A 64487-nucleotide genomic window follows, 5' to 3' on the forward strand; every position below is an offset into this window, starting at 1 on the left:
ATTACTGAAAACTATTGTTAATGATAGTCTTCATTAGCAAACAGTACCCAGAGCTAATTTGGAGAAGGGAGAAGAGTAGAACCAGTTTTTTGCACATATTATTATCACATTTGACCCTATAACAACCTTATAAGGTAAGCAGGTTAATTACAGGTAGAAGACTCTGTAGGGTGGTGCAGAACCTTGAGTATGTGTAGACTACAGCTTTTTCTAGGAGAGTGTAAGTATAGTACTAGATACAAAGTGTTCTTGGTATGTGTGGTTTATGTTGTAAGAATGCCACAACTCTGTCACTTGTGAAATAAGACTCAATTATTGTCTGTTTCAGGTTGTATGAGCCATGGCTATGACTAGTGTCAGATTGCCTGCTGGTGTTTTAAGAAAGCCAGATGCCTGGACTGGACTCTGGGGAGTGCTCCGGGGGACACCTTCTTCATACAAACTGTGTGCTTCCTGGAATCGATACTTATATTTTTCTAATACCAAGTTAAATGCATCAAATTATAAAACACTTTTCCATAATATTTTCTCACTGAGACTCCCAGGGCTTTTAATATCTCCAGAACATGTTTTTCCATTTTCCATAAGACTCAAAAGTAATATAAGCTCTAAAAACTCCACCAGAAAGACTCTGCAGAAAGTGGAAGATGAAGATGTCTCTGATGACGAGAGTGATCGCAAAGAGATAAGTGAGCAGGAAGAGGAGCTGGAGGATGACCCCAGTGTGGTCAAAGACTATAAAGACCTGGAAAAAGTCGTGCAGTCTTTTCGGTACGATATTATCCTGAAGACAGGTCTAGATGTTGGAAGAAAGTGAGTATGATGTGTGTTTTATTATAAACTTGTCTGTTTTTTAAATTTTATTGTGGTTGAGAATATACACAGCAAAACGTATACCAATTCAACAGTTTCTACGTATACAATTCAGTGATATTGATTACATTCTTTGAATTGTGTAACCATTCTCACCCTCCTGAGTTGTTCCTCCTCCATTAATATAAATTCACTGACCCCTAAGGTTCCTGTCTGATCTTTTAAGTTGCTGTTGTCAGTTTGACTCTGTGTAGACAGTTCTTAAAAGAGCATAATGCTCAAAGAAGGCATTTGTCACCAGTTAAGTTAAACTGTGGTTTGGGTTTAAGGAGACTTCAATGGATATTTTTGGGTTAAGGTTTATTGTTGGTTATTTTAATGCAGCGTTACAAATAATCACTTAGCCCGTATTGTGGTGAAGAGTAACCACAGATGTGAATGGACCTTAGAGGTAACCCATTTCAATTATTTCATTTCATAGATGAGGAAACTGATTCCCAAAGAAGTCAAGTGACTGCCTACAAATCCATGTGCCATACTGCCTTAATTCTAAGATACAGCTGACTCTAAGGTGAACCACTGATTTAATAACAGCTTCTTGAGGAGAAAAGCCATCACCACGTTAATGTATATAGCAAGCAAAAGACACACCTGAATTTCAGAAATGCAACAGTGTCAGAAGGTACCTCTTAGAATCAAGGGAAGCAGTATAAGGTGGTAGTTAAGAATGCAGGCTTTGGAGCCAGACTCCTAGCTATTGAATCCTGCCTCCGTGTGTGACTTTGGGCAAGTTACTTAACCTCTCTGTGCTTCAGTTTTCTCATCTGTAAAATGGGGATAATAGAACCTATTTTAGAAGGTGGTTGTAAGGATTAATCAAGTATCTATCTTAGCTATCTAAAGCACATATAACAGTGCAAAGCACATAGAAGGTACTCAATGTATATTAGCGTTTATGAAGAAAACAGTATGTGTATTCATATGTAATGCCTAGAATGTGTGTAACTTTCTTTCTCTGTGAGACTAGTTATATAATAGTCACCCTCACTGTTCATTCACTGTTTAGCAGTCATTGATTGTGTGCCTACTGCATGCAAGGTAAGAATTGTGGTATGAATAATAAATTCAGCAAGATTTCCTTGGATAATGTGTACCTTTGTGACCTAATTTAAAGGCATAGTTTAATTTTTTAATCCATGAAGCTTTGGAGACTCATAAAGATGACTCTGAGCCCACAGGGCCCCCTCTTACCATCCGATCAGGATTTATTGAATGGCAAACTCTCCTTTCCCGGATTAGTGGCTGCTGTTTATTAAGCAGAACCCCAGATGTCAGTTACTTGGATTCAGATCATCAGAAGGAAAGGGCTCTGATTTTGGTCTGTATCCTCCCCTGGTCTGGTTGCTCCAGTGATTTAAATTCAGGGAGATAAGCAGCTGCTGTATTGGGATTTTCTCAGCTTCAGTACAGACTAACAGAGGGTGTCTTTATAGCCTCATCATACATGTGGTGCTTGGTTTTTCTCTCAGAGTATAGAGGGGTACCTGAGGGGAAAGAAGTGCCCACTCACTTTGGCCATTGTGAATCACTGAGGCTACAGCCTTGGCAGGTGTTGCTGCAGAGGGAGCTAGGTAGAGTGGGGTCCCCTGGCCCTGAGTGGAGCTTGATCCTCATGCTAAACTCCCTCTCTGAACACCCCATTAGGGCACTAATCAACTGCCCAATAGTAGTAGCACATCTTTGCAGCAGTTAAAACATCCGTTTAGAAGTGGCCTGTGATCTTCGTTTTAGATGCAGGTGGGAGTAGTTGACTTTTGCGTTCCCAGCACCCAGAATGGAGAATTTTTGGGGAACGTCAGTCACCATCAGGATAAACATTAATGGCAGGTGTTTTTCTCAAAGTTGTATAATGGTTTTGAATATATTTCTATTTTAAAGCACTCTACCTTTTTTTTTTTTTTTTTGCTTTGATAGCAAAGTGGAAGATGCATTCTACAAAGGTGAACTCAGGCTGAATGGGGAAAAATTATGGAAGAAAAGCAGAACGGTGAGATATTAAATCTGTAGAGTGGTGGCCAGTTATTTTGTCTGATGCTCTGCCAGTATTCAGTGCTGGCCCACATTTCCCCTCCGGCTCCTTACTTGGAGCATGGCTGCTTGTGTATGTCCGCCTGACCTGTCTGAGGGCCGTGTGGCCCTGGACAAGCTAGGGCGAATCACCAACAGGCTTCAGTCACATGGGTCGCTTTCTCTTTTGCAGCATTAGTGACTTTGTGATGAAGCTTCCGCTTTTTCTTTAAAATTTTAGGACAAGCCACTATCAGAATTGGCAACACTCAAGTTGATGAAACTTCTGAGTCACTAATGTTAACCCCTAATTAGGTTAAATGAAGCATTTGATCCTTGTAGAAGTTTTCTTTGGACCGGTGTTATCTGAGCAGATGTTAATTCCGTGCCGTTCAGCAGCACCCACCGAGCACTTGCAGGAGCATCGCTGTGTGCCCAGGGCCAGGGTAGCATAAGGAGAATGCGACAGTGGCTATTAGAAATGATGGTCCACGTTTTCTGACAAGTCTGTGTCAGTACCATTGCTAAGTGAAAGAAGTCAGTTACAAGAAAATGTACTTACAGGATCCAGTTTTGAACAATAAATCACTGTGTGTCTGTACGTACACACATACACACACACAAACACACACACTTATAAATTCTGTTGAAATATTTTTGTAAAAATAAATTACATATATACATACGTCTGGAATTAAAATAATATCACTAGTATTTATCTCTGCGTGTGGCGTTATGGATTATATTAGGTTTTTTTCATGCTTTTTATTGTCTGAATTTTGTACAATGAGTATGTATCACTTTTATAATTAGAAAAAACAATAGTGACAGCCAAAGTTAACAAAACACAATAGCGATGTTTAAAAGTTTGGAAGGCACATGATGTACAGGGTGTCAGGAGACATAGCCTGACTAAGGTATTTCAGTGTCCAGGAGACAAATGTCCCAGGGAAGTTAGACACATTTTGGAGGTTGTTTTATTTAAGCTTCTTTCATATTTTAAAACAGTCCTGGGGTTGGAGGATCAGAGCTGTATCTTCTTACATGGGATAGTGTGAGGCTGTCAGCCGTGGATCTGGTGAGAACTGAAGCTTTTTTCAGCCTTTTTGATCTTGAGGATCATATAGGTTCTTGCAGCTATAAATGGACAGAATGGAGGAAAACTCCATGATGGCCTGTCTCACACCTCCAAGTCACAAGGGTCCAGGATCCCATTTCCTGACAGCACTTGACCAAGTTGGTTCTTGCCCAACCCAAGGCGTGTCAGTCATTGCTCAGTGAGCTGCACAAATTTCAGGCACTCCCGACATGCACGGGAGATCAGCCCTTCTTGTATCTAATTGCTTTTCCCTGACTTTAGCCCAGCCCCTTCTCCTCAGCCACGGTATTCTGAAGACAGAAGACAAGGCCGTGTTCTTGGAGTGAGGAATGATTACCCCCTTAGCATGCCGCCACTGTGCCAGGGCCTCATTTACAAACCCCACAAGCGTATTTTTCTCCCTCTGCTCTGAGATATTCTTAACTACAGCCTAATTGCTGCTTCTTCATTCTGCCTTGGGTGTTCTGTTATCTCGGCTGCCTTCCAGATTTCTCCTGAGGGTCAGCAGAGGAAGGGGCCAGTATTAATTTTCAGCTGCCTTGTTATTAGGAGGCTTGGTAGCCATAGTAACTGCAGCTAAGGGGAGATTTGAAATGTAGATATTTGGAACAGCCCCTAATCCCAGCCAGTTTTGCTTTGTGTCTGCTATGCCCAGTCTCCCACATGAGAAACGACAGGGCCTTGGAGGGGAATAAAAAACCCCTCCCCTTCCTTGGCCTGCTCCTTGGAGCCTGTGCCTGGCTGCTGGCCCCAAGGGTCAGGCACTTGTGTGATGCTGCTGCTCTAACCCTGGCTCCCTGAAGCCGAGCAGAGCTTTCCTGCAAGCTGCAAACCAGAGTATCCTGTAAGTGCTGGGTAACTGTTGAATTAAGCAGTCGGTGTGTGGAGCCCAAAGTAGACAGAGCCTTCCTAACACATCCTTCTCTGGAGTTAACAAGGTAAAGCAAAAACATTCCCTCTGTTCTCTGCTCTAGGAGTAAGCCTCCAAAGGGACTCACTCTTCAGCTACACATTAGCGCACACTCCCTTTAAGGAGGAGACATCATGCACAGTGGATCTCTGAAAGGATACACTAGAATGGTTGCCTTTTCCTTTTTGTAACTTTGAAATTTTGTACCACTTGCACATGTTCTTACCAAAAATAAATTTTAATGAAATGAAGTTACGCCAAAAAAGGTAGAACAGTGTTACCAAGCCTTGTATTTCTGGACAGTGATTTTAAACATCCCGATTGTTTGGCTGAGGTCATTTAAAAAAAAATTGAACCCAAAACTACAGGAGGACAGGCCCTGCTTACCCCCATGTCTGGGAACAGCTTTTCCTGATACCCAGGGTGAGAAGCAGTCTTGAAGCTTAGCTGTAGGGTGGACCTTTCTGCTTCTCAGACCAGAGAGAATGAAGTTAATGGCTTAAAATCTGTCAGTACATGAGCTTTACATTCAGCTACCCTGGGCTGCCTGTGATTGACAGTGTGGGTGTCATGGCAGAGCAGGTGTGTGTGCCCATGTTGTAGACTGAACATTTGGCCTGCAGAGGCCTTGCGTGGGTGGGAAACAGATAAGGGCTTGCTCTGGTAAAGTACAAAATGTTCTGACAGTGTTAAGTTATAACTACCTCAGGGAACATTAATTGGAAAAATAGGTAAGAGTGAGCGTTTGGCACCAAGCCCCTTAAACAGAAGCCTTCCAGTAGGCCTTTTAATGGCCACGTGTATACCCAGTTGGAGTCAGTGGCCCACGTGGGGTTTCCCTCCCACTGGAAGCAGTGGTAGGGGATCTGAGATGGCCCCAGATTATATCCCTGGCTTGTGTTTTAGTAGAAGAGGAAATGTGGCACCTGGGCTGGGTTAGCCCCTTCTTGGGTCACTGAGCCAATCCCCTGGGATCCTAAGCTGCTGAGACCAGGTATCTGTCATGGGCTGTCCACACTCTGGCAGCACTGCCCTGTGTCTTTGGAGCTTAGAGCTCACGTGGGTGCCCCCAGAAAATTCCCTGCACTGCTAGCTCAATCCAGAGCTACCAGTTTGGGCCAGAATGGGTTTGACTTCAGCCTTTTTAACTATCCAACTCACTTTCTATTATGTGGCGTTGCACCTTTATGAGTTAACTTCTGCCTCTCTTCTTAGTTACATGGCATCAGTAGAGCCAGCCAAACGGAGAACCATTTCCCTATGAGGTACAGCTGTCCATTGGTCCACAGTCACTAATTTCCAACCAGCTGCCCGTGTATATAGCTCACCTAGATTGGAATCAATGAAAAATGTTACACTGGAAATTGTCTCCTTATTGTATATAGTTGATTACCCATTGCCATCAAGCCAGTTCCGACTCACGGTAATCCCATGTGTTACAGAGGAGAAGTGTGCTCCATAGTATGTTCATGGCTGTGACCTTTCAGAAGCAGATGGCCAGGCTTTTCTTCCAAGGCATCTTTGGGCAGGTTCGAACAGCCAACCTTTGGGTTAGCAGCTGACTGCTTAACTGTTTGATGCAACCCAGGGACTCTTGTGTATTACAATGATGTAGTAATTACTGTGCTCATATTCTCTGATACTGTGCCCCACTTTCTTTGTCTCACTAGTGTTACCAATATAAATGCCTTCAGTTATTTGCTGAAATCATCCAGAATAGATGAATAATAGAGCCACACCACACGAGGACCACCCACAAGCAGACAGTTGTCTAGGTCTAAAGGAAGGACACTGTTAGAAGTGTTTGAGGCACCCTCCAAGTGAGGCCCTTTAACCCGAGGTACCAAGAACAAAATGGTTGTTAGATTGTTACAGAGGACCTAGGGCCTTTTCTCACCTGCCCCTCCTTTGGCTGATTATAGATAACCTGGTAAAAACTCAAAGCAGGGATGTTTGCCTTGGCCTGGGTTTCCCAAAGTGTAATAAAGACTCAGTTTTATTTTTAATTTTCAGGTGAAAGTGGGAGATACATTGGATCTTCTCATTGGAGAGAATAAAGAAGCAGAAACAGACACAGTAATGCGAATTCTCCTGAAAAAAGTGTTTGAAGAGAAGACCGAAAGTGAAAAATACAGAGTGGTGTTACGGAGGTGGAAAAAGTTAGAGTTGCCTAAGAAGAATATGTCTAAATAGACGGGTTGTGTTGTAGAGATAAAGCTGCTTTCTAGTGGTGGGGGCAGGTGGCAGCTTAAAGGAGGACACTTTTATTAAAATAAAGTTCTCTTACCATTTGTGGAATCTGTCGAGCCATTTTGTGGAAATTGGGATCCATACCTTGGAGATATTTCCAGGGCCTGGTTTTCCCTCCTGAGTTTGGTCTGGGGTCATTTTGACCTTATCAGCATGAGAACCGTGCCCAGAGTGAGATGTGGGCTGAATGAACTAAGCCCAGAAAGTTTAATGACTTGGCTGCTGTTCCCCACATTAACTGCCTCACAAGTCATTGTAAAATAAACTGGCCTTGTTGTTTCTTAGTGTTTTTATTTCAATGTTGTCCCTACTGGCTCAGCTTCCTCAGGTTCTGCCTTCTTCAGGCTATACCAAAAAAAGTCAAGGCCACCTTAACATCCTTAGAAGGGAAGCATTGGGAGAGCCCTGTCTCCACCTCCCTTCCCGAAATTACCAACATGTTAGCCTTAGTTCCCTTCAGTTTGTCGTCAGCAGTCTGAATGAGTGAGGTTATTTCAACTAATTCCATCACAGGCTAGTTAGGGCCCATTTGAAAATTGTTTAGGGAGGGGTCAATAAACGGGCTTCAAACGGATTCAGTAATGGCTGACAAAGCAAAACCAGAGCAGACTCAAATTTTGAAAATTTGAGGAATCTGGAATGGGAAAAATTGCAGGTCGAAGCCCTGAAGTGCAAGACTCGGAAGAGGAGTAGTAAGCCCTTTCAGGGGCCTGATGCAGGAGACTGGATTATTGCCAGGACTGTGAAGAGTGACACACATTCCAAATGGCTCAGTTGGCCACCATCTTTGAGCGGATCACCACTGTTCCCAACTGTGCCAGTCAAGAGATCTGATTGCTATGCAACACACACATGGCCCTTGTTTTCTGATAGGGAGATTAAGTTTCTAGCAGGGGGTTCAACCTGTAATATTTCCGATTTCAGTTCACCCACATTTTAAAAATTTGGATCTGTTCAGGTTTCACTTTCTTGGCCATGACTGAACCAGGCAGAACTGGTTAGAAGCCCTGTGATAAACTAAGATAGCCCAAGGGTTGTTTTTTTATGGCCCTGGAGCTAAGAATGGTTTTTACATTTTTAAAGGGCTGTTACAAAAAAAAAAAAAGAATAAATAACAAATGATATGTGGCCCCAAAAGCCTAAAAATTTTTCTATTAGACTTTATAGAAAATGTTTGCCGACTCCTGGTTTTAGGTAATACGCTGTTTAATTTTCAGCTGAAAGTTGGAGATACACAGATTTTATCAATAGAATAATTATTCTAATTCTAAAGAAAATGCTATAAAAGAGGACCAAACCTAAAATTGAGTAGTAGTAGCAGGGACACACACATAGAGTATACATCATCTAAGAAAAGGGCATCTGTGTAAATAAAATGGTTTGCAGATTCTCATGGGCTGTTTCTTAGTGCTGGAAAGGGCTGGCTCAGATAGACCTGTTGGATTGTGTGGGTTCAAAAAGACTACCTGTGTCTTTTATTTGCCCTCCAGGAATTCTTGAGAATCCAGGTCAACTGACAGTGAAGGAAAACTTCTGCAGCCCAAAGCAGTGGGCTGTTTTTCACCAGTTTGGATTTCAGAATACTAGGTGTCTTAGTTAGTGCTGCTGTAACAGAAATACCACAAGTGGATGGCTTTAACAAGTTTATATTCTCTCTCAGTCTAGAAGTCCAAATTTGGGGTGCCAGCTCCAGGGGAGGGGTTTCTCTGTCAACTCTGGGATTAGGTCCTTGTCATCAATCTTCCCCAGTCTAGGAGCTTCTCAGCACAGGGACCCCACATCCAAAGGACACGCTCTGCTCCTGGTACTACTTTCTTGGTGGTAGGAGGTGCCCCTGTCTCTCTGCTTGCTTCACTCTTTTATATCTCAAAAGAGACTGACTTAAGATCCAGCCTAATCTTATAGATTGACTCCTGCCTCATTATCATAACTGCCTCTAATCCTGCCTCATTAGCATCATAGAGGTAGAATTTATAACACAGGAAAATCACATCAGATGACAAAATGGTGGATAATCACACAATACTGGGTATCATGGAGTAGCCAAGATGACACACATTTTGGGGGGACAATTCAATCCATAACACTAGGGAAAATAGATTTTTATTTGTAAGGTTTAATAAACTCAGGAAGAAATAACATGTGTGGTGGAGTGTAACAGAGGGTGTCATGGATTGAATTGTGTCCCCCCAAAATATGTGTCAACTTGCTTAGGCCATGATTCCCAGTATTGTGTGGTTGTCCTCCATTATGTGATTGCAGTTTTCCTATGTGTTGTAAATTCTAATCTCTGCCTGTGGTTAATGAGGCAAGATTAGATTAGGGTGGAATGTAATACCTCAGGTCACATCCCTGATCCCAATGTAAAGGGGGTTTCCCTGGCGTGTGGCTTGTACCACCTTTTATCTTACAAGAGAGGAAAGGGAAGCGAGCAGAGTGGGGAGACCTCGTACCACCAAGAAAGCAGCACCAGGAGTAGAACACATCCTTTGACCCGAGGTTCCTGCGCAGAAAAGCTCCTAGTCCAGGGGGAGATCGATGATAAGGACCTTCCTCCAGAGCCAACAGAGAGAGAAGGTATTCCCCGGAGCCAGCACCCTGAGTTTGGACTTCTAGACTCCTAGACTGTGACAAAATGAACTTCTGTTTGTTGAAGCCATCCACTCGGAGTATTTCTGTCACAGCAGCACTAGATGACTAAGACAGAGGGGGTTTTTCTGTTTTAAAAAAGTTCCTGTCTAGTCTACTCTGAACCACGAAGACCCCAGGTGTGTCAGAGTAGAGCTGTGCCCCGTAGGGTTCTCAGTGGCTAGTTTTTCAGAAGTAGATCGCTAGGTCTTTCTTCTGAGGCGTCTCTGGGTAAACTCAAACCTCCAGCTTTTTTGGTTAGTAACGAAGTAAGTTAACTGCACCACCAGGGGATCCTTTTCTGTTTTACCACTTGTTAATTTGACTTCACTAAGTCATCAGTTAAATAGTACGTTTAATTTCATCATGAGTTAGTTAGGAATTATAATTTAGGAGATTATATTAATGTCCATACTTTTTCTTATTTCTTTCTCCATCCGTCTTTCTCTCTCTCCCTTTCCCTCCTCTTTTTCTCTCTCTTCTCTTTGGAAAGTGATTTTAAAAAAAAGCCTAAGAAATAATTTCTGAATGGCAAGAGGCAGCAATGATCTAGTGACTGTCAGGGGTCCTGCTTTTTAGGTCCAGTCCTACAATTAGCAAGATGGGTTATCATGGACATAATTTTATCTTAACCTCTGTAAGCCTTAGTTTCTTCAGGAGTCAAGTGAGGATCAAGATACTGATTACCTTGCCTTGTTTTGTCTCAAAAGAGAAAGTTAAAACCAGGGCTTCGAACTGGTTCGATGCAGTTTGAATCCCTGCTGAGAATTTGCATTTCTACCCCAGATATACTGAATCTGAATCTACATTTTAACAAGATTGCCAGGTAATTCTTACGTGTAATAAGTTTTGAGAACCACTGCTCTAATAGTGGGTCTTAGAATTGGTCCCTTACCAGGAGCATTAGCATCATCTGGGAACTTGGTGAAAATGCGGATTCTCAGCAGGGGGTTGAACGAGAATGAAGGGTCGAAGCCCTGGTTAAAATGTGTTGATGCTGGCAAGATAAGTTGATGATAGCTAGGAAGGGCCATTTGAAAGGCTTTTTGAAGCTCTATTAGTGATTAGTACCTCAACTTGGGCTGCTTGGCAGGGTTTGGCCCATTCCAGACTTAGCTGTTTTTAAAAATCAAGCTAAGAAAAATATCTGATGACACTGACTGTTGATTTGGTCATAGTACGTGTCAAAAACTGATCTCTTTCATAGTTGCCTACGATCCAAGGGACTTGTATTTATGAAACAGCAGCAAAAACATAAGAGCAACTCATAAAAGTTTATGAAACTGCTGCAACTTATTTCTTGACCCAAATGAGGGCTGCCTTATGACATGGTCCCGGCAAGGCTTTTCAGTGAAAATGTGACCAACACGATGAAAGATTCAAGGAAAGATCTGGACATATTCTAATGCAGTGGTGATCCTGCCCTCCACAGGACACTTGGCAATGTTTGGAGACATTTTTGATGGTCACAACTGAGGGGGTGGTATGGGTATCTAGTGGGTAGGGACCAGGGATGCTGCTAAACCCCCTACAATGCAAAGGGAAGGTCTCGCCACACCCAATACTTACCTGACCCAAAATGTCAACAGCGCTGAGGTTGAGAAACCCTGTTCTAATGAGATGACAGGGAGGAGTTGTGTTTTTCTTTTTAATCTTGCTTTCCCACGAAGGTCTGAAAATGCTTCTAGTTTGCTTGCAGTTTTTAAATGATGAACAATTTAAAGTTATGACTGTTTTGGACTAGGCCTATCCGACTGTTTTACCAGTAATGGCCATCCTTTTAAAGAAATAACTCTGCTCTAGGAAACATGATGCTAATCGCATTTCCCTGCCAAATGGCATTTACTATCTCTCCTGGAGAATTACACAGACAGCTAGGTGATTTTCTTATTACAGTTCTTGGGGAAAAATAGACATTTGAGGGATAATTTTTAAGTCATGGTTTATTTGGGCAATAATGAGTTGGGAAGACTGAACATAACCACCATTTTTCAAGAAACTAAAAACATTTCAGTTGGGGTGGGGGTGGTGTGTTCCCAAACCTTCTTTAAGAGTGCAATGCATATCAGGTAAGTAAAATGACGCCCTACTATAGCTCTACCTTATCTTGATCATATATATTTTGGCTTTCAAGACGTGACTGTCAGAGAACTATCATCAGCAACTTACTGATGATCTCAAGGGAGTGAAGGAAATTATAAACTAGATCCACAGGCTCAGGGGAGAAGAACGTGTGCGTCTTTCAAACTTTGCTTTTAATGAGTTATTGTTATGGATTAGGAAACCCTGGTGGCATAGTGGTTAAGTGCTACAGCTGCTAACCCAAGGGTCAGCAGTTCAAATCTGCTAGGCGCTCCTTGGAAACTCTACGGGGCAGTTCTACTCTGTCCTATAGGGTCGCTATGAGTCGAATCGACTTGATGGCACTGGGTTTGGTTTTTTTGGTTTGGTTATGGATTAAATTGTGTCCCCCCAAAAGAAGGTGAAGTCCTTGAACCTGTAAATGTGATCTTGTTTGGAAATAGGGTCTTTGAGATGTTATGAGTTAGGTTAACATGAGGTCCTATTTGAGTAGGGTGGGTTCTACTCCCATCAAAGTGATATGAGAAGACAGGAACACAGAGCTATCTACAGGAAGAAGACAACATTGGAAGATGCATCTAGAAGCCAAGGAATGCCAAGAATTGCTGGGAGCCACCAGGTAGCTAGGAGGAGAGCATGGAACAGCTCCTCTCTCAGAGCTCTCAGAAGCAATCAACACAGCAGATACTCTGGAGCTCCAGAACTGGGAGCCAGTGAATTTCTGTTCTTTAACACCACCCAGTTGGTGGTACTTCGTTACGGCAGCCCTACCAAACTAATACTCTGGTAGACTGAAATCAGCCATGGTGGGAATGTGTGTATCTTGGAAATCAGCATACACTACAAATCAGGGTTTATTTTTTCCCTTGGAGAACTGGTTGTTAAACATTTGCCAGCACACCATTGGGTGGAATGGGGATGCACATCTACAAGAATTTTTCCATTAGTTAACGCCCTAGCACCAGTATCCACCCTTCAAGTTCTTCCGAGTTATTTTTTCTCCTCTCTGGGTCTTACTGATTTCCCCAAGTGCTCTCCCCTACTTTAGCCAACCATTCTAATGTGTTTAATGTGTGCCTTATTATTTGTATACATTCTTGTAAAATGTGTGTTTACTGGTATGTATACATATATTTTAAATTTCATAAATGGTATTATTATATATTTCACTCTGAATCTTATTTTTTTCACCCAGAATTTCTTTTACGGTCAATGACACTATAGGTACATCTAATTCATTATTTCTCACTGCTGCATAATAAAGAAAGTGTTTCCACCACGTTTTAACTACCCAGCAACATTCTCCCAGACTCCATCCAACTCCCCTCACTGTAAATAACCCAGTACTTGCTTTCTCTCCAGCAGCTTCACCAGTTGCCCTCCCATCAACACAGGGAAGTGCCTGTAGCCCCCGAGTCTCACCCAGCCCATCACATTTTACAGCTTTCTAGTTTTTGCCAGTTTAATAAAGGTATAAAGAGAAGTTATTAGTTGCCGTTGAGTCAATTCCAACTCATGGTGACACCTTGTGTGCAGAGTAGAGCTGCTCCATTGGGTTTCAAAGCTGAGACTTTTCAGAAGCAGATTGCCAGATCTGTCTTCCGAGGTGCCTCTGGGTGGGTTCAAACCACTAACCTTTTAGCTAGTAGCCTAGTGCTTAACTGTTTGCGCCACCTAGGAACTCCAAAGAGAGATTACCCATCCCCCCCCCTCAAAAAAAATTGCCATCAATTCCAACTCATAGCGACCCTATTGGACAGAGTAGAACTGCCCCATTGGGTTTCCAAGGCTGTAATCTTTTTTTCTTTCTTTTCTTTAAAAAAAAAAAAAGTGCTTTAGGTGAAAGTTTGCAGCGCTAATTAGTTTCTCATTCAAAAATTTAGACACAAATTGTTTTGTGAGATTGGTTGCAATCCTCACAATTTGTCCGCACTCTCCCTCTTTCCGTTTCCACCCTGGGTTCCCTGTGTCCGTTTGTCCAGTTTTCCTGTCCCTTCCTGCCTTCTTGTCTTTGCTTTTGGGCAGGTGTTGCCCATTTGGTCTCGTATATTTGATTGAACTAAGAAGCATGTTCCTCACTTGTTATTGTTTTAGAGGCTTGTCTAATCTTTGGCTGAAAGGTGGACTTTTGGAGTCACTTCAATTCTGAGTTAGCAGTGTATCTGGTAGCCATAATCTCGGGGGTTCCTCCAGTCTCTGTCAGATCAGTAAGTCTGGTATTTAATTTTGTTCTACATTTTCTGCCCACTCTGTTCAGGACCCGCTACTATGATCCCTATCAGAGCTGTAGGTGGTGGTAGTTGGACACCATCTAATTCTTTTGGGCTCAGGCTGGTGGATGCTGTGGTTCATGTGGTCCTTTAGTTCTGTGGGCTGATATTTTCCTTGTGTCATTGGTTTTCTTCATTCTCCTCTGCTCTGGATGGGATGGGACCAATAAACGTATCTTAGACGGCTGCTCACAAGTTTTTTAATAATTTTTATTGTGCTTTAAGTGAAAGTTTACAGATCAAGTCAGTCTCACACAAAAGCTCACAAGCTTTTAAGACCCCACATGCTACTCACCAAAGTAGGATGTAGAATATTTTATGAACTATGTTATGCCATTTGACCTGGATGTTCCCTGAGACCATGGTCCCCAGCCCTCAGTGCCAGCAATTCAGTCCATCAAGGTGTCTGGATATATCTAGGAAGCTTCTTTGACTGCCTTGGTCAAGTTGTGCTGACTTCTCCTATATTGTTATTCTTTCCCTTCACCAAAGTTGGCACTTGTCTACTATCTAGTTAGTGATTTCCCCTCCTCATCTCTCCCCTCCCTCATAACCATCAAAGATTGTTTTTGTGTGTGTGTGTAAACATTTTCTTGAGTTTTTATAATAGTGGCCTCACATAATATTTGTCCTTTTCTAATTGGCTTATTTCACTCAGCATAATGTTCTCCAGATTTATCTATGTTGTGTGATGTCTCATGGATTCATCATTGTTCCTTATCGTTGTGTAGTATTCCATTGTGTGATGTACCATAGTTTGTTTATCCATTCATCTGTTGATGGGCACTTACACTGCTCCAAGGCTCTAATCTTTACAGAAGCTGACTGCCACATCTTTCTCTCCAGGAGTGGCTGGTGGGTTTGAACCGCTGACCTTTTGGTTAGCAGCTGAGTGCTTTAACCACTGTGCCACCAGGGCTCCTTAAGGAGATATTAGGAAAGAGAAGTGAAGTCCTGATAACATGCTACAACATAGATGAACCTTGAAAGCATTATGCTGAAGACACAAAAGGACAAATACTATATGATTTCACATGAAATAGGTAAATGCATACTATAACCCATTGCTGTCAGTCAATTCCGACTCACAGCGACTCTCTAGGACAGAGTAGAGCTGCCCTATAGGGTTTCCAGGGCTGTGAATCTTTATGGAAGCAGGCTGCCACATCTTTCTCCCGTGGAGCAGCTGGTGGGTTTGAACTGTCAACCTTTTGGTTGGCAGCCGAGTGCTTGAACCACTGTGCCACCAGGTGTCAGAAAGAGCACAAACCGAACACCAGAAAGACCAGGGTTATTGAATTCTGCAGTCAGCATTCACCTCATACTTCGCAACTGTGTTTCAGTCCTGTGAGAAGCAGGAGAGTCAGGAAGCTGTGCTGTCTCCCAGGTGTGCCTCAGGCCAGAGTCCAGCCGATTCCAACTGTGTTGGCCTCCTCCGTCTGCACCAAGGGAGGAGCCAGGGCTCCCAGTCTGGTTTTACCTACATACAGCTTCGAAATCCATTTCAGGTAAGAAATGACAGATTTTGTGCTGTTTACCACCAGAACCTTCTCTCCAAACTCAGTCTGTCTTATTAACTACCGACTAACTGGAAACTCTGGTGACGTAGTGGTTAAGAGCTACAGCTGCGAACCAGAAGGTCAGCAGTTGGAATCCACCAGGCGCTCCTTGGAAACTATATGGGGCAGTTCTACTCTGTCCTATCCAGTCCCTGTGAGTCAGAATCGACCCGACAGCAATGGGTTTGGTTTTGGTTTTTTATGAAGACGCCCTGATGGCACAGTGGTTAACAGCTTGGCTGCTAACCAAAGGGTCGGCAGTTCAAATACACCACCTCCTCCTTGGAAACCTTACAGGGCAGTTCTACTCTGTCCTATAGGGTTCCTGTGTGTCGGAATCGACTTGACGGTACCTAACAACAACAAATGAGGATGAAAGGTTAGCGTTTCAAGCCTCTCCAGAGGCAATCTGCCTCTGAAAGGTCACAGCTTTGAAAACCCTACGGAGCAGTACTACTCTGACGCACATGTGGTCGCCATGGGTTGGAGTTGACTAAATGGCAGCTAACAACAAATGCGGTTGGGACTTGTTAGAATTATGGAGCAGTGTCCAGCAGTACAGCAGGCACTCCCGAGATATTTGCTGAATGAATCAACCTCCTGTAGGGGCAGAGATGACTCAAGCATTCCTTGTTCTATTCCCTGTGGCACTGAGAAGTTTCCTGAGTCAAATGCTCTCTCACTGGGGCAGATCCAGAGATGCAGAGACTGTGGGCCGTCAGCAACTCCCAAATTGTAGAGGACCACTAGGGGAGAGAACTGGAGAAATTGATTTACTCTGCACAGCTACACAGGCGGGAGCACAGAAATCAAGAGCCTGGCCATTAGCGGGGCCCTCAGCTCTGCCAGCTGTTATGACTTTGACAAAATCAACCTCTGAAGGCATCAGTTTCCCCATTTGTAAAATAGGGCATAAAAATATCTACCCCATAGGGTTTCTGAGGATTAAATGAAATAAGGTATGTCAAGTCCCTGGCAGTCTCTGACCCATCACAGGTGCTCATTTAATGGAAACTGCTACAGATTGAATTGTGTCCCCCCAAAATGTGTGTCAACTTGGCTAGGCCATGATTTCCAGTATTGGATGGTTGTCCTCCATTTTGCGATTTGACATGATTATCCTATGTGTTGTAAATCCTAACGTCTATGATGTTGATGAGGCAGGATTAGAGGCAGTTATGTTAATGAGGCAGGATGCAATGTACAGGATTAGGTTGTATCTTGAGTCAATCTCTTTTGAGATAGAAGCAATCAGAGAGGAGAGACCTCATACCACCAAGATAGAAGAGCCAGAAGCGGAGTGTGTCTTTTGACCCGGTGTCCCCGCACAGGGAAGCTCCTAGACTAGGGGAAGATTGATGACAAGGACCTTCCCCCAGAGCCAACAGAGAGAGAAAGCCTTCCCCTGGATCTGAGTGCCCTGAATTTGGACTTCTAGTCTCCTAAACTATGAGAGAATAAATTTCTGTCTGTTAATGCCATCCATTTGTGTGTGGCATTTCTGTTATAGCAGCACTAGATAACTAAGACAGGAACTGAAGTCAGAACTCCCTGTAATTTAAGGCCCCTCACTCCTACATACACAGCTGTCACGTTGCAGGAGCTCCTGCAAGGAGGAGCTGTGGCACTGTAGGCTCTCAGCCTGTCAAGGACACGCTCACCATCTGGAATATGATCTCTCTATTTAGAAGAACAAATGTATTCTTACTCCTTAGGATAAAATCAACCGGCAGCCTTCCCCCTCCAGAAATGCTCTGGAAAATGCCTTCACATTTGGCCAGTGCCCACAAGTCCTGATGCTGAAGCATTTATAAACCTGTCTTTTCCCACTGGTCTAAAAGCTAGGATTTAGTTTACCACTAGTCAAGAAGCAGTCGGTTTTCTTTGAACACAACAGGAAACCACTTAATTCAGCTCAGATGATAATCAGGAAAATGCTAACCCTTCAGTTTCTCTATTATATTTTGTGAAGTTATAGTAGTGCAGTGTTTCTCCAAGTGTGGTCCCGGGACTGGCAATATGAGCATCACTTGGGAACTTGTTAGAAAAGCTAATTCTTAGGCCCCACCCCAAACTTATTGAATCAGAATAGCTTGGGGGTGAGGGGGGGAGCTTCAGCAACCTGTGTATTAACAAACACTCTGATGATCCTAGTCCCTGGATAGTGTAAACTGTTAACATGCTTGGCTGCTAACTGAAAGGCTGGAGGTTACAGTCCATCCAGAGGCACCTCAGAAGAAAGGCCTGGTGTTCTACTTCCAAAAAATCAGCCATTGAAGACCCTATGGAGCACAGTTCTACTCTGACACACATGGGGCCACTGTAAGTCAGAACTGACTTGGTGGGAACTGGTCTGGTGATTCTGATGCCTGCTGAAGTTGGAAACCCACTGCTGAGCTGGATGCTGATGGAGTCCCAACCAGGCCCCCTTTACCAGCTGCGCAGGCTCCCCTAGCGCACCCATCCCTAGCGGCTGTGAAGGCAGCTGCTGACCACTCACAGCCCCTCCTCTGGAGGGCAGCCCTTAGCCAAAGGCAGCCACCTTCCCAGGGAGGGTACTCCCTTCCAGGGGTCAGACCTCGGACAAGGACCGACTGGCCACTGCCTCAATGTGGGACTAATTCTGCCTTGTTATTCATGTTCCCTGGTGGCACAACAGTCAAACACGCAGCTGCTAACCTAAAGGCTGGCTGTTTGAACCCACTCAGTGGCTCTGCAGGACAAAGACCTGGCAATCTGCTCCCATAAAGATTACCGCCTAGAAAACCCTATGGGGCAGTTTTACTGCCAGGTTGGGTCGCTATGAGTTGGAATCAACTCCATGGCACCCAACAACATTCATGCTTGAGGGCTTCCCCAGGGGTGGAAATAAAGCTGGACTCCACTGGAGACCACACTCCTGCTGGCCACTTTCCCTGCCCCAGTGGCTTCTGCCATGTCCCTTCTCCTGAAAACACTCCCTTTGCACAAGAATCCCAGTCTCGGGCTCTGCTTCTGGAGAACGCGACCCACGGCAGTTACTTTCACAATCTCAAAAAATGTAGTCACTCACTATTACCAGAACATGTCTGTCCACCACTGCCACAGTTACTCCCCTTAGGGGAGTTCTAAAACCAGCACACCCATATCTGACATCAGACAAACTGGAGCTTAAGCGGGTGTCAGCGTGAGAGAGGGTGCCCCGACTCGTATTTGGTTTTGGATGTCAGAATCTTCCTATTTTGTGGCACAAAATCTTCCTATTTTGTTTAGCTCCTGAGATGGTGTGGTGTGGTGTGGTGGAAAGAGGCAAGCTTGGGCTCAAATCCCAGCAGTGCCATTGCCAACTGTGTGAACTTGGGTAAGAAACCTTTCCACTTCTTACCACAAGACAGATAATAAGAGTCCCCACAACACGGAGCTTTTATAACAATTAATGAGAGAGTACATACATCATTCTTTGAGTGACCCTGAACAAGTTAACTCTTGGGCCTTTAGCTTTTTTACTGTTAACTCTAACTATGCAGTTTACCTCTTAGAGCTTTTGAGGGGATTAAAAGAGATCATCCAGGCATAGTTCCTGGTATGGTGTGGCTGGGCAACAGTACATGCTCAGTGAACGTTAGGTGTCATTGCAAGGAGCAGTCAGCAAACGCGCATTCCCTTCCCTACCACTGCCCAGGGGACTTCACCCTTTACCTGCGAGCTCTCTTTTCTTAAACAGTCCATTGCATCTCACCAGCCTAAGGAGTATAATTAACTTGGTGTGTGCAAGTACTTTCTGAGAACTAGATTTTACAAATAAGCCCTTATATACTGAAATGCCCTGTGAATTTTCTTTTTGGCAGAAAAGAAAGATAACCACAGGCAGCAGGGGCTTAAAAATTTAGCCTTTCTCCAAATCTTGCTTAAGCTTGCTAGTAAATTTAGTGCTTGGGGCTCCTGCCCCTGACCAGTGCTGACCTTCTGAGGCTTAGCAGAGAAGTGTCAGTTGTACAGATTCTATTTCAGGGCTATCAAATCGGAAATAAGTGAACATTCACTGTAGGAAAAGTGTTCCAATCATGAGCTACTACTTACTTCATATCTTGTGGCTCCTGGGCCAAAAGAAAGTTTCTCTGGCAGCTTAAGATGCTATACTTACTACAAAATACTATTTAAGATTAAATCATTCATAACTAGCCAAAGAGAGGAGAAAAAACATACATCCTTTTATCAGCTAATATATCTGACATAGTATATATATATGTAATAGCTGATATGTTAGCACATTGACTGATGTACCAGCTAATATTTAACTTTGAGAAAATAATCCCATCTGATCCAAAGTGAAAACAGAGGTTAAAAGTTAAACGAAGCTCTGGGAGCTTGGCCAGGGTGCTGGTCTGGTACCTGGCCAGGTAAAGGTAAGAAAAGGTCAAAAGCGACTCCCACTGTGTCGTCAGCAAGTGGTCTGTATACACACAGGCAAGGAGGCCAGGCAGCAGGGATGGATTTATTTGGTGACGTCTGTCTTTCAGCTGATATCCCGTGAGCTCTACCCCGATGCTCAGAGTGTGTGAACCCGAGGGGCTGAGACACCCAGACCTCCCGTTCTCACCTGGAAGGGGTGAGAAGCCCACAAGGTAAGACAAAGAGACCTGTGACCTGAGAAAAAAAGAGGTTACAAGACCATATTTTTTCTATTTTTATAACATTTTATGTAACTCATAAAACAGTGCTTGTATAAAAATTCACACAAAGTTGCTAGAGAGCATACAATTTCCAAAAATGTCCTGGGTTTTCATTACATTCAGTTTTCTAAGAATGCACTCAAATCAACGGTCAAATGCAGACATAATGTGACATTTCATTATCTTTGGTAAAACTATTTTCATTATTTTGTCTCCTCACAGTATTTAGTCTGATATCCACTTTGTGCAGGGTCTGCTATTACTAGGATGTCAGAAAGCATTAAGGCTGGATCTACACTAGGCAAGCATTTCCAAGAAGCAGTACTAGTCCTTGGCCCCACTTCAGTATTATCCATCTACACAGCCAGTCAGGGTAAGAGCTCAGTGACCTCCAATCGGGAACGTGGAGACCCCTCTCCATCAGGCAAAGAGCAAATGTTTTTTGGGGGGAGGTGGAAATGGAGCTCATGTCTACAGGAATCCCAATGGCCACACTGTGCTGTGGTCAGGTCAGTGACTCTTACCACTTAAACAGCTAATCTGTTCACCACTAAGTAGATCCCACTGGGTGGTTGATGATGCTGCTGCTGTGTTGCCCCTCCCCACAAACTTGAAAGGCAGTTCAGGGGGCCAACTCTGAAGGGAGAGGGAGGGACACACGAGCTCCCATGACACCAGACACGACTTCATTCCCTGTCAAACGCCTGCTGTCATGTAGACACAGCCAAAGTGAACTGAAGCAGGATTAGAACACTCAGTACATTCATGACTATCTTCATACATTCTTTTAAAACTTACTAACAAAATGATGAACACTACCACCTACTGTGACCTACTATTTTACTTAACATCAGAATGTGTCTGTGCTAATTCTTCAGTCTTGGGAATACAAGGCCTCCCCCACTACAAAAAAAAAAAAAAAAAATCCAAAACACAAACAAGTAAAAATCAAAGAGTTCAGGTGGGGGTGGGGGAGTATTTACCAACAGATTTTATGGAACACATTACATTTTTAAAAATTAAGGATTTTGTACTTCTATTGCTTCATGTAAAAAAAAACATCAGTGGAACCCACCTGTATGGAGGGAAAGCTGAGGCCCCCATACAGACAGCACACAGGGCCTGAAGGCATTTCCTGAAGTGGGATGGAGGTGGGGGTGGGGGGACAGAAAACAGCTCCCAGAGTGTCTCCACCTCTCTTCACTAAAAGGGACTCTACTGTTTTGGGGGAAGAAGCCCTACAAGGGAAAGGTATTAAGGAAACAACCAAAATACGGTTTCAAAAATTTTAACATTCATTAGGCTACAACGAGACATATTTAACTCCTAGAACCTGCTCATTTCTCTAAACATGGGTAGACAAGATTTATTATTATTAATTAATGATTGTGCTTCTGAAGTTGCAGGGCCACATTCCACCCTCTGGAAAGCAGGGAAATTTTCACATGGCTTGGAATCCTCTTGGATACAACCTGGAGACTAGAACAAACTTCATGGCACTCCTGACCAGTGGGGCTGGAGGGTGAGAGCACCACCGCCATCTTTGGATAGGGTGTGTGTGTGCGTGTGTACACATGTGCGTGCATGCATGCAAGCGTGTGGTGGAGAGACTAAGGCATAGAGAAAGGCCCAAAAGAAGGGGAAGGTGAGTTTCCTGGCTGCCCCAGTCCCTTCTTCCCAGGCACAGAGTTGAACTCGTTATTCATGTTGGTCCCTTTCATCTCACTTAATGTTCTCTATTCAGAAGAGTGTGCATGTGTGTGTTTGAGAGAAAGAGAGCCATTAAGTCCTTGTGCATTTCTAAATTTCAATAACTTAGGTTTGCAGTTTCAACAGAAATAACCTATAAATGACATTTAAAAGCAAATTCATTAAAGTTAGGTCAGGAACCTTACATTGTTCAGAATCTTGTATTTTTTAAAAAAGATCATTGGATACAAGAAGCAAAATTATGTCACACAGCCAGTGGAACTGAAGTCCTTATCAGCTGTATAAGGAAAATTCAGAGTGTTTCTATGACTTCTGCATTCTATGGTAGCAAAATCTTAAGCCATTATGTTATTAATGTGTAATATTCCACAAGGATTTTACAAGTACTCCGTATGATTCAGCTAATTGTCCAGGTTTCTGGTAGGATGTGTTCAGTTTAGGTTAGACCGTTACCTTTCCCTCTGAGGCATGTGACCCCCATACATCAGGCAGGTAAAAATATTTTTAAGGACTTTACCTGTTGGGGAGTTTCCAGTTGGCACTCCTTGAAAGCACGCCACCGGCCTGGATCAGTGTGACCCTCCTGACTGGCAAGGAGAGAGGAGGTGCCTCGCCCCCAGGTCAAGCAATGTGCCATGTATAGGACAGGAGGACCCTCTGGGGGAAGTTCTGAGTGGACCCTGGAAAGGGTCAGGGGAGCCCCATTTGAGATGACCTGTGTTCTTCCAATGCCAGGTATCCCCAAGAAGGCCCCAAGGAACCAGGATGTGCTACTGACTGGAGGAGCTAACACTGAGGTGTGCCAAAGTCACCACAGAGCTCCAGAACTCATATTTTGTACAAATACACACATGGAAAGTAAACACTTCCTGGTAAGCCCAAAGGGGCCAATCCTTACATCAAACAAGGAATCAAATATCCACATGTGACATTTTCCAAGGACATGTGTCTACCCCTCCAGTCAGCACCCATGTATGGAGAGGGTGTAGGGGCAGTGGAAGGACACAGCTCAGATGCAGACATCGTGAATGTGCATTTCCATATCTATCTACATTCATGTCATCATCATCCAGTGTTCTTGTCTACAGGAGTGAGCACAACATTCTACCGATGTGGCAATGAGGGACAGGCCAAACCCCACTGAAGCCTTCCATGGCACCACAGTGAAGAGAAAATACAGACGTGGCTGGAAAAGACATCGCATTACCCCATCCCCTCTATCGCCATCCAAGGGGTATCTTGACTCTTCCAAAATTAGATGTAAAAAGTCAGTAAAATCAGTCTATGCCGAGCCTGAAGCTATGATTAGCCATCATGCGTGAACATGGCACTTTTAAAAATTTCATAAATCTGAAACCATCTTTACAAAAAAAAATCCTACCATTTAAATTCATCTTACAGTACTTCATCTCCAATATTTAAAAGATTTTTTTCTCAGTAAATGGCCCAAAAGAGCCCAATAAATCTTTTTAAAAGGATTTCTTTTTAATTAAAAAAAATTTTTTTTATAAAAATGGAAGATGTAAAACGTGGGAAGAGGAACAAGAGAGTTGCTGACTTGGCATTTCGGATTGTGAGGGGTTGGGAGGACACAGCCAGGGAGAAGACCCGTACCCCTCTGGCCTCTCTGCTCTCACAGCTCAGCTGTCCCCAAACTCTGGCTGAGCCACCAGAGAAGACAGGGCAAAAGTTGTAAGTACAGGAGACCACATCGGAGGCTTCTTTGCTTGTGGTGTGGTGGGTATTTACGTGTGCAAATGTAAGCCACTCCCCACTGCCATAAGGTGCCTGTCTGTGGATACCATACACGTGCTCGGAAATAATGCTTAGTCCCCAGGGTACCCACTGCTCATTCTGTGGTGCCCCATAAGCCCGTCACTTCTCCACTTTCTTGGCTTTCTTCAGGATGTCGCATTTCTTCCTGTTGGGGCGGCGACACCGCTCGTCGATGCTCGGGATACATTCATAGTGCCACACCTCCTCCATCTTCTCCACCGGGTAGACCGCCTCCACGTAATGGCGGATGAGCCGCAGCCGCGTGGGGTCCAGCTGCTTCTTGTTGCAAGCCCCGGAGTGGTTGTACTGCAGCCGGAGGTTCTCGGCGGTGAAGAGTTCGGGGAAGAGCCTGACGAGGAGCCGGGCGGCAAAGTTGCCCACGGAGAGGCTCTGCTGCACGATCTCCCTCACCTCCTTGTCTGACAGCAGGTATGGAGAAGGCACCGGGAAGTCGGGCGAGGGAACCACCAGCTCGTCCAAGGGAATCTTGCAGAAGTCCTTGCTGCTTCTTTCGGGGGGCAGCGGGGGCCCCTCGAACTCCTCACGGAACCGCTCGGGGTTGACTGCGTAGCTTGCCAGGTCTCTGCCCTCGGGGCCGGGCACGTGGACCTTGCGCTGCTGCTGGTAGGAGCGCCTCTGCTCTGTGTCCCGGCGCCGGCAGCGCTCATCCAGCTTGCCCACGAACTCCAGAGTCCAGACGCGGTCGTTTTTGGCCCGTGGGTAGAGCAACTGCACATAGTGGCGAATGAGCTTGATGCGGGACGGGTCCAGCTGCTTCTTGCCCAGGGAGCCGCTGCAGTTGTACTGCTTGCGCAGGTTCTCGTGGGTGAAGAGCTCGGGGAAGAGGTGCACCAGCAGGCGGGAGGCGAAGTTGCCGATGGACAGGCTGCTCTCGTAGATGCTGCGCAGCTGCTCCTTGCTGAGCAGGCAGTCGGCGCCCGGCACCTCAAAGTCCGGCTGTGGGACATCCAGCTTGTCGAAGTCAATGGGCACCAGCCATATCTTCTTGGACCGCCGGCCGGGACGATCCCCCTCGAGGCTGTCCTCCACCTTGACCACGGAGATGTCGTCGGGCAGGCTGGAGGAATCATAGCAGTCGTCCCGCTGGGGCTCCCCCTCGCTGCCTCCGTCCAGCCCCTGGCCCTCGAGCTCGTCGTTGATGCGCTGGGCGCACTGCTGCAGCCAGGCCTCCTCCTCCTGCATGTCGGGGAAGTAGATCTCCGTGTAGTTGCGGATGATCTGCAGCCGCTGCGGGTCTAGCTCCTGCTTGCCGCCATCCCCGTAACAGTTGTACTGCTCGCCCAGCTTCCGGTGGTCAAAGAGCTCTGGGAAAAGCCGGCGGAGAAGGAAGACGGCAAACTCACCAGGCGACGAGGCTTCGTCCAGGAACTCGGTGAGGTCCTGCGTGTCTACCACGTGGTCCGAGGCGATGGTGCTGCTCCGGTCCAGAGACAGGGCCTCCTCCTGGTCTTTGTTGTCCAGGAAATGGCCGGTGTCCACCTGCTCTGCCTCAAAGAAGTTTGAGACTTGGCCGGCCGGCTGGCTGTCCTCCATTTCCCGCTGGGCCCAGAAGCGGCTGAAGAAGTCGTTCAGCTGCGGCAAGCACTCAGCCTGCCACACAGCCGTGTCCTTCACCGAGGGATAGTAGACCTCCACGTAGTTGCGAATGAGCTGCAGATGCAGCGACTCCAGCTTCCGCTTGGCAGCAAAGCCACAGGCGCTGCAGCCACGGGAGAAGTCCCCGTCACTGAAGAGCTCTGGGAACAGCTGCACCAGCAGGCGGCAGGCCAGGTCGCCGCCCGACAGGCTCTGGTCCACGATCTGCTTGAGCTCCGCTGCTGTGAGCTGGTACTCTGGGGGTGGCTGGAATTTGGCCACCATCTCTGTGGGGCTCACCTGCTTCTTGATGCGGCTCACCTCCAGGGAGAGCAGGTCCACCTTGCTGTGCAGCTGGGACATGTTGGAGGTGAGGGTGTTTAGCATGTAGAACATCTTCTGGATCAAGAAGTAGATGTTGGGGTCGCCATCCGTGGCCGATGAGGCACTGCCACCGTCCCGCTTCTGTGGCTCATTCAGGAGCCGAAGTGGGGAGGGGCTGTTGTTGGCATTTACCTTCTCAAAGAGCTCGTAGGTGCTGAACAGGTCCCCTACAGGAGGGTTCTTCTTCTCCATGATCTTGTGCGAGATGCCGTACAGAGGCTTCTTGTATGAAGGGGTGGTCATGTCATTGCAGGAGTCCTCCTCGCCCGGCCACGCAGAGCCCGCATTCTTGCCCCTGCTGGCCTGTTCTCCGTTACCCAGGGAAGGTGAGTTGTTCTCACGGTTCCTCATGCCTGCCAGGAGTGCCTGCAACAAAAACAGTTTCCCAGAGTGTTAGGTGGGCACTCCTACTTACCAATCTTAGATCTGGCTCAGTGTCATGAGCAAGGGGGCCCATACAGGAGTATGAGAAGCTCGTTCCCTCGCCTGGAATCACTCTGCCCATCTCCGAAGCAGCACTAACAGAACCTGTGACCCCAGCACCACGTGTTTGCTCTCCACTCCTGGTAAACCTTCCTGAGGGAAGCTCAGGCTGGACTGGGAAGGCTTTGTGTTCCTGCAGGAACCAGCATAGGGCTTCCTGCCCTTGAGGCCCGATGGGAAATGGGGCACAGATGCTGTGAAGGCTGGGATGGGAGGGAGGCCACTGAAGAAAATGATGCCTGCCCATGGTAGCTCCAGAAGGCAAAGTTGAGTCCTTCGAGCCTGCACCCTCTAGGGGAGCAGACATCTCTACTCGGGAAGGCTCCCCCAAGGAGCACAGTGGTGTACATAGGCGAACTGGGTCTAGAAAGCGGCAGTCTGCTGCCAACACTACCACTGCCTGGAATCATATCTGACCTTGAATCAGAAAAGGCTGAGGTCCCTGCAACTGTGAGATTCCACAAAGGGATGGGCCTCCAAGGTTTCTAAGTCAGGGTCTCCTTGTTGGTCTAGCTGCCCTACTCAACCTACCTAGGAGTGAATGGACCCCAATACCCTGAACCATCTATTGTATGTAATAGATTAACTCCTCCATCTAGAAGGGCAGTGGCCATGTGCTATCCACCCTTGCTTAGGCAGGCTCGGGAGAGAATTAAGCCCTCCCAGGAATTATCTGAGTGACTATTTTCTCAGTTCTCCCCAGGATGGCACCTACTGCAAGGCCTCTCTCACTGGACTCTCAGGGGAAGCTCAAGATACCCTTCAAAGACCATAAGGCTTGAGTTCAAGCTCCACCACCAGACAGCAATAGCCCTGACCATTTGGGAACTCAGATTTCTCATTGCTTTCATCAGCAGTTTTCCCCTATTGCCAGGCCCTGGATGTTTTAAGAGGTTTATATTATCACATTTGTTCCAAACAATCCTATGAGGTAGTCACAGTTTTACTACCCAATTTCACAGAAAAAACACAGAGATGCTATGTTACCTACCCAAGATCACAGCTAGGATATCCCTCTGTGCTTGACTTTCGCTATCAGCAAAAAGAGATAAGAAGACCAGAGCTTGTAAGGGAAAAATGGTATTCACCCAAAGTATATTAATACTTGCCTCAAGATTATTGTGGCCATCATGATTCAGAAATGTAGGAAGATGGCCCACTAGTACCTTTTTTTTTAGAAGCATTACAAAGTACCCTCTGTCCTATCAATTTGTCCATATTCATTACTGCAGGTTTTTTTGTACATTGGGTGAAGCGGATAGAGAAGAAGATGCTGGAAATAGCATAAAATAAGAGAGTAAATTAGTATACTTACTGCGTTTTAATATCAGTAGTTTTCAGATTTTAGTCACAGAATGGTTCATTTGTCCAAGAAGTGAAACAGAAGAAAGTTGAGTTCTTTTCACCCACTTCCTATCTGCCTCCTCCACAAGGAAAGCCACTTGTGTCAGGAAAGGTAAGCTCCGCTAAGAAGATGTGCAGTGCAGCGAACAGTGAGAATATTTGCAAACTACTCCTGAAAACATGATGCTAATTTCAAGAACTATAACATATATCACATACAGGGATTCAGTTAATTAGAAACAGGGAGAATTTACTATGCCAATTGTGGGCAAGTATAAAGTGTGAAAATATAAACAAGGTATATCCTTATATTGATGAAATCTGAAAGGTTTTAAAGCAATTCTCTCAGACACTGAAAAGCTCCAAGAGATTTTACATTGTAATTATTCAAACGTCTTCAGTGTGTGTTCTAAAACTGAGTTCAATATCTTTAGCTCAGTTTTTAAGGCGCCAGATATACAATTTCTGTATAATAAGTGATAAAAATATATCAGTGTCTTAAAAACTTCCAAAGCTTGTAGGGGACACAATTCTCTGAAAGAAAAGGGAATGAAATTGGTAATACTCTGAAATTCTTTTCCCTTTTTAAAGTTGAATTTGGGCTTCCTCTTACAGTCAAGATAGAACTTGACAAGCTGGTTCTAAAGTTTACATGGAAATGCAAAAAGCCTAGATAGCCAAAACTTTGGGAAAAAACGGGGCAAAGTTAGAAGAATAATACTACCTGATTTCAAGACCTACCATAAAGCTTATCATAAATCGAGACAGTAAATTAGCATAGAGGCAAATGGGCCAATGAACCAGAACAGAGTCCAGAAAAACACCTACACATATATGGATAGGTGATTTTAAACAAAGGTTCAAAAGCAGTTCAGTGGAGAAAGACAGTCTTTGCAACAAATATTGCTAGGAACAAACTTTTACCCACACTTTGTGCCATATATAAAAATGAACTCAAAATGGATTACAGACTTAAACGTAAAACCTAAAATTCTAACACTTCTAGAAGGAAATATAAGAGAAAGCTTTTGTGACCTTAGTTGAGGCAAATATTTCTTAGATATAACACTAAAGGCACGATCTGTAAAAGAACAAATTGATAAGCTGGACTTCATCAAAATTAAAAAATGCTGCTCTTTGAAAGACTGTTAAAGAATGGAAAATAAGCCCAGACTGGAAGGAAATATTTGAAAATCAGTCCCTGGAGAAGGATAACATGCTAGGTAAAGTAGAGGGTCAGCGAAAAAGAGGAAGACCCTCAATGAGATGGATTGACCCAGTGGCTGCAACAGTGGGCTCAAGCATAACAACGACTTTGAGTATGGCACTGGACCAGGCGGTATTTTGTTCCATTGTATGTACGGTCGCTATGAGTCGGAACTGACTCGGTGGCACCGAACAACAACATTTTAATTGCTAATTCCTATAGACTATAATGTAGACTATGAAATCTACTTTTAGCAATGTAGTCACCATTAATTCTACTACATCAAAATAATTTTGGAGGACTCATGGACTATGAGATTACTGTGAGCTTTTACCAGTACAGAGAAACTTGAATTTTATTAAAAAACATAAGCACATTAAGAGTGATTGTAGAAAAGGAGCCTTTGCTTTATAAGTAACCCCCCCTACTACATTTAAAGTATAATTTTGTGCAGAAAGAGATCACTAGAAACTCACACACTGTGCAACGAGAGACGAAGTTATAGAGGAAGATCTTCCCAGATTAATGCCCAGTGTACAAAATCAGCACCGGGAGACGTTTCTGGTGAATCGTCTAACTAGTGGAACACCGATGACACATACAAGACTTGTGATTCCCCCACATTCTTACAGCAAGCAGGAGGCAAGAGTTATCAGAACTAGAAATCCCCTCTATAACTCTCAAAACTTAGCCTTATTAATAAAAATATTTCCATTTCTACCAAGGATGCTAAAAACACCACCATCAATAGAAACATTTTTGGCTAAATCGTTTAAATAAAAATGTTAAGAGTCCCAGTTTAAATTCTTTTATTTATAAAGTCCCAGTAGAGGGCAATATTCCTCACTTCCATAGATCTTGGATACACATTCAACATAAAACCCTACATAAGCACCAAAGAAAAGGTTCTTAGATATCCCTACACACTGGTGGTGTCCTGTCAACTCAGTGCTCCAATTAATTCCACAAATGCTGCCAAAGCGACGATGGGCTGGCTGCATTTGCTGCCGATGGTAAAATCTCTGCTCAGCTGTCTAGGAGTATCAAGAAATCTTTAAATCTGTGCTACTTGGCACTGGGTATGCTGGCTGACACCATTCCCAATTCTCCAAGGCTCATCCTCCAACCATATGGGAACTCTGCTGCAGCGCTCAGGCTCTGCCATGCCAACATCTATCCCCGATCCTGATCAGGGCATTTCATTCTACCACCAGCAGCCTTAGATGCAAGAGGAACACTCAAAATCTCTCAGCTGGAGAATCTGACTGAACAAAGGGATTGTTTGATTACAAGCAAGGTAAATCAAGACCTAGGCTATATAAAGGAGATTTCAGGAGTCTAGACCCAGCAACATCCCAGGAACTGGACCAGCACGGAGATGCTCCAAGCATTAAACATCTTCATTGGGACCCCAGGTCCAAGAGCGGCCACTAAAATTCAGCTCAATGAGTGATAAGTGGCTAAGTGGTTCCCAAAGAGTCAACAGGCTGGAACACAAAAGCTGCATGCCTTCAGGAGAGTAAGGAGTAGAGAATTAACGTGGCATCAAAGACAAACCATGTGAAACAGCTTCTAGAGGGCTGGTGTCACCCTTCTGGGACAACTTGCCACTGGCATGCTGGTTACCTCTCTTTTCATTTGCAACATGGTTATCTTCACCACCACCACCATCATCATTAAATGATCAGATTTGGTTGACAATAAAGTGTGGAAGAGTTCTCTCTGTTGTTGTTGTTAGGTGCCGTCGAGTCAATTCCGACTCATAGCGACCCTATGCATAACAGCATGAAACACTGCCTGGTCCTGAGCCATCCTTACAATCGTTGTTATACTTGAGCTCATTGTTGTAGCCACTGTGCCAATCTACCTTGTTGAGGGTCTTCCTCTTTTCTGCGGACCCTGTACTCTGCCAAGCATGATGTCCTTTTCCAGGGACTGATCCTTCCTCATGACATGTCCAAAGTATATAAGAAGCAGTCTTGCCATCCTTGCTTCTAAGGGGCATTCTGCTTGTATTTCTTCTAAGACAGATTTGTTCATTCTTTTAGTAGTCCATGGTGTATTCAATATTCTTTGCCAACGCCGCAATTCAAAAGTGTCAACTCTTCAGTCTTCCGAATTGTCCAGCTTTCACATGCATGTGATGTGACTGAAAATACCATGGCTTGGGTCAGGCGCACCTTAGTCTTTAAGGTGACATCTTTGCTCTTCAACACTTTAAAGAGGTCCTTTACAGCAGATTTACCCAATGCAATGCGTCTTTTGATTTCTTGACTGCTGCTTCCATGGGTATTGATTGTGGATCCAAGTGAAATGAAATCCTTGACAACTTCAATCTTTTCTCTGTTTATCATGATGTTGCTCATTGGTCCAGTTTTGAGGATTTTTGTTTTCTTTATGTTGAGGTGCAATCCATCCTGAAAGCTGTGGTCTTTAATTTTCCTTAGTAAGTGCTTCAAGTCCTCTTCACTTTCAGCAAGCAAGGTTGTGTCATCTGCATAACGCAGGTTGTTAATAAGTCTTCCTGCAGCCCTGATGCCCCGTTCTTCACATAGTCCAGCTTCTCAGATTATTTGCTCAGCATACAGATTGAATAGGTATGGTGAAAGAATACAACCCTGACGCACACCTTTCCTGACTTTAAACCAATCAGTATCCCCTTGTTCTGTCTGAACAACTACCTCTTAATCTATGTAAAGGTTCCTCATGAGCACAATTAAGTGTTCTGGAATTCCCATTCTTCGCAATGTTATCCATAATTTGTTATGATCCACACAGTCGAATGTCTTTGCATAGTTAATAAGAGTTATCTCTAGAGTCAGTATATATTATTGAGTGCCCAACACCTGGAAGGTTCTGGGCACCCAGGTAACAAGCCAGACAGCCTTTGTTCTCATGGCTTTTACCCTTTGTGTCATGAACAATGTGCTAGAATTCCTAAGAAATAAGAATCTCAAAGGAGAAGAGGAAGACCAGAAGAAATGGCAACATATCAAGGCAAGAAGTCCTCAAAGGTTCTTCATGGCATTTTACAAATACCCCATGAGCCTAAGAATCACCACCATGGCATTGAAGTGTGCACACCTGGTAGTGCTAATCTCTGAGCCAAGCTAAGATAGGAATGGTCGTAGTACTTAACTGCTACGGTTGTTGTGAAGCTTGTGATGAATCTCCAGATCTTACCACAGCAGCTGACACTTAGGAAGTATTCAACACATTCACACTGAATGAATGAGGTGCATTTCAGTTCTCCAATTGAAAAAGCAAAAAACCACAATAACACTTTAACATTAAAACAAACAAAAAATCTAGGAGAACAAAGCTAACTTCTGCCTGGCATACAGCTCTTGAATATCGCCCCCCTCCCCTTCACTGGACAAAAAGATGATCACCAATAAAAATGCTGGCTACTCACCTCCCACATCTGCTGTATTTGGCTATGAAGCCCTCTCTAGTGGATGTGCCAAATAAGTCTTTATACGGTCCTTTGTTTGGTTTTTTTGAGAGAGGTTTTATTTTTCTTCTAAGCATTGTACTAAATGTCACTTATAAAACATGCTGTCAGCACTGATATAAGTTTGAATGTGGAGAAAAGAGTGGCCCCTTTGCACTTTTAGCATCAAAACTACCACTCAAATCCTCCCCCCTTTACATCCTCCCCCTTTCCTCGGGGTGGGTGGGGAGGAAGGGGGTGAGGGGAGAAATGGAAGGTGGTATGTGTTCTGATTTAGATGGTGCTTAGAATCAGGGGCAATGAGGACTAGGGCGTCCTTGAGGGAGTCAGATGGCCCCCTCTGGGCTGTCTCACCTTGGTTTTGTTCTGACAAAGGTGCGTGGAGAACGGCAGCCGAATACTGGCCCCAGGGTGGGAGCTGGAGGTAAGAGTAGTAAACAAACATTTCTGAAAGCTAACGTGTACCGCTCAATGTGTGTAGCTCTGTACATGGGCTGGGCAGTATTGTCCCACATCACAGTGGAGGAACCTGAGATTCTGGGAGACTAAGTAAGGGGTCTAAGGCCTATGGTGAACTATCCCCCTCATCTAACTCCAGAGTCTCTGGTCATTTGGTACTGACCATACTCTCCAGGAAGAATCAGAAAAGGGGGGCCTCACATCCCTGGATGGGGAGTAGGGGGCTACAGACTGCTTAATCACTCCTGATAGCTCACCCCAGGGCCAATCTGTTCTGATGGCATCTGTAAAAAAAGGTGCCACAGTAGCGATGGACCTCCTTGTCTAACTTCACAAGGGGGAAGGAGGATTAAGATCAATAGCCCAAGGCTGATTCCTATGAGGCTGAGGTCAGACATATCTCCTTTCTCCATTCTTTTTTACCAATTCTTATACCAGCCATCCTTCCCACGGCACTCTACTTCTCTGCTCCATTGGACAGTTCCTTGAAAAGGCCACACAGAACAGGCCATACTCCCAGTTATAGGGCTTATTAAGGAAGTAATAGGTTACGACTCAGGATACAGTTCTTCCATCAGACAGCCTTTTCTCAGTCGCACCTGTAGGCAGGCTCTCTCTGGCCCTCAGCCTCTCGGCCCCTTGGCCTGGCCTCTGCCTTGTTTGGGCAACTGTTACAAAGCTATTTACCAAAAATAAAAACAAAAAAGCACCAAACCCATTACTCCTCAGTTGCTTCCGGCTCATAGCAATCCTATAGAACACAGCAGAACTGCCCCATAGGATTTCCAAGGAGCAGCTGGTGGATTCAAACTGCCTACCTTTTGGTTAGCAGCCATTGCTCTTAAACATTGCACCACTAAAACCACTAGGGCTCCACAAAGCTCTTTTGCTCTACCAATAAGTGCCCAGGGGCACCTACTCCACCGGAAGCCTCCTGCCCAAAGGCACTTAGCTCTCTCGCTCTGTGGGCTGGCAAGCCTAGCTCTGCCAAATGCTTGGAGGTACCCCACTCCACAGAAGCCTCTTGCTCAAAGGCTCTCATCTCTCTCACTCTGTCGGTTGGCACACCCACTATAACCACCGTGGGCCAGGAAGCCCACTTCGTTGTCTTATACTAGTATCCTGGCTCTGCTGCCATTCCTCTGCTGCTGCTTCTCATCGTCTTGCACCGTCTCTGGTGTTATGGCTCTCTCTCTGTCTCCTGGGTCTAGGGGGTTCTCAGCACAGGAACCCCGAGTCCAAAGGACATGCTCCACTCCCATCTCTTCTTCTTGGTGGTAGTGAGGTCCCCCTTTTCCACTTCTGGAATGGCTCATTTTAAGCCTATCAGGATGACAAAACTGACCAATCCTCTTGTTAGGGTTCTATATACCTTATTTGCACGGTCCTATAAGGGTACCATGCAGCTTATTTTCACTATCAACAAGTTATCCAGCCCCCTTGGTGGGCCATAAGCACTTGGTGGGAGTTAGAAGACCATGGCAAGAAAGGCCATACAAAAGTGATCCATCACACCACAGCATTCTGGCACTTTAACTCATATGCTTCACGTGGTTCATCTCTCTGGCAGAACTGTTTATCTGAATCTTCATCATTGGCTTGTTATATGGATTAAATGAAATAACATTTGGGATGGAGTTATTTATTGAGTAGGTACTCAATAACTTCTAATGTATTTCTTTTCTACTTTTCTGATTATCACTGGTTTCAGCCTCCCGCTTCTCCCAGTCTCACTCTGTGATGAGAGTGCTTAAGAAAGCAGCATGTACTCTCCATCCCACCCTTGCCCCGCATGTGTAAGAAGGATCAGGGAAAAATCAGAGGGAGGAGGATAGAAGACTATTCACCCTGAATTTAGAACTAGTACCATTTTGAAAAAACATATACTGTAATTTCATAAAACTGATGGATTGTTCTGAAGTCCCTGAGGCTCCGAGACTATTGACTTACTGACACATCAACTTACATAAACTTTTAAAAGGAAAGCCTGCCTTGAATTCACATGATACCTTTCAACAAGTGGCTCAAGAATTTCAAAAAGTTTATACTTATATACATTCCTTTTAAAGAACTGAAAGGAGGGTAGGGATATCAACCTCACTTTACATACAGTAAGGAAAATGAATAAAGCTAATAAAAAAAAACACCCAAAGTCAAATCCAGGACTTCACATGTCTTTTCCACTCCAAAATCTAATGAGTTGGAACTACCTTCTTTATCTAATTCATTGAAAAATATATCTTGAGACTACTTTAGAATATGTAGATTGGACAAGCATACTAGAAATGTTCAAATGTATTTTCTGGTCCCCTTTTTTCCACATGTGCTGGAATTCCTGGATGATGTCTGAAGCTCCTGACAGAGCTTGCCACCTCAGCAAATCAAGAAGATCCAGAACCTTCACACCATTTGTGTGATACTCCAAGAAATCTCTCCACCAGAAACCTTGATGAAGGTCTAGCCCGATGCCAGATCTATGCTGACGTACTTTATGTACTAAAAAATTCAACTAAAATATAAATCAGAAGAACCTAAAGGTGTTCCCTTCTTTATGATCCTATGACAACAAAGCTTATTGAATGAAAGTGAAATGAGTCAATAAGGCTACCTCAATTTCTCCACAAAGGTCACACCTCAGCCTATACATACAGCTCCTTCTTGTTGTCAGAGCTTGTTTTTCCTAACTGCAATGAGTTGTTTACCAAAATGGCCACAATAATTCCTCCCATCCTTGTATAAATGCCTCTTTGCAATATGCCTTTGTCGCTCCTATCATCAAGAGATGGAGTCTACTTGTTCACCTGAGTCTCAGTTTGGCCATGTGATCTGCTTTGACAAGTGGGACTTTAGCAAAAGAGATGCAAGCAACAGTTTGAAAAGGACTTGTGCTCTGAAGCTTGCCCTCTCTTGCTCCTCAGAACTCTTCTGTCATCACGTGAAAAGCCTGACTAGCCTCCTAGAGGATGAGGACGTCCATAAAGAGAAGCTCAAGTCATCCCACCCATCCCAGGTAAGGGCCCAGATATGTGAGTGAGGTCATTCCAGACCATCCAGCCCCGCATATCAGGCCAGGCCAGAAGAACCACACAGCTGACCCACAACATTATAAACAAATAAAAAGGTGGCTGTTTTAAGTAGCAAAGTTTTGGGGTGGTTTGTTACACAGCAAAAGCAAACTGATACTCTACTTTGGCTCCCATTTCCTGAACTCTGGCTTGACCTGCAGACTTAAAGGAGTTTGCAACATTGATCATAAGCAGAAATGTAAAGTGATCCAGAAGGTGAAAATGTTTTTAGGTGTTCCTTTAGGAAGGTAACATACTGCTTCCCAAACATTTCAATACTTTCAGAATAACCTCTGTGAATCTAAGCGATGGGAACACTCATAGAAGGGCATGAAGTTTATATATATGAATGATCTTTGTGGAATTATCAGTAATAATATAAAACCGAAAACACCTAAATATCAATTGCTAGGGAAACATAAATTACAATTTAAAATGAACATAAGAAAAAGTAAAAATAAAAATGTTTTTCAAACAGACTATTCTACTAACCATTTTGTAGCTTCATTTGCCACTGCAGGTATCTGCAGTAGATGGGAATCTATGAGTTTTATCCTATAGTCATCACTTACTGTCCTGGAAAGGAAACTTTTCCCAGTTACAAGGTATGAAATAGGTGGCAGCCAGAGTCAAGGGCAGGATATTCCTAATTATCCCTTTATAGAAAACGCTTATAGTTATTAAAAAAAGGGGGAGCCATGGTGGCATGGTGGTTAAGAGCTCGGCCACTAACCGTTCGCATCAGCCAGCTGCTCCTTAGAAACCCTATGGGGCAGTTCTACTCTGTCCTATAGGGTGGCTATGAGTTGGAATCAACTTGGCAGCAAGAGGTTTTCATTTAAAAAAAAGGCTGGGGAGGGGGAGAATCCAACTTCTTATTTTTCCTGGGCATTATAGATTTTTTAAAAACTATTATTCAAGAATTATGCATACTAGCCAAAAAGTGAAACAACCCAAATGCCCTTCAACTGATGAATGGATAAACAAAATGTGGTATATTCAGACAATGGAATACTATTCAGGCATAAAAAAGAACAAAGTACTGATTCATGCTATAGCACGAATGAACCCCCAAAGAAGCCAGTCACAAAAGACGACATATTATATGAATCCATTTATATGCACTGTCCATCACAGGCAAACCTACAGAGACAGAAAGCAGATTAGTGGTTGCCAGGGGCTGGGGGATTGGGGAAAAATGGGGAGTGACTGCTAATGGGTATGGGGTTTCTTTACGGGGTGATAAAAATGTTCTAAAATTGTGGTAATGGTTGTACAATTCTGTGAACATATTAAAAATCATTGAATTGTACAATTTAGACTGTCGAATTACACAGTATGTGAATTATATCACAATAAACCTATTTGAAAATAAATGAATGTATTGCTCAATGCTCCATGATATAGAATGCAGGTCCTCGTTATAACGTTAATGCAAACATGTATAGTTAAATCCTGGTGAAAAATCTATCACATCATTTTGTTAATTAAAGAAAAAGATAGTTTTTACTTATTGAAGCCTAACTAATTCCCTAAATTCCATAAATTTCCATTTTATTCGGACCTGCCCAAACATTCAAGAGAGGGGAATTAAACAAACCAAGAACAACCAACAGTCCTAGGCTGATACCCTCAGTGCCCTGGCTAATGATGGATGAACCTTGAAAAACTGGGCTCGCTTAGACAGACATGCAAAAGTTCAACTGCTCATCTGGGTCTTCCAAAGAGTATATGTGCGTGCATGCATGGGTGCACGCAAGCACATGGGCACAGGTAGGTTAGAAACTTTGAGAAAATGTCCTTCTAAGATTTAAAGACAGAACCTGCTGGTCCTTGGAGAGGCTACACTGAAGAGGCACCACAAGCTGGATCCCCTCCTTACTTCTCAAAGCTACCTCTCTCTCCTCAGTCTTAATGGTTTTTGTGTACATGTCTTGTCTCCAAGTAGACTGGAGGCTACTGGAGGTGACCATCATGTCTTATATTTCCTACCTGTCTCAGCATTTACCTAAGCTCAATACAACCAGTAGGTAACTAAGAAACAAAGCAATCAGAACGAAATGACCAGAAGCCAGTGTAAGCCTTAAGAAAGGCACTTACTTTCTTTGTATACTTCCACTGTCCGCACTATGAAAAAAAATTTCATTTGGATTTTCTTATGCCAAAAAAAAAAAGAGGCTAATTTATAACACAGATAACTTAGGAGGTAATTGGTATGATATAAAAGAATTCCTTACTTCAATGAAAAGATTTACTAAAGAGTTTCTTTAAGGAACAAGCTCTTCTGATAGACTTGATTTAGGAAAAAAACTGCTAACCCAAATTTCCAGGAATCAGTCTACTGGGTAAAGTGATACGCTTACATTAACAGTCCCTGCTGTCAACAAGTTTCTGCTTTCCTAGTGGAGCAAAGCAAAACAAGAAGCTCAAAAGCAGTTGCATTGTAAAGACTACCTCTACCCTAAAAGGAATCGAGACACAGACATTAATTGTAGCTAAAGATACCTTCTAGAAACTTAAGCCAGAGAAAGAACAGCTTAAACGAAACCCTCCTCATGCCCAAGGTTTAGCAGCTGCCCAGATGCCCAAGAGTAGGGAGAGATTTGGCATCTAATCAGAGGGGGTGAGAGCCCAAGCAAACAGTAAGAGGGGCTGGGGCCTCACCTCGGGTATCAGCCGCCTCCTCTTCACGCTGCGGACAGAGTCTGGCTGGCCATCGCTGCCCGGCTGCTTCCGCTTGCTCGAGTCCTGGAGGGCAGTGAACACACTGTCCAGTGGGTGCTTCTCAGAAGACCTGGTGTTCACTGAGCAGTCCAAGGCAGCATTTTCTGTCTCTGTCTCCACTTTCACAGCATTATTCTTTAGAACTGTGGCAGAGAAGACATAGGGCTCAGAGGGAAACCACAGCTACCAGGTGCTCAGAAGTTGGCAGTATCCCTGAACAATAGGCTGTCTACATCCTGCCCTTTGACAGAAGTGCACTTTCCAATACGGCAATTTTTGTGTTGCCACACTAGTGCTATACAGTAAAATCACGTTCCAAGAATATTTTGTCCAAAACTGTCCTTAACGTCTTTTTTGGGGGGAAGAAGTTGGAGGGAGAGAAACAAATCTTATCTTTTAAATCATGCTTTTTAAAAGCAACCCTAGAAAGATACGCAAAATGTTTATTACAGGGTGCGGGTGGAGGAGGATGGGAACTTTTCCTTTTATACCTTTTTGTATTTTTGAACCACATGAATGCATTACTCAATTATAAATATTGACACCTTTTTAAAAACAGGCTTGTTTCTTTACCTTCTTCTACATCTTCACTGAATTCAGTTGAGTTCATCTTCTATTCCACTAAATGAAAAGACAAAGACAAAGTCGTGATCTATTCCTGTTTGATTTACTTCTTAATTTTCTCTACCCACAGAGAAATTCCCTTTCCCTTCCCACTCCGGCTCTGGGCAACAGAAGGTTAAGCAGATTCACCTCTGTGATGCTGAGAATACAAGTCCTTATACTCTTGTCTGTGCTTAGGAGCCAAGCCTTGGGTATGCCTGCTGGGAGCCCTTCTCCAAAACTTTATGTGGGGAGAACATGGCTTAAAGCATCGACTGAGAGCCACTCACAGAACCAGGGGAACATTGAATGAGAAAAATCAAGTCTTATAAAGGACCCCAGTTTGGATACCTAGCTTCTGTCAAGGGTGAGGGAAAAGTTTGGAAATGGATAATGGTGATGGTTGAAAAACATGATAATTAATGTCAGTGAACTGTACATGTGAAGAATGCTGAAATGGCAAATGTTTTGTTCCCTATATATTTACCATCAGAGATGCACACAGAAGACCCCAGTTTGAATAATCTCTTGTTAGTCTCAGCTTTACAAATTCCAGCCACTAAACAAAAAGGCTGATTAAGGATGGAGACTATGGATACCAACAGACTCAAGTTGTGGTCTTAGGACTCCAGGTGATCCTAAGAGACTTCCACTGCCCAGGACAGTAGCTATTATCCACTCGACTATTTAGTACTTGAAATGCAGCTAGTCTCAATGGAGACGTACTGTAAGTGTAAAATACACATTAGGTTTCAAAGGCTAAGCATAACCAGAGAAAACATAAACTATCTCATTCATCATTTTCATATTGATTACATGTTGAAATGACAACGTTTTGGATATACTGGGCTAAATAAAATACACTATTAAAATTAATTTTACCTGTTTCTTTTTTAATATGATGACTAATGATGACTAGAATATTTAAAATCATATATGTGGCTTGCATTACATTTTTATTGGACAGCGCTGGTCTAGCCCTTCCTTCATTTGTTGCCCCTGAAGCAATGAGGAAAAAATGGCACTGTGGGTTTTAAAGTATTGGACACTTAGAGCTCCACACAATCTGGTCCAACCAACCAACCAGTTTCTGTCAAGTCGTTTCCAACTCATGGCAACCCCATATGTGTCAGCACAGAACTGTGCTCCATAGAGTTTTCAATGGCTGATTTTCATAAGCAGATCACCAAGCTTTTCTTCTGAGGTACCTCTGGGAGGACTCAAACCACCAACCTTTGGTTAGCTGTGAGCACATTAACTATTTGTACCACCCAGGGTTATTTTTACTGATGAGAAAAACGAGGCATGAAGGGGGTGGTAGTGCTCTGTTATGGGCTGCAGGGGCCAGTACGGAGGTGGGTCAACTCCCACTGCTCCAGCCAGAATGACACCATGATGAAACATACCATTAACTCTCTGAGATTCCCCCAAGTCACACAGAAGTGCATACATACATACTGTGTAAGATATAAATGAGGTAGGACCATCTAGAAAAGAATATACAGTCAGCCCTCTGTATCAGTGGGTTCCACCTCTGTGGATTCAACCAACCCCAGATCAAAAATATTCAGGGGGGTGGGGAAAGTTCCAAAAAGCAAAACTGGAATTTGCCACGCCAAGCACTATGCTGAATCCACAAGAATGACGTGATGTGGAGGCATACCCTGCTGTAGCCGCCCGCCATTTCACAGGTTCTCTGTATTTCTCCAGCACTTGTTGCCTGAGCACTGTTCACCTCAAGTCTTGTCATTATTCCCTAAACAACACAGTACTGAATAACAACTATTTACATAGTATTTACATTGTATTAAACCCACTGCTGTCGAGTCGAATTAGGTATTAGAAATAATCTACAGATGATTTAAAGTATATAGGAGGATATGCATAGGTTGTATGCAAATACTACGCCATTTTATTTAAGGGACTTAAGCATCCACAGATTTTGGTATCTGCAGGGGTCCTGAAACCAATCGCCCATGGATACCCAGGGACGAAGCACATGACAGCCTTCACCATTGACCCTGGGGCTTTCTGGTTCCCATAACTGATTAAGTTGGCTGAAAAACCGAGCTTCCTGTTTCATTACGGATCAGAGGAGAGCAGCACTAAGGAGTACCTCTTGGAAAATTCCTGTGAGGGCAGGGAGAAGCCACCTACAATGTTGGGTAAACTATTCACCAAGTAGCCATGGAGCGGTACATTTTCAACATATAGTCAAGCCAGAGAGTGTGTAGATGATCTATGCACACAATAATAACAGAATCAAAACTTCTAAGCAACACTTAGAAAGTGCTTATGACGTGAAACACTATTCTCAGTGCATCACAAATAATCCTGAGATAGGCACAATTCTTTTCATTCCTGTATTACTAATTTTACAGCCCTTGTGGCACAATGGTTGAGAGCTTGGCTGGTAACCAAAAGGTCACCAGTCGCTCCCTGGAAACCCTATGAGGCAATTCTGTTCTGTCCTATAGGGTCGCTATGAGTTGGAATTGACTTGACAGCAACAGGTTTGATTTATTACCAATTATCAGAGAAGTGAATAAGAAAACTTAAGATTTGAAACTAAAATCAACTGAAAATAACTTCTACTCATCAAACTATCTCTTACCTGAAAAACATAACACTCAAGGTGGCACTACAAGAAAATAAATAAAAGTCAACTTCAAAGGTCCAAGAACTATTTTGCCAGAGGTGAATTTTGCAACTCCTCCCATTGTATTTCCAGGGGATGAACCTTGCATGTGACAACTGGCACCTGACCTGGGTGTCTCTGGGTGGAGGTGCATGCAGGCGGGTGGGCTTTAGTGCTTTTTTCAGACAGGAAGGCAGGCCAATGTCAGGCAGAAATTCAAGCCTCCTGTATCCCAGGACAGCCTAGGGCCTCAAAAGCAAACATACTGTTGGCTTCATCCGAAAGTCTGCGCTTGCCAACTGCCCTGGGAAACCCTGCCACACTGTCATATAGCCGCACGCCAAGGGCAGAGGTGAGAATCAGCAAATAGATGGGAAGGACGCATGGAGGGTTATTGGATACGAAAACTACATTCTGGGCAGAAAAGGCAGGAAAGCAAGGAGAAAGGGATGGTTTGCTTTTGGGGAGAAAGGGATCATGGTGAAAGAAAAACCACAAAGACTCAGGCTAAGACTTAGCATTCAAAAACCAAAACACCAAACCTGTTGCCATCGAGTTGATTCTGACTCATAGCAACCCAGAGGACAGAATAAAGCTGTCCCTAGGATTTCCAAAGCTGTACACTTTATGGAAACAGACTGCCACATCTTTCTTCCACGGAGCCACTGGGTAGGTTCACACTGCTGACCTTTCAGTTAGCAGCTGAGCGCCTAACCACTGAGTCACCAGGGCTCCAGAGCATTCAAAGGATGAGAGAATATTAGGAGGGAAGAAACCAGGAATTGATAAAAAGGCACAGCAGAGTAAACCACAAGTGCTGAGCAAGGACGGCATATTTATCTAATAATACTCTCTCCCAACCATATTTCCCTGGCGGACACATCACACAATAGGTAGCCTGGTGTGGGAAGGCGCCCTGAGGCCAAGTGGGGCTGACCTGACAGCAGGGCTGTGAGTCAACAAGGCTGCTAGGTGCAGTCTCTGCCAGGAATGTGACTTGGTGAGCAGGAATCGTATTTTCTGAAAAGCCACCATGTGACTCGACAGCCGGCAATTTAGCACCTGAATTCTGAACCCCCAGCAATTCACATGTCAGAAGATGATGAGAGAAGAGCATACACCTGAGCCACCTGTGGGTGGGAGGAAAGCCAGAGAGAGAAAGCCGGGGCAGGCGGGGGGAGGGGGAGGCGCTGCTAGGTTCCCAGGCATTCAAGACACCCGGAGTGCGTTTTTATGTTCATTTATAGATTAATGACAGGTGCAAAACTGCCACAGCAGTAACCCAGATCACAGAGTCCCTGGGTAAAGCAAACGGTTAACAGGCTCAGCTACTTAAACCAAAAGGTTGGCAGTTCGAGTCTACCAGAGATGCCTCAGAAGAAAGACCTGGTGATCTACTTCCAAAAATCAGCCACTGAAAACCCTACGGAGCACCGTTACACTCTGACACACATGGGGTCGCCATGAGTGGGGAATCGGCTCAACAGCAACTGGAAAACCAGATCACAGTACAGTGGAACTCTTTCTTCCAGCCAGCAAATGAACCCTTCTCACTGAGAAGCTTGAGAATTTCCCATGTGCAAGGCCTGGAAAACCCACTGCATCTGTCTGCTGTGGTGGGGAGTAAGGAGAGGGTCCTCAGTAACATCTGCAGCCTAGGAACAGACACCGACTGGGCTGGGCACTTTACTTGTGCCTCCATCTAACCCTGTGGTATTCTAATCCCAATTTTACCAATAAGGAAACTGAGGGCCCATAACTTACCCAGTGTCCCACAGCTATTAAATGGCAGAACCAGGATTCAAACCCAGTCTGTCTATACCTCCCATCAGCCAGGAGAGGAAGTAACAGAAAGCTGTGATGGTTCCTTGGATGGGCAAAGGGGTCCCCAGACAGTAGCCGGAGAGCCCAAGTCTCCTTTGACCCCTGGAAAACCCATGTGCTCCGTGCTTATAAACAGACCCTGCCCCACAGTACTGAGAAGTTTCTACTAGAGGGGCATGCGGGCCACTCTCCCACAATCCTGAGCAGACCTGGCCGCTGCACATCAAGGACACCACGCTTGTGGGGAAGGTGGTGGGTACCATGTTGCCACCCCCATTTCCTGGTCATCTACCTGGATGAGGGTCAATAGCGCCACACTACATTTCATCGTGGGTGGACACCGCTCCAGATGTTGAGCATGCCACAGAAATTCTTTTCATTTACACAACTATAGGTTCTGTAGGAATTACTGCAGCTCCTATCAGCCTCCTTTTCAAAGGCTTCCAGGATTACACTTTCCTTTGCCTGTTGGACTTCACATAATTTCTCATTTTAACATTCTCTACTTTTCAAAACCTTGCAATTCCTCTTACCACAAATCCTGAACCAGGGGACATTCTAACTATGCATCCACGTTGTCCTTGAAAATCAGCTTTCTCCCTAGGAGGTGGCTGTTGCATGTCCCTCAGAAACTCCTTACCAAGCCAGGGGAAGATTTAAACAAAGATTTGTATAAACAAGATCAGTGTATCAGCTTGCTGCTGTCTTTAGTTAAAATGCAACCAATTTCAAGACACTGACTACCTATCAGAAGGTGACTCTCAAACAGGACCAGTCTCCAATAGCTAATTTAATAACCGAAAATGCTTTTCTTTTTTTTTTTTTTTTTTTACCACCAAATAGTCTAGGGAGCCTCAGGCAAAGTGACAGTCACTGGTACAAAAAAAGGTTTTCAATGCTGCAGAACTTGTAGGAGGATAAATTTTTTTTTTTTTTAATTAAAATGTCTCCTAGGCTCTATCCTGCTTAGAGAGTGAAGGACAATGTTCAGTCTTCCATGCATGGCACATGGGTGGAAGAAGATTAGAAAGTCATCAGAAAAGCCTTCAGTTTACAAAAAGGACAAATGGGAGGGAAATCCCAAATGCTCAGAAATAACAAGATGCTTTGGCCACTCAAATATCAAATTACAAAGGATAAGTTGCTTAAATTGGCTATGTAAATGCAATAACTTGCAGGGCTTGGGGCTACCTCTGTGCCTCATGCTGAAATACTGATGAATCTGAACCCTGAATATGAGTGTGCACCTGGCTGGGGCAGGAAGGGATGCTGAGGAGGGAAGGAAGTCTGTGAGGAAAGAAAAGGAACTGAGGAGTGAGGACCGCCTAGTGGGGCTCAGGAAGAAGCAATTCTAAGAGGTATCACAAATAAGTGGAAAAGCTGGACAGACTTGCAAATTATAGGTCAACTTATATTTTAGGGTTGAAATGAAGAAGAAGGAAAGATGCTTAAGGTGCTTTGTTTTGTTTTGATACCAGGAAATGCATCCACATGGAACAAGGTTCAAAATGTATAAAGTCCACAGTCCTCCAGTTACACTCTTGGAGGCAACCATGTTGTTTTCTTGTGCGTTCTTCCAGAAACAGTCTATATCAATCGTTCTTAAAGCGCAGACCTCAAAAAATAGTGTGCTGGAGCTGCTTATACTCCTCAAAAAGTTGTGTTCTGGGGCTGCTTATACTAGCTTGCATCAATTGTGTGTATCTCTTCCCAACTGGCTCACTGTTGCAGCCACTGTGTCAACCCATCTCACTGAGGGTCTTCCTCTTCTTTGCTGACCCTCTCCTTTCAAGCATGATGTCCTTCTTCAGGTGAGGCAAAAGGCCTCAGAGCCCAGCCCTTCTAAGAGACACCTACTCTGGTTTATCCTCCTACACTGAGCAGAATAAGCTGCACATTCTTCTCAAATTGTCCTTGACACAATAACCACAGAGCAGGCACAGAGGGTCTCAACTGATTTTAGCAGGTTTTCTACACCACCTTAACTAAATACATATAAGACCCCAACTCTGGGAAGAGACTTAACATGCTAATGAAGGAAAATCGACCTCTTTCTCCATCTCAGAGAATCAAACCTTGTCTAGAGAAAACGTATAGTCATCCACAAGCTCTGAGCACCTGCATGAAGGTCAATCCTGAAATATTTACAATGAATTTGCATTTCCTTGTCTGCTCTCTGTAAAAGCCCACCTCCCCAAGCTGCATGCGAGCAGTTTTGGAGGCAGCAGCCCTGACTGCTCCTTTCCTTGTGCAAGGAAATAAAGGCGCCTTTCTTCTCTCCCACCTCGGCCCCTTGTTTATTGGCTGAAACAAGTCACGACGAGCAGAACTTGGGGTTTCCACTCGACAACTTAGGGACTGGTCCCTTCTGATAACATATTCGAAGTATGTGAGACAACGTCTCAATATCCTTGTTTCTAATGAGCAATCTGGCAGTGCTTCTCCCAAGACAGATTTGTTTGTTCTTGTGGCAGTCCACGGTATATTCAATATTCTTCACCAACACCTAATTCGAAGGCATCAATTCTTCTTCAGCCTTCCTTATTCACTGTCCAGCTTTCACATGCATATACCAAAAAACCAAACCCACTCCTGTCAAGTCACTTCTGACTCATAGTGACCATACAGGGCAGAGTAGAACAGCCCCATAGGGTTTCCAAGGAGCACTTGGTGGATTCCACCTAATGACATTTAAAGGTCAGCAGCTGTAGCACTTAACCACTATGTCACCAGGGTTTCCCCTCACATGCACATAAGGTGATTAAAAACACCATGGCTTGGATCAGGTACACCTCGGTCCTTAGAGGAAACCTTGGTGGCATAGCGGTTAAGTGCTACGACTGCTAACCAAAAGGTCAGCAGTTCGAATCCACCAGGCACTCCTTGGGAACTCTATGGTGCAGTTCTACTCTGTCTTGTACGGTCACTATGAGTCGGAATCAACTGGAAGGCAATGGGTTTAGTATTTTTTTTTTTTTTAGTCCTTAAAGTGATATCTTTGCTTTTTAACACTTTCAAGAGGTCTTCTGCAGCAGATTTGACCAATGCCATCAATACATCATTCGATTTCTTGACTGCTGCTTCCATGGGTGTTGACTGTGGAGCCAAATAAGACGAAATCCTTGACAATTTCAATATTTTCTCCATTTATCATGATGCTACTTATTGCTCCAGCTGTGCAGATTTTTGCTTTCCCCCCTTTTTTTAATTCTTATTGTGCTTTAAGTGAAAGTTTACAAATCAAGTCAGTCTCTCACACAAAAACTTACATACACCTTGCTACACACTCCCAATTGCTCTTCTCCTAATGAGACAGCCCGCTTCCTCCCTCCACTCTCTCTTTCCGTGTCCATTTCGCCAGCTTCTAACCCCCTCTACCCTCTCATCTCCCCTCCAGGCAGGAGATGCCAACACAGCCTCAAATGTCCATCTGATCCAAGAAGCTCACTCCTCACCAGCATCCCTCTCCAACCCATTGTCCAGTCCAATCCCTGACTGAAGAGTTGGCCCTGGGAATGGTTCCTGTCCTGGGCCAACAGAAGGTCTGGGGCCATGACCACCGGGGTCCTTCCAGTCTCAGTCAGACCATCAACTCTGGTCTTTTTACGAGAATTTGGGGTCTGCATCCCACTACTCTCCCGCTCCCCCAGGGGTTCTCTGTTGCGTTCCCTGTTAGGTTTTGTTTTCTTTATGTTGAGGTATAATCCATAGTGAAGGCTATAGTCTTTGATGTTCATCAGTAAGTGCTTCAAGTCCTCTTCACTTTCAGCATTTCGCAGGTTGTTAATGAGTCTTCCTCCAAACCTGATGACCTGTTTTCCTTCATATAGTCCAGTTTCTCAGATTATTTGGTCAGCACACAGATTGAATAAGTATAGTAAAAGGGTACAACCCTGACACACACCCTTCCTCACTTTAAACTACACAGTATCCCCTTGCTCTGTTCAAATGACCGCCTCTTGGTCTATGTACAGGTTCCTCATGAGCACAATCAAGTGTTCTGGAATTTCCATTCTTGGCAATGTTATCCATAATTTGTTATGATCCACATTGTCAAATGCCTTTGCATAGTCAATAAAACACAGGTAAACATCTTTCTGGTATTCTCTGCTTTCAGCCAGGATCCATCTAACATCAGCAATACCCCTTGTTCCACGTCCTCTTTTGAATCTGCCTTGAACTTCTGGCAGTTCCCTGTTGATGTATTGCTGCAACCACTTTCAAACGATCTTCAGCAAAATTTTACTTGTGTGTGATATTAATAACATTGTTTGATAATACTTGCACTCTGTTGGGTCACCTTTCTTTAGAGTGGGCACAAATATGAATCTCTGCCAGTCGGCTTGCCAGGTAGCTGTCTTCCAAATTTTTTGGCATATAAGAGTAAGTACCTCCAGTGCTGCATCCATTTGTTGAAAGATCTCAATTGGTATTCTGTCAATTCCTGAAGGCTTATTTTTCATCAATGCCTTCAGTGCAGCTTGGACGCCTTCCTTCGGTACCACTGGTTCCTGATCATATGCTGCCTCCTGAAATGGCTGAACATTGATCCATTCTTTTTGGTACAGTGACTCTGTGTATTCCTTCCATCTTCTTTTGATGCTTCCCTGTATAATCCTTCAATATTGCAACTCAAGGCTTGAATTTTTTCTTCAGTTTTTTTCAGCTGGAGAAATGCCTAACATGTTCCTGGAGGTGGGGGGTGGGGGAGTCTAATTAGTAGTTTGAAATTTTGGCTATGATGGGAGTATTTACACATGCTAAAAACAGAGCCTTTTTTCTTTTTTGAGAGAGAGCTAGTTTACCAGTACACCTGAGACCCTTTCAGGGATCCACAAGATCAAAGCTATTTTTATAATAAGACTGAGATGAAATTGCTCTTTTTACCCTCATTCTCTCAAAGGTGTGCAGGAGAGTTCTCCAGAAACTATATATGATTTCATAACAGACTTAACACAGAAGCAGATATGGAAATTCGGCTGTCTTCTGTTAAGCCAAAGAAATTTTTAAAAATGTAAATAATACCATTCTTTCCACTAATTATTTTGAAAATAGTTTTTATAAAGAAATGTTGATATTAACTTGTAATGGGTTTGTTGTTACTGTTTTTAAATGAATTAATAGATATTTTTAATTTTTTCCATTTTAATATCTAGCACAGTAAATATTGATCAATGTAACTCACATAAACAAAAGCTCTTCAGGTCCGCAATAATTAAAAGTATAAGGGGGTCGAAGACTAAAAGGTTTGAGAACCCTGTTCCTTGCTTTTTTTTACTTAATGTATCTTGGGGATTTCTATATCATTACTCATTTTAGTTTGAGTTCCCCCAAAAGAAGAGTTGAGACAAGGATTTAGACATGAGTAGTTTCTCTGTTAGGAGATCACTAAAGGGGAAATAAGACAGAGAAGGGCTGAATGGCAATAAGGAGCGGCACATGAATGGGTTTCCAGTCAGGGGAAAGGGTACCCGGGAGCGCGGGCTAAGTGCATTAAGGGAGGTGCCCCACACCTCCTGTGTGGAAGGTGCTGTTCTAAGAGCTTTATAAGAGGTAAAAATTCTATGATTCCCATTTTACAAGTGAGGAATCTGAGGCACAGGTGTAGAGCAGAAAGGGACCTTGAGAAACCATCTAGTGCACTACCCACGTTTTACAGGTGTGGGACCCCAAATTCAGGAAGGTTAGGAACATGCCCAAGATCATCCAGCCAGGAGTCTCCCCACTGTGTGACAGTGAGGTGCTGATGTTGAGGGGGGGATGACAACTGGCTCTGTTCTTTTTGAAGTAAACCGGCTGATTCTAGAGCTTATTTAACCCAAACCAAACCTGTTGCCCTCCAGTCGAATGCAATTCATAGCGACCCTATAAGACAGAGTAGCACTTCCCCATAGGGTTTCTGAGGAGCAGCTGGTGGATTCGAACTGCCAACCTTTTGGTTAGCAGTCATAGCTCTTCACCACTGTGCCACCAGGGCTCCAGAGCTTATTTAAGGGGACTGTAATTAACACAGGGGTAGGCAGGAGGGCCTAGAGGATGGAGACGGAGCTGTGGGATCTCCTGTTATAGTGGAAGTAACAGGAAGGAGAGAACAGTCAGAACCTCAAGGTTAGAGGATACTGCATTAGGGTTTCTATAACAACCATAACTCGCATCTAGTAAACACAGGCTGCACGTCACAGCTTTAAGAAGTCTGCCCATGTTTGGAATTTTATGATCTGGATGCAAATAATTTTAAATTCTAACATGTACCTACCAGACTTTTGGGAGTGGGGGTGGGGAGATAATGTTAATCAAAGCAAATTCTACGGAAAAAACCTCCTTAGGAAATAACTTCGTCAATGCTGAAACAGGCATATCTTTATCTTCCTTGTTGTTTTCAGCTTGTAAACACCTATGACTAAATCTCTCTGTGCCTACAGTTTTATACACTTGAAACTTCTGATATATAGTGGCAGTAAGGCACAAGGGCCAGAAACACAGAGAGCCAAAACCAGAAAGTCTTCCTTCATTTCCAAAAAAATCCAAAGTCGTTGCCGTCGAGTCGATTCTGACTCATGATGACCCTGTAGGACAGAGAAGAACTGCCCCAGAGGTTTCCAAGGAACAGCTAGTGGATTTGAACTGCTGACCTTTTGCATGGCAGCACAGCTCTTAACCACTGCCACCAGGTCTCTCACTTCAGTTAGTCTTAATTAAGCACAGGGGTGAAGGGTAAGCCCCACAACCATTACCAGTTGCCTTCAAGTTGATTCTAACTCATGGCGACCTTATGTGTGCCAGAGTAGAACTGTGCTCCATAGGTTTTCAATGGCTGTTTTTTTCAGAAGTGGATCGCCAGGCTTTTCTTCCAAGGTGCCTCTGGGTGGACTCAAACCTCCAACCTTTCAGTTAGCAGCCAACCGCGTTAAACGTTTGCACTACCTAGGGAGGGCTCCCATAACCATTAGCCATTATTAACTACTGATAAAACAAACAAAAAAAAACTAAACTAGTTGCTGTCGAGTTGATTCTGACTCATAGCGACCCTATAGGACAGAGAAGAGCTGCCCCATAGGGTTTCCAAGGAGCGGCCGGTGGATTTGAACTGCTAACGTTTTGGTTAGCAGCTGAGCTCTTAACCACTGGGCCATCAGGGCTCCATTACTGATGAAATCCATCCATTTCCACACAAGGTGCTGAGAACATAAAAGAGACAATAAACTGAATGTGAGCTGGATTAAGACTGCCTTTGATTACTGTTGTTATTTCCACTATACAAATTTGGAACACAACTTTCACACATTTTCTCAATATATGACTTCAAAATGTCTATTGACAGAAAGAGCTGAGCATTAAGTTATGTGTAAAGATTCAAAATTAATTGTTCATTACAAGGCTACCCAGTCAATAACAACATACTTCAAAGTTCACGGGGGATATCGCAACTATGTAATTAAAAAATGCCATAAAGCAGCTGGAAGGAACTATGCCAAAATGCTAATTACCTCCAATTAAGAAGGTTATGGATGATTTTTTCTGTATATTTTCCTCTACTTTCCAAATATTCTATAGTGAGCATGCAATTCTTTGATAATAAAAAAGAAATGTTTAAAAATAAAAAGAAGTACAATCATCTTTACTGCCAAGCCAGATCACATTCTAAGCTATATCCACAAACAGCAACGAGCTGAAGAATACTTGTAACAACAAAGATATTTAGTGTCATTAAACTATACGTGTGAAGATGGTTGAAATGGCAAATGTTTTTGTCCCCCATATACTTACCACAATTCAAAACTGTATTTAAAAAAAAAAAAGAATATTTGTAAAATCATGTTCTCCCCTTTAAACATTTCAAATACCGATGCTCTAGCAATAAAACAAATGGCAAATCAGTGACAACCTTCACTTCATAACTGTCCCTTCATTACTGCTCCTCAGTAGGGACAGGGAAGAGAAGATCGGAAAAAAAGTCTCGGCTCACACAGCCACGTGTGAGTGAGAAAGTGAAAAGATTGATTTTGAAAACTAAGGAAATGTCATTTCCTGGTGGGTACATCATAAGGCTCTGTCAATGCATTTGACTGATACTTCAATTATTTTTCAAAATAAGCCAAGTTCATGGGAGGGGAAAAAACAAACAACCCAGACCAAGTCTTCTGGATCAGGAATGGAAGCCGGAAGCTGAGGTGAAGGTCATTTAGAGGGATTTGGTAGCTGGCCGGGGAAGCTAATGGTCTGGAGAGAAGCTTAATAATTCGACAGTGCATAAACATCCAGCTTGCTGGGTTTCTGGATGATAGCAGAATGTTAAATGTGGTAACATTCTTTGGGGTCCTCTTGTCCCTGAGCACTCCGGGATATATTCTGACTGGCACCTGGAGCCCTCCTTCCCCAGCACCTCAAAGCCAGGCCAAAGTGGGCAACCCGAGGCCTGCTCCAGGATGAAGCAACAGCGCAAGGAAAGTGGGGATGGGATAGAGGAAGGCAGTGGGGGGAGAGGGAGAGGGAGGAGGTCTGGGGAGCTGAGGAGTGGCGGGCCACAGAAAAAGGAAGCATGATGAGGTCACTGGTTAAAAGTGGGTAAGAGAAAATTCTCCTCATTAAGAACCAGGATGCAAGATGATGTCACAAGTAATGTATGTAGGGGGGCAGCTGGTATGGCAATTCCTTGGCAAAGTCCAGTGCCCTTTAAGGATCACTGGCCCCCTCCCTAGCTGCCCCACACGTTTCCAAAGGAAAAAGTTCTCAGGTGCTGCCCACAGGCAGCTGGGCGTGGCCAGTGGTACCTCTCTATCAAGTTTTCTATCAGAGAGCAGATGGATCTGGAACACGTGTGTGTGAGTCCCTGTCTTGTGAGAACAGCAGAGGCTAATTAGAGCCACCAGAGGCTTGTGGGCTGGCCCAGAGTCACACAGGACAAGCAGCAGGCCCAGAAATGGGAAGTACTTGGGCTTCCTGAAACCTCAAGGTTCAAATCCCAGCCAGCTGACTCAGAATTCTGCCCTGAATTGGGTTAGCTGTAGGTCAGGAAAACCTGGCCATGGCAGCCCTGGCCTCAGACTGCTGAAGGGCCAGCCCCTCCCCTCACTTCACTGGTTTGCCCTCTACCACACCCCCCTCATCTGTTTCCAAATATCAGGTGATGCAAACTCTCCTTGAGAATATGTGTGCCCAGAAAGGAATGTGATTGGAACCAAAGGCAGTGGGGACAAGAGTCCCACACAAAAGGCCAACCAGAGGAAATATGCTCAGACCATTTTTAAGGTGTTATGAATAAAGCAACTCAAAGATTTAAATGGTTTAACTAAGACCTAAACTTTACTCCGTCCTTTTCACAACTGTCACAAAGTGTGATTCAATTTCATGACTTCTGTCTACTACAGGTCAGTCATGTTTAAAAATGAAATATATAAAAGGACAGTAGCTACCGTTCATGCAGTGCTGGCTCCATGTTCTAGGAGTCTGACATATGCAAACCCTTGCAATTCTCACAACAGCCCTCTGATTGTACAGAGGACCAGAGGGGCCAGAAGGGCCAGAGGGTCTGAGCCTTGCTAAGAGGATCTGCAGAGCCTGGGAAGAGGGAAAGGAGTGGGGTAGACCCCTGTGTGTCGGTCCCATCCCAGCCGCCTGTCCCACGGGCAACTGGGGCTGAGGAATGGAGCATGCTGCCCCAGCTTTGCTCTTTCTCCCTTCTTGTTCAGCGCCCATCTGTGGGCTGGGCTCAGGCCACACGAGCTGGACAACTAACCAAACTGGCCATCACATGGCCAAGATATAGTACAGCTGATCTGGAAGAAAACAGAATTCCCTATTGAACTTCAGAGCCACATACCAAAGCAAAAACCAGTTACCATCAAGTCTGACTCATGGCAACCCCACGTGTGTCAGAGTAGAACTCTGCTCCACAGGGTTTTCAGTGGTCAATTTTTTGGAAGTAGATCGTCAGACTTTTCTTCTAAGGTGCCTCAGGATGGACTAGGACTGCTTTTCAGTTAGCAGCTGAGTGCTTAAACATTTGCACCACCCAGGGAAGTCAGCATCGACTCAATGGCAACGGGTTTGTTCTTTGTTTTAGGGGCTCCTCAGAGCCACAAAGAACTGGGTTAAGACTCTGGTTCCACCTATGTTTGCTTCTAACTCTGGGTAAGGTGTTTATCCATCTAAGTCTTGGTTCTCACATCTATAAAATGGAGCTGAACACATCTACTTAACCTCACAGAGATTTTGTGAAGACTGCAGAGGAAAAAGTGCCTGGCACCTAGCACTCAGTAAAGGTTAACTATTACAAGCATTTTTTAAAATATATTTTTAAAGTGTATTTTAATAGTGAATGTTAAAAAAAAAAAACTGCAAAATTAAGTAAAATGGCTTAAAGCTTTAAAAAAAACCTTAGTAACTTTTCAAATAAAAACAAGCTGGGGTGTGTGTGAGATCAAGTAAAGTGCTCTCCCGAAGGACAGGAAGAATGTTCCCATGCCATATTCTTTTCAGGCTGGGTCTCTGGGTTTACAGAACGGCTGGGAGCCTCCGGCTCTCAGAACCAGGCCCTCTTGGCAGTGGCATCCTGCCCATGGGACTTTCAGGGCGTGTTCACAATTTGTTTTTATTTTTAGACACATCTGCAAACGCATTTTGAAGCATACCAGTCCTCACAAAACCAGGGCAATTTCCCCTGGGTTCTCGTAAAGCTGTTAATTGTTGCTGCTGTTGGGTCCTTATTCAGTCTGCACACAACCTTGTCCTCCAGCATGCAGAGAAGTACCACCACACAACCCTGCCTGCCTGCGATTTGGCGTCTTACCCTTAGGACACTGTTTTCTGAGTTTGACTAAATGTGATGTTTTCCTCAGCTAAAGGTCCTACTTACTAAGTTCTCCGTGGTCTCAGAAAGCACCACCTCCTTAGACGTCAATAGGAGGAGCTGGACTCTCTATATTTTTAACCTTGGCATCTGGAAACCAGGGCTCACAGTAAGAAGACGGCACATTCCCATCCCACTCATGACTGACTGGACAACGGTGGCTAACTTTCCTAGGAGATATAAGCTGAGTTTCCTCTTCTCATTTTCAAGTGTTTTGTCTTGTGACCCCATGAGCTAATTAGAGTCTGGTGTAGACTGCTCCCCCACCCCTCTAGCTTCATGATCAAACCAACAGCATAAAAGAGAAGGTCGATAAATGATTTATTCAATTGAGCAATCAATGCCCCTGTTAATACTGACGCAATTTTGTTTCACTGGCCAGTGATAACTGAAAATCAGATAAGAGGAGAGGCGGCCATTGGAGGAAAACCAAGAACTTATGAAGGAAGACTTTAAATACACCTTTCAAGTTAGATTAAAAATGGTGGTGGAGGGGGGGAAGAAGGGCATGCTATCAGGTGAGTTGTCGAGAAAAACTCAGCTCTAAAACAACAGTTTGTAAAAGTTATTCACAGACTAACACGCCAGGCACGAATGGCCACTGAGTCGGAATGCACTTGACAGCAATGAGTTTGGTCTTTGGCTCTCTCCTGGCGCTAGCACGGAGAGCTCCTGGCCTGGCAGGTGCAGGTCACGTGTGGCAGCAAACTCTAGAAAACACAGGCACTCTGGGCAGAAATAATAACATGGCAAGAGATGCCGAAGCATTAGGAGGAGGAGAAGAGCACTTGTCAAGTCTAGAGGGGGAAACAAACGGGGACAGCAAGATGATGCTCATGAAGTATATAAAATATCAATTTTTTTTGGCATGTGTATTTTTTCTCACTTTAATTTTTTTTTTTGAATTATCATATAGTGAAAATTTAGTTTTGGGGGTTATACAGCCCTGTTGTCACAGTGGTTTGGCACTCGGTTGCTAACTGAAAGGTTGGTGGTTCAAACCCATGAGCTGCTCCGTGAGAAAACGATGTGGCAGTTGGCTTCCGTAAAGATTACAGCATTGGAAACCCTATGGGAAACAGCAATGCGTTTTTTATGGGTATAGTTCTATGAATGTTAACATATGCATTAAAAAAAAAAAAAAAACACCCACCGCCATACAGTCAATTCCAACTCACAGAAACCCTGTAGTATACATTCATGAAACCACTGAGGATACAGAAAAGTTTTGTCACTCCGAAGATTAATTCTACAAACAATTCTCCCAAACTTACTCCAGCCAATAATGGGTACAATGAATAATAACGGTAGCAACCGTAATTCATCACTTGTCATCAAAACAAAGTGCCAGAAAAAGCACTACACCCCAACCTCCCATACTCCAAAAATAAACACCAAATTATTTTTGCTGATTCATCAGCGACCTTCATGTGTTTCTACATTATATAATGAGGCATTTAAGAAACACATCCCAAACTTTCAGCATGGTGTCAATTCATAAACGCATGTTGGTTCCTTCCTCATTGCTTTAGGGGCCTCTTAGGAAGCTCTAAAAAATGGCAGGTGGGACATTCCTGCAGGAAACTAAATTCACCTACTCAAAACTCTGGCAGCTTTCATTGCAATTTTCCTCTTTAGTATTAGACATTCTGCCATTTATGTGCTCACAAAGGGAGTGCTTGGGAGCTGAGAAGTGACTAAATGAAGTGCTTGAGGAAATGTGGCAAAGTGGCGCACATTATTTAGATTATTGGGATGAAGCCTGTCTGTCTTGTCTGCTAGGTATTAACCGACCTCTCATGGTTCTGCAGCTACTAGTACTTGAGGGAAGGAGAACGTAACATTTTCTGTTGAATGACTTCTTCAACAAGAAGGTGGCATCTCTGGTAAAACCCACAGTCAGTGGCAGAAGTTTTTACCAGACAGATTTTTAAAGGCTCTGGCTTAATCTGTGGATGTGCACACCAGCTAACCCACTGGCTGGAACTTACTATGCTGATCCACTTCTCCACAACCAAGAGGCTCTCTCCATTCATAGTGCAAATGTTTACTAAGCACCTACTAAGTTACGTGACAGGTTTGTTTCCGGGAATGTAAAACTGTGAAAAAGATACAAAATCCTGCCCAATGTCTGGTGTCTTAAACGCTAGCAAGTGGCCATCTAAGATGCATCAATTGGTCTCAACCTACCTGGAACAAAGGAGAATGAACACCAAAGACATATGGTAAAGATGAGCCCAAGAGACCAAAGGCTCCATCAGTCTGAGACCGAAAGAACTAGATGGTGCCTGGCTACCACTGATCATTGCTGTGACAGGGAACACAACAGAGAATCTCTGATGGAGCAGGAGAACAGTGGGATGCAGATTTCAAATTCTCGTAAACAGACCAGGCTTAATGGTTTGAGACTGTAAGGATGCTGATGGTCATGGTCCCCGGACCCTCTGTTAGCCCAAGATTGGAACCACTCCTGAAGCCAACTCTCCAGACAGGAGTTTGACAGGACTATAAGATAGACAATGATACTGATGAGAAGTAAGCTTCTTGGCTCAAGTAAACACATGAGACTACGTGGGCAACTCCTGTCTGGTGTCAAGATGAGAAGGAAGAAGGGAACAGGAGCTGGTTGAATGGACACGGGGAATACCAGGTAGAGAGGAGGAATGTCCTGTCTTATTATGCAAGGAGCTAGGAGTACATAGCAAGGTGCGTGTAACTTTTTGTATGAGAGACTGACTTGATTTGTAAACTTTCACCTAAAGCACAATGAATTAAAAAAAAAAAAAAAAAATCTTGCCCAAATCTCAAGGTTGGCCTGAAGCTGACAGGGTCTAATAAGGTGATATGAAACCCAAAACTAGGGAGGGATGGCTAGAAAAACAAACTGCCGGAAAGGCAGGAGGACGACTAAGAATCTCCTCCATTCCTCCAGTTTACATACAAAGCTAGCCTGGGGGCTCACGCCTGGTGGCTTTCTCGCCTGTTTCTTCCTGCTGTAGCCTTCTGGCACTCTGTGCCTTGCCCTGTGGCACCTGGCTTCACAGTTAAACATTCAAGGTACTTTAGGAAGGTGGGATTGAAGGTTTTGGATTCTGAAGGGCTTAGCCTGTACTACAAACTCTCTCTGGATAGCCTTTGTGTGCAAAATTCTTCTACACAGGCCACCTGAGCAATCAAAGGGCCTTACCTCTGTAAAAACACTTTATATTAAAAAAAAACCACACACACACAAACATATGTATATGTGCCTCGGCATGCAGGACCTGCAAAAAACGTCGGAGCACAATTCGATGATAAGGCACGGGCAAAGTCTGCGTGGGAAATCACGTTTACAATCAAAGCGGGAAGGGGGCAGTCACGACAAGCGACAAGTGCCCCAGGCTCCAGCTCCGCGGCCCGCAAGGAAGGCCTCGCGCCAGCCGGAGGTGCACACCCTAGGCTCCGGGCCCGCCCCCAGCTCCCGGGCAGCGGGAACCGCGAACCGCGCCGTGGAACGGCTGGGGAGAGAGCGCTGCGCCCCCTGGCGGCGGGGCCCGCACCTCCCCGCTCCTGGCCGCCGCCGCGGGCCTGACTCGCTCCATTTGCAGACACCGGCGGCAGCGTCCTCCAAGCGGCGGCTCCTTCGGCCTCTCGCTCCCCGCACGGCATCTGCCTCCAGTCCCCGCCCCCTGCTCCTGCTCTGACACCCCCTTCCACACGCTGAGCCTTCCCCCGCCGCAGCCGGGCCAAGCGGAGCGCCAAGCCCACCGCGGACTCCGCAGAGCCTTCCGGCGGTCCGGCCGCTCCATCGCAGCAAGCGGCGGGGGTGCAGAGCCCGCACGCGGCGCGAGTGGGGCGGGCGGCGACGGCGGCGCGGACCGTTCCACTCCGCTTCCCCCCCCCGCCCCCACGCAGCGTGCGTGCCCCTCGGAACGCCATGGAGCCTCCGCGTTCCGAGCGGGCACAAAGGGGCGCGCGGCACAATGGGCGCGGCGAGCCCGTGGACTCCCGCCGCCCGCTGGGGCGGCTTGGCCCTGCGCGGGGGTGGGCGCTTCTCCCGGCGAGCGCGCTCAGGGCAGCCCCCCTTCGCTTCCCCTCCCCTGCGCCCGCCCCCACCCCGGCATGGATGTTGCAGCCACTCTCCGGTCCGTCTGCCCCGGAGCCGCCGCCGCCGCTACCGCGCGGCCGGCTTTCTCCGCTCCGCACTTACCTGGGACACGAGTTCTGTACTTTGCAGAGCGGGCCCGCGCCGAGTTTGGGCGCCACGTGGGGAAGGGGGGGCGCGGGGCCGCGGAGTGGGGTCTCGCGCGGAGGTCTTGGCCGGGCGGCCCGGGGAGTTGCCGGGGGCGGCGGGCGCCGTGTATTTTCCCCTCTCTTTGTGTGTGGCCGTGCGCTGCGCTCTCGCGTGACGTGACGGGACTCCGTGTGTCATTTCCGCACAAGGACACAGGAGCCCCCGCTGCAGTGGAACCTCAACCCCTCCGCCCCCACCGCCCGGCCGCCCCTCCCCCTCAGCGGGGCACACGCGGGACCGGCGGCGGCGCTCGGGCGTGAACGGCCGCGGCGGGGAGCTCGGGCGCGCACTCCGGGGACTCGGGCGGCCCGGCGCCGGGCGCGCCGCTCCACGTGGGCCCGCGCTGGCTGCCCGGGGTTGGGACCGCGGCCGTGCACCCACGGCGCGCGCGGACAGGCCGGGAGACCGTGTCCAGTGCACAGTGCCTTCTACCCCTGAGAGTTATTCTGTAAAACGTGGTTTCTCAGGCCCTCGGAGTTTGACCCGAAAAGCTTTTTTTTCTACTTTTTTTTTCCGCGGGACGGAGATTGTGCAGGGCGTCTCCTCCCCTAACGCCCGCGCCTCTCCCGCATTTTTGGCATTTCGGCTGTGGCTCTGGCCCCCGGGCGGGTCTTCCCGCGCCGCGCTCAGCACAAAGACATCGGGGCTTGGGGGCCCAAGCTGCCCCTCCGTCCCGCCGAGCCGGCATGGAGTCTGGCGGGCCGCGAGGGAGCGACCCTGGTGCTGGGAACGCTGCCTGTGGCCACTCCCCCTGTAGGGTGGCCGCCCTCTGTTGTAAGTTTAGAAGCTAGAAATCTGCTTTCTACTTGTAACACGAAGTTTTGAGGTTTGAGGCTGTGAAGCGAGATAATTCAGAAGCGCTCGCGCTCACAGACCCACATGCCAAGCACAAACCCACGGGATCTCGAGCGCTTAAAATAGAAAAACACTAGTCACCAACTGAATAAAGGCTGATTCTGTCTACTTCTAACTCCCGGACTGTAGATTCAAAGTTGATAAATACGAAAACTACGCTTCGGGCATTTTCTCAAGTCTCAGCGATTGGAGTAGTTTGAGGGGGTGGAGTAGGGAGGTGGGAGTCAGTGAAGCTCAGTTCAACCGTGAAACCACGTTTATATTGCAGTCAAACAATGAAAATGTAAATTTTAAAAAATCCTTTAATTTGCTGATCGAAGAAAGTATAAAAAGAGTAAATGTAAATACTCCCATCTGCTGCTCACAGCTGACTGGCTGCAAGAGAGGACCATGTGGCCATCCCCGCGCGGTCAGTGAATAGGTAGAATTGATTTAAAAAGAAAGCATATGCTGGATCCTTGTTGCCCAGTCGCGGCGCGGGATTGAATTAACATATACTTAGGGATCCTCTTATCTTCCTCCAGACCCCTCCAATGGGGAATTTAGTAATTTTGCAGGTTCCTCCCCTTCCAGTTTGAAATCAAAAGACAGTTCAGTTATCTAAGATCTTTGAGGAATTGAGGGGAATATTCTCCAGCTGAATTTGGATTGCGGACTTGGAAAAGTCAGTACTAATTACTATGCAAAATTAGCAAGCAGCCGGGACGACCAAGCCCTGCATCCAGGGGCTGCTTTAGAAAAGAATCTAAACGTGCTCAGTGTCATTCAAAACAGGATGATGAAAAGAAGGGGGCCAAGATAGCAGCCCTTCACATTCAAAAGGCTTGGGTCACTCTATCTACATTTAAAATAGGGCGGAGGGAAGAAGGGAGGAGGACCGATTGGGGCAGAATGGTTAATTTATACATTCCCAGATCACTGAGTAGAGGCACTTCGATTTCTGACTGAAACTTGACTTTTACACTCACGTATTAAATAACACGTGTGATACAGTACATCGCGTTACTTAGTTAACAGATCCATCAGTTTTATTCTCACCTTCAATTTAATGTGACAGCTATAATTAGAATTAAAAAAGGAGTTGCATTTCATTAGTGCAGTTTTCTAGGATTTCCTGGTAGAAGAATCAGGAACAGTTAAAAGAAGCATTTAAGTCACTTTGCATTTAAATCACTTTGCTGAAAAAAACATACTTTGCTGAAGTGGTTTAAAAATGTAAAAGGGCCTTGCTAATTTTTTAGAAAGGGGAGATTAGATGTATGTTGTGAATGGATGTATTTTTAGACAATCGTTCAGTGACAACTGAGGGATTTAAGGCAATAGAAACTAAATAATAAAATGATAGAAAATAAAATTTGTGTTCATACTGTTTGAAACCAAAGATTTTGTCAAATACAATAGCTTTATTAATAAATAGCATCCAAGGCAAGCAGCCAGACTTAGCTGATACAGTTGGCTTCAAAACACCAGCTCTCTTAGGAAACTACAGGCTGACCTTGGGCATTATTGTAAAAGTATGTATCTTAGATTTGCATAGCTGGATGAAATAACAAAGTGAGCTGTTGATTTCAAATAAGTTATTTTTTTAAAAAAATGGAAGTCATTGTTATTTAGGAAACTACCTACCTTCAAATGGTTTTGCACATACATTTATACGGGTTTTTTTGTTTGTTTTTAAAAGGAGAAAGAGGAAGATAGTGCATAAAGGTGAAAATAAATGCATTGAGACAGTTACATCTAATTTTAGAAACTTAAAAAGTAGTACTAAAATCATGTTAAAAAAATTATTTGATAAAAATAATGCCTCATGAAAAAGTATGAATAAACATGATCTAAGATGGGGAGAGAAGTGAGATAAAAAATGCACAACTGCTGCCTAAAACAATTTTAAGAAGTGAATGGGGGTGACCATGGTTCACAAGGGTGTGCATTAAGATCTGAAAAAAATCCGAATTTTAGAAATCTGCTTGATGTGAAATTTCATTGAAAATGCATTTTTCAGTATTTCAAATTAGAGCTGCTGCAACTGATCTAAAGAACCCATTTTCAATTTTACCTGAGTAAAATGCAGCAAGCAGAAAACTGATTACTTGGCCCAGAGGCTAGATAATGTCTCACAAAAAACACTAAAGGTAAAAACTGAAATGGAAAACTACACAGCACTTAATGAATTGTGGGATGTATATAATGTCAATGTATATAATTGAGTGGCAGACAGACAGATATTAGGTTTCAGATAACTGTTATTCAAAAAGGTTTTATCGTTGCTAAATATATTTATAGTTGCCAAGACAATATTTAGTAAGACTTTTTTTTTCAGTAGTCAAGTCTTAAAACAACACAACAGATTTTACTGTTACTTGTGAGACATTTCCACTTTATTTCTTGCCTGCTGGATGTATAATTTTGCCAAGTCTTCAACTTCAAACTGAAGTATTTGGCAGATCCAGATTCAGTGAATTCTCACAACAGCAAATTAAGAGGGAAAAAAAGGGGGGAGGGGGCAGGGAGCTTATATTAACTCTATTAAATTGGACCTACTGAAAGACATGCCTCACAAAATAATTTGCAAAAACTGACAGTTTAGGGGAAGCTGGGCGAAGGAAGTTGAATTTAATCCCTATGTGCTGAAAAAATACACCTCTACTGGAATTGGGAGCAGGTAAATGGCACACACCACCCAATGTGAAAAAATGAGGTTTTGAATGAAAAGCTACAGAGAATTTGTGCTGGGCAGTTTTCCTTACGTGTAGGAGGACTATTTAATAATTTGTATCAGCTTAAGATTTTGAGCACCCAATACAGCCATTAGGATCTGATTTTAGTTGAATGCCTGGCTTGCACAACAGGGTTCTGCAAAAAGAAATATTAGGGAGAGTGAAAACTGCTGTAATCACATTCTCAATTTCAAGCCCTTGAGAAAATAAATGCCAATCTGAGCTATAGCTCATTCTGAGCCTAGTGTGCTGGCTGGAGGCGCTGCAGCCACCAGAGCCCCGGTGCCCAGAGGGGAGCCCAAGGGCCTGCAGTCAGGAGTCCCCACGCTGATCACACAGCTGCAACAACAGGCAGGAAGAAGGTGGAAGTGGAGGCTGGCTTTCCAGCCAATCAGGATCCATTAACAAGAAGAAAAAAATCAACATATACTGCTCTAGTAATTGATCAGTTTCTACAAAATTCATCAAAAGACTCTCTAAACCAAATGGCTTATCTTTTTCTTTCTTTTTTTTTTTTTTAAATTAGTCTTATTTGGCTTGCCAAAAATCTCTGTAAAATGGAACACCTCATGATAATGACCTGAGATCCAGCAATTCCACTTCTAGCAATTTATCCTGGAGAAAAACTCAATCAAGGACACATATCCAAAGCTGTTCATTGCAGAATCATTGGTGATAGCAAAAAAACTGAAGAGAACATGGAAAATATTAAATAAAATGATAATGATACATGCTGTGGCATACTGTGTAGCCTTTGAAAAGAAGAAAGGTGTTCTTTTTACGGATAGAGAAGAATGTCTACGATATATTGCTAAATAAAAGCAGAAAATTGCATATCTATATATAGTGTAATTCTATTTTCATAAGAGGAAAATATATAGTACATATATTTGCATGTGAATAGAAAAATGTCTGGAAAATACAGTGTAGTAGTAGTTACCGCTGTGGTTAAAATGGTAGAGAAGGGGCTTTTACTTTTTCACATTATACGTTTGTGTAATGTTTGGTGTTCCTCCCCTGCCCCCATAATGAGCATCTATTGCTTTTGTAACCTTTTCCCTCTCCCACAGGTTAAAAATAGAGTGGTTGCCATGGCTTAACCCTTTCGTGATCTGTGGTACATATGGTATACCACCCACTTTTTCTGGCTTTCAGGTTCTTTGGAAGTGTACTTTTACCACTGAAAGGATTTACTGCCCCCAGTAGGCAGTAACAAACAAAAAGCCCATTGCCCTTGAGTTGATCCTGACTCATAACAACCCTATATGACAGAGTAGAGCTGCCCCATAGGGCTTCCAAGAAGCGGTTCGTGGATTTGAACTGCCAGCCTTTTAGTTAGCAGCTGTAACTCTTAACCACTGTGCCACCAGGGCTCCATGAAACATTGGTTGAAGCAAAATAGCTGGGGTATGAGGTTTGCAAGTGAAGTAGTGCAACCAGAAAGTGTGATTGGGTATAATTTGGTCTTTTTTGGCTTTTGTACCCCTATAGAAGCCTTGTAAGCATATTATTTACTGTTTCCTGTGTGATAGGAGTTGGAGTTAACTCAGCAGCAACAGGTTTTTTTTTTTTTTCTTGGTGTGATAGAGAGCCCTGGTGGGTTTGGTTTGCCTTTTTGTGTCATATTTGGAAAACCAGAGGTTCCCCATGTAACCTCATTGAAGGCACCATGAAAAACATCAGCAACCAAGGTCCACTGGTACAGACAGGCAACCACTAATTATGAGGTTTGAGAACCTTTAAAGTTCTGTGGTAACCATGTAGTGCCAGACAATATTTCTCAAAATCCATATTCCAAAACCAAACCCGCTGCCGTCAAGTCGATTGACTCATAGCGACCCTATAGGACAGAGTAGAACTCCCCCACAGAGTTTCTGAGCAGCGGCTGGTGGATTAGAAATGCTGACCTTTTGGTTATCAGCCGAGCTCTTAACCACTGCACCACCAGGGCTCCAAAATCCATATTACCAACCAAAAATTTTAAACACACTACATGACTCAGCATGTTTCCATTAATGGAAACACATGGTATCCAAAAAAAATTCAAAGAAGAAAATAATTGGGTCTTGAAAGGATAAAGGAACAAAAGTGACACTAAAGTAGCTAGAAGTTATAGCAAGAGGACAGAAGGCAGCTGGTATGAGGGCCTGGATTTACTCATGTCACCAATTCCCCTTTCTCTACATATTTTTTATG

The 64487-nt window shown here is 44.4% G+C and overlaps 2 protein-coding genes across 4 annotated transcripts in view; one reads left to right on the forward strand and one right to left on the reverse strand.

Moving 5' to 3' along the window:
- Positions 1–7180, forward strand: part of MTRES1 (mitochondrial transcription rescue factor 1) — a 14058-nt gene extending 6878 nt beyond the window's left edge. For all 3 annotated transcript variants that reach the window (XM_010601118.3, XM_064289389.1, XM_023543149.2), the window contains 3 exons: positions 329–813; positions 2788–2860; positions 6903–7180. In XM_010601118.3, coding sequence (XP_010599420.1) covers positions 341–813; positions 2788–2860; positions 6903–7082 — 726 coding nt within the window. In that variant the 5' untranslated portion in view covers positions 329–340 and the 3' untranslated portion in view covers positions 7083–7180. The remainder of the gene's footprint in view (positions 1–328; positions 814–2787; positions 2861–6902) is intronic.
- A 6450-nt stretch (positions 7181–13630) lies between these two features.
- Positions 13631–58825, reverse strand: BEND3 (BEN domain containing 3). The gene is made up of 4 exons (XM_064289382.1): positions 58636–58825; positions 39106–39153; positions 38473–38675; positions 13631–26162 (listed from the first exon to the last, which is right to left on the reverse strand). The coding sequence occupies exons 2-4, from the start codon at positions 39140–39142 to the stop codon at positions 23916–23918; spliced, it is 2487 nt and encodes an 828-aa protein (XP_064145452.1). The 5' UTR covers positions 39143–39153; positions 58636–58825; the 3' UTR covers positions 13631–23915.
- Positions 58826–64487: the final 5662 nt, after the last annotated feature.

The sequence above is a fragment of the Loxodonta africana genome, chromosome 1 (genome assembly GCF_030014295.1).
Source record: "Loxodonta africana isolate mLoxAfr1 chromosome 1, mLoxAfr1.hap2, whole genome shotgun sequence".
Classification (NCBI taxonomy): Eukaryota; Metazoa; Chordata; class Mammalia; order Proboscidea; family Elephantidae; genus Loxodonta; species Loxodonta africana.

Coding starts and splice junctions, on each gene's coding strand:
- BEND3 (XM_064289382.1), bottom strand. CDS start 39,142: ATGAACTCAACTGAATTCAGTGAAGATGTAGAAGAAG. Junction 38,676..39,105: donor CAGTGAAGATGTAGAAGAAG/GTAAAGAAACAA, acceptor TCTCTGCCACAG/TTCTAAAGAATAATGCTGTG. Junction 26,163..38,472: donor GGAGGCGGCTGATACCCGAG/GTGAGGCCCCAG, acceptor TTTTTGTTGCAG/GCACTCCTGGCAGGCATGAG.